The 70835-nt window shown below is 47.2% G+C and overlaps 2 protein-coding genes across 6 annotated transcripts; both read left to right on the top strand.

The window, feature by feature from the left end:
* Positions 1–23437: 23437 nt before the first annotated feature.
* Positions 23438–60321, top strand: Ptprh (protein tyrosine phosphatase receptor type H). 3 transcript variants are annotated; one of them, XM_041655011.1, is made up of 19 exons: positions 23438–23564; positions 24291–24324; positions 26359–26625; positions 28364–28630; positions 30222–30488; positions 32255–32521; positions 36157–36423; positions 42242–42511; positions 45129–45389; positions 49972–50050; positions 50173–50217; positions 53373–53463; positions 54936–55026; positions 56614–56690; positions 56805–56939; positions 58167–58289; positions 58423–58583; positions 59372–59507; positions 59597–60321. In XM_041655011.1, exons 1-19 carry the CDS (start codon positions 23514–23516, stop codon positions 59759–59761), a joined length of 3054 nt encoding a protein of 1017 aa, XP_041510945.1. In that variant the 5' UTR covers positions 23438–23513; the 3' UTR covers positions 59762–60321. The 3 variants fall into 3 exon arrangements, with proteins under 3 accessions (XP_041510945.1, XP_041510944.1, XP_041510946.1); XM_041655010.1 differs by having other exon boundaries at positions 50170–50217; XM_041655012.1 differs by lacking the exon at positions 36157–36423 and having other exon boundaries at positions 23439–23564; positions 50170–50217.
* An 864-nt stretch (positions 60322–61185) lies between these two features.
* Positions 61186–70027, top strand: Syt5 (synaptotagmin 5). 3 transcript variants are annotated; one of them, XM_041653882.1, is made up of 9 exons: positions 61186–61456; positions 62419–62556; positions 63115–63287; positions 66019–66138; positions 66229–66396; positions 67463–67630; positions 67803–67917; positions 68648–68781; positions 69503–70027. In XM_041653882.1, exons 2-9 carry the CDS (start codon positions 62478–62480, stop codon positions 69701–69703), a joined length of 1158 nt encoding a protein of 385 aa, XP_041509816.1. In that variant the 5' UTR covers positions 61186–61456; positions 62419–62477; the 3' UTR covers positions 69704–70027. The 3 variants fall into 3 exon arrangements, with proteins under 3 accessions (XP_041509816.1, XP_041509815.1, XP_041509814.1); XM_041653881.1 differs by having other exon boundaries at positions 61187–61456; positions 62454–62556; positions 67800–67917; XM_041653880.1 differs by having other exon boundaries at positions 61188–61456; positions 67800–67917.
* The last annotated feature ends 808 nt before the right edge of the window (positions 70028–70835 follow it).

The raw sequence follows: 70835 nt of genomic DNA, 5'->3' as shown, positions 1-70835 counted from the left end.
ACATTTGCCTGCAAATTTCAAGATGTCATTGTTTTTTTTTACAGCTGAATAATACTCCATTGTGTAAATGTACCACATTTTCTTTATTCATTCTTTTTTTAAAAATATTTATTTGTTATATATACAATGTTCTGTCTGTATGTCTGCAGGCCAGAAGAGGGCACCAGACCTCATTACAGATGGTTGTGAGCCACCATGTGGTTGCTGGGAATTGAACTCAGGACCTTTGGAAGAGCAGGTGATGTTCTTAACCACTAAACCATCTCTCCAGCCCATCTTTATCCATTCTTCAGCTGAGGGGCACCTAGGTTGTTTCCGGGTTCTGGTTGTTAGGAATAATGCTGCTATGAACATAACTGACCAAATGCCCTTGTAGTATGATTGAGCATCCTTTAGGTAATATGCAAAAGAGTGGTATTGCTGGGTCTTGAGGTAGATTGATTCCCATTTTTCTGAGAAACCACCATACCGATTTCCAAAGTGACTGTACAAGTTTGCACTCCCCCCAGCAATGGAGGAGTGTTCCCCTTACTCTGCATCCTCTCCAGCATAAGTTGTCATTAGTGTTTTTTTTGATCTTAGCCATTCTGACTGGTGTAAGATGGTATCTCAGAGTCGTTTTGGTTTGCATTTCCCTAATGATTTAAGCTTTTCGGTTTTAGGAGGTCTCATTTATTGATTGCTGCTCTCAGTTGCTACTGATGTATGTAGGAAGTGGTCTCTGTGCTAATGCATTCAAGGCTGCGTCCCACTTTCTCTTCTATGAGGTTCCATGTAGCTGGCTTTATCTCGAGGTCTTTGATGCACGTGCACTTGAGTTTTGCTGCATGCTCTCTTAAGCACTCTTAACCGTCTCTCCACCCCTCCCTCTGTCTGTGGATCTTTAGAACATACTAGTCGTTGTGCTTTGTTTCAATGTGGAATGTTCCTTACAGGATCATGTATTTAAACTGGGTGGCACTGTTTTGGGGAGCAGGGTGTTGGGTCTTGCTGGTGGAGTTGGGCTGGACCCTCCTTCCTGTTCCATTCTCTCTGCTTCCTCATCTACAAAAATGTGAGCAAGCTACATTGTAAGCTCCCACTACCACAGATGGAGTTGTGGCTGCTGTCCCTTTCCCATCACTGCGACCTCCCTTGAAACTGTGAGCCAGAGTAACCCCTCCTTACATTGCTTTTTATCTTTATTCTCATTCTCTCTCTGTCTCTCTCTGTCTCTCTGTCTCTCTCTCTCTTAATTATGTATTTTGAGATGGGGTCTCATGTAGCCCAGGGTGATCTTAAACTTGCTATGTAATGGAGGAGTGGAGGATGGCCTTGAATTTCTGACCTTCCTGCCCCCACCTCCTGAATGGGCTTATAGGTAATCATCATCCAGGGCTGGAGAGATGGCTCAGTGGTTAAGAGCATTGCCTGCTCTTCCAAAGGTCCTGAGTTCAAATCCCAGCAACCACATGGTGGCTCACAACCATCTGTAATGATGTCTGGTGCCCTCTTCTGGCCTGCAGGCATACACGCAGACAGAATATGTATACATAATAAATAAATTTAAAAAAAAAAGAATCATCATCCACACCTGGCTTGTCTTAAATTGCTTCTGAAAGGTATTTTGAAAAAGGGATGGAAAAAGTAGCTAACAGGTATCTTAATGGATGTGTGGAGATATTTAAGGGTTTTTAAAAAAGATTTATTTATTTTATGTGTGTAAATGTTTTGTCTGCATGTATGTCTGTACCACATGCATGTTTGGTGCCTGTGGAGGTCAGAAGAGGGCATCTGATGCACAGAATTGGAGCTACAGACAGTTGTAAGCCACTATGTGGGTCCTGGGGATCAAAGCTAGATCCTCTAGAAGAACAGCCAGAGCTCATAACCACTGAGCCCTTCTCTGTAGGTCCCTGTTCAGTGTGGTTTTGAGTTCTGTTCCTCTCATGGCTGAAGATGCTGAGTGTCTGTTGGCACGCTCGCTGGACACTTTTTTCTAAGATTGTTCTTCCAGCCATTTACCCATAGTCCTGTGTCTCACACATTTGTTTTCATGTACTCTCTGGATAGCCCAAAAGTTAGTCTCTCTCTCTCATGTGTGTGGAGTCTAGAAACTAATGCTGGATTTCCTCTATTCCTTTCCACCTTGTCCTTGAGACAGTGTCTCTCACTGATTGAGTCTAGGTGGCCAGTTTGCTCTGCTTCTCAAGTGCTGAAATTATAGGCAGGCCGCCACACCCAACCCAGCATTTATTTGGGTGGTGTGGATTTGAATTCTGGTTCTCAGGATTGTATAGTAAGCATTATATACTTCGTGCCACCTTCCTAGACTACTATGAGTGTGTGTGTGTGTGTGTGTGTGTGTGCCTGCATGCACAAGTCTATGTATATTTTGTATATATAGCTGAAGATGACGGTGAACTTCTGATTCTCGCTCTGTACTTCCCAACTGCTGAGATTATAGACACATAGTATGGCTCCCAGCTTGTGTAGTGCTGTGAATTAAACCCATAGCTTGGTGCATGTAGACAAGCAGTCTGCCAACTAAACTACACTGTGAGTCCAAGGCCAGCCTGAGCTACAGGGGATCCTGTCACAAGGAAAAGAAAGAAAGAAGGAGGGAGGGAAGGAAGGAAGGACGGGGAAGAGGAGAAATATGGTGGTGCATGCCTGTAACCTCAGCACTCAGGAAGCAGAGACAGGAAGATTGCCAGTGAGTTCAAGGTCAGCCTGTTCTACACACAGAATTCCAAGCTAGCAGGGCTACACATTGAGACGGACAAAATACAAAATGAAAACTCAGTGGGTCAAGGTGCTTGTGGCTCAGGAATGACAGTCCTAGTCCAATCTCTGCAGGCCACATGAAGGTGAATAAAGAAAACCGTCTCTACAAAGGAGTCTCCTGACTTCCATGGCCGTGCCTTGGCAAGCACGCCTGTGCAGAAGCGTCACGCGCATGCGCACAGCAGTGCTTTTTCCTTTCTTAAACACCTTTTCAGTTTTGATAGTAGTATATCACTTTACCCCTTTCATTGCCTCACTCTCAAACTGATAGGCTTTTTCTTTGATTAGTATTGTTATAGACATTGTTATATATATCTGTATGCACAAATGGGTCTGTTTCTGTGTATATGGTTTCAGGGTTGACCATTTTGTATTGAAGAACCAGTAAGCTGGCTCATTCTCCCCCTCCCAGGAGTCACTAGTTACCTGTAGTTCTTTGTCTAGAGGTGACATCATGTGATATGTCCTGCCTTTGGAATTAATATATCTATTGATATTACCAATATTCTGGTCTTACGAGCCATTTCTCAGAGATTCTCACAGCAGACTTCCTGGTATTCTGGCTTACAGTCCTTCTGCCCCATCTTCGGTGATGTTCTCTGAGCTATACATAGATGCAGGAGCTGTGATTTGCAGTTTTATCCATTGAGGCTTTGCATTGTATCCAGCTGTGGTGTTCTGTGATGGCCACTGTTTGACGGAGTTTTATGTATCCCAGATTGACCTCAAACTTGCTATGTTTGCTGAGGCTGGTTTTGAACTGATGGTCCTCCTGCCTTTACCTCCCAAATGGTAGAATGGATGGCCTTACCTGGCTTTAAACGTCTTGTTATTTCTCCTCCTTCCTCTCCTCCCAGTCCCTTCCCCCACCTCCTCTATGCCATACTCCCCATCCATTCCTCCATTTCTGTTCAGAGAAGGGACAGGCCTCCCATAGACATCAACCAAACATGGCATATCAAGTTGAAGGCTGGATGAAGCAACCCAGTATGAGGAATAGGGTTCCAAAACCAGCACAAGAATCAAGGACAGCTCCTGCTCCCACTGTTAGGAGTCCCACAAGAAGACCAAGCTGCACAACTGTAGCACATATGCAGAGGCCTAGGTCAGCCTCATCAGGCTCCCTGGTTATCAGTTCCATCTCTGTGAACCCTTATGAGCCCCATTTAGGTTATTCTATGGGTTTTCGTGTGGCATCCTTCACGCCTCTGGCTCCTAGAAGCCGTCCTCCCCCTCTTCTCCAGGATTCCCTGAGGTCTGCCTAATGTTTAGTTGAGGGTCTCTGCATCTGTTTTCATCAGTGACTGGATGAAGCCTCTCTGATGGCAACTGGACTAGGCACCAATCTTTAAATGTCTTTACACTGGAATGCTTAACAACATTGGGCCTCCCACCTTCACTTTTGCTTCCGTGGAGAGTGAGGAGAAATGAAAGTGACATCAGAAGTATAGAAACTAGTTGGGCCTGGTGGGATAGGCTGGTGATCCTAGCTAATTAGAAGACTGAGCCAGAAGGTTGCATGCCAACTCAAGGCCTGGCTGGGCAACTTAGTGAAACCTTATATCAAAAATATCAGAAGAAAACAAAACAAAACTAGAGGCTGGAGGGATGATTCGGTGGTTAAGAACACTTACTCCTTTTACAGAGGACCTGGGTTCAGTTCCCAACACCCACATGGCAACTCACAAACGTTCACAACTCTGGTTCCAGAGGATCTGATGCCCTCTTCTGACCTCTCCAGGTGCCAGACATGCATGTGGTACACATACATGCAGGCAAATACATAAAGGATTAGAGCATGGCTCAACTGTAGTGCTCTTAGAAGCACTACAATTCACCCCATTGAGAGCCTAGTGTCATGGCTCAGTAGTAGAGCAACTGCCCTAGCATCTACCAGTAAGGGTCTGGGATGGGAGTTAGCAGTACAGTGCTTTTGCAGCTTTAGATTCAACCTGCATTTTTATACATTACAGTTTATAGGGGAATATCTTGACTCAGGATTTTGCCAGCTCTGTCAAGAAGCAGGGTGTATTGGGTTCTATAAAGGGACAGAAGCAGTAGAACAGTGCATATGAAAAGGGGACTTATTGGGACCTCCTGGAACTGAAAACCTGTAAGCAAAGGATACTACCAATAGGACAAAACAGCAGCCTACCAAATGGAAAAAGATCTTCTCCAACCCCACATCTGACAGAGGACTAATAGCCAAAATATTTAAAGAACTCAAGAAACTGTACATCAATGAACTAAATAATCCAATTAAAAATGGAATTCTTAGCAGAGGAATCTCAGAAGGTTGAGAAACATTTAAAGGAATGTTCAACATCCTTAGCCATCAGGGAAATGCAAACCCAGCACCTGTCAGAATGACGAATATCAAAACCACAAGTGGCAGCTCATGCTGGAGAGGATGTGAAACAAAGGAAACACTCCTCTATTGCTGGTGGGAGTGCAAACCTGTACAATCATTTTGGAAATCAGAAAACTGGGAACTGACTTACCTCAAGCTCCAGCTATACCACTCTTGGGCATATATCCAAAGGATGCCCCATCATACCACAAGGACACGTGCTTAAGTATGCTATGTGTAGCATGGTGTGGGTGTGGGTGTTCATGCAGGTCTGTGAAATGAAGACTCAGAGACACCTTGAGAATGAATTTAGCCTTTGTGGCTACAGGGGACTCTGCCTCTGTGGACTGAAGCACTTTTCCTTAGCCCTTTGGCATTTATATTTTCCCCTATGTTTACACTTCAGTCAGTAAATTTTCATATTCTCAAAACAAACTGAATGAAGCTTCCAAAAGTACAATGGCAAGTGCAAATACCTGACTCATGAGGTGCCATGGTTTTCCGGGTTTCCTCTGACCAAGTTTTGCATAGGCTTTGTATCCATGGGAAACTCTCAGACAAGGTTCACATAGGGCAACAAAAGGTATCTGTAACACAGAGGATGGACTAGGGCTGGGTGCTGACCCTGGAGCTAGGCTAGGTATGGCCCAGTGAGGGTTCATGGTTAGCAGAGGTTTCTTACTATCCCTCTGGTGCCAGGTCAGCAAGTCATTCTGCCACACAACTCTGTTCATGGCAGCTTTATTCACAAGAGGCAGAACCTGGAAGCAACCTAGATGCCTCTCAACTGAAGAATGGATAACGAAAATGTGGTACATTACACAATGGATTATTACTCAGCTCTTAAAAACAACGAAATTTTCAGGCAAATGGATAGAACTAGAAAAAATCCTGAGTGAAGTAAATCACACCCCAAAAGACGAACATGGTATGTACTCACTTATAAGTGGTTATTGGCCATTAAATCAATGATAATCATGCTACAATCCACAGACCCAGAGAGGATAAGTAACAAGGAGGGCTGGAGAGGGGACGATGACACGTGATTTTCCCTGAGTGTTGACTGAGATTTCTGAACTGTCTGGTTCCTGCAGTCATTAAGTCCCAAAGAAATCACACAAAGGTCTACATTAATTATAAACTGATTGGCCTAGTATCTCAGACTTTTACTAACTCTTATAACTTATATTAGCCCGTAATTCTTGTCTGTGTTAGCCACATGGCTTGGTACCATTTTTGGCAAGGCAGTCACATCTTGTGTCCTCTGCGTCAGGGTCACAACTGCAGACTGCGCTTCCGTCTTCCCAGCATTCTCGTTGCCTCGCCTCTATTTCCTGCCTGGTTGCCCTGCCTATACTTTCTGGCTGGATACTGGCCAATCAGTATTTTATTAAAAATAATACAAGTGACAGGATAAAAGACCATTGTCCCACAGCACCTGAGAAGGAGAAATAGAATAGATTTTGCAGGTGTGTTGGGGGCAGGTGGGGATGGGAACAGGAGGGATCAGGTGGGTGTGTGTGGGAATGACAGAGTACTAGAAGAGACAACTGGATTTGAGGGACTTTGTGGGGGGGATGATGTAGAAACCTAATGCAATACAAAACAAATTCCCTGGAATCTATAAGAATGACCTCAGTGAAGTCTCCTAATAATGGGAGATCTGGAGCCCAAACTGGTCCTCTATAACCAGGTAAGACATCTAGCAGTGGGTGGGAATGGGACATAAACCCGTCCACAACACCTTCAACTTACAAACTGCCCTGCCTGCAAGAGGTGCTGGGGAGTGACTTACCAATGACTGCCCCACTTGAGCCCCATGCCAAGAGAGGGAGTCCATGCCTGTCACTACTTGGATGGCCAGGACCCAGAGCTGGACAGCCCAGAGACCTAGGATAGAACCAAACATAATTGGAAAAACGTCAATGAAATGATTCCTATTGATAGACCACTATTCTCACTGGTCTGTACGTAGCCCAATTGTCACCAGAGAGACTTTCTTCACTAACTGATAGGAGCAGATGCAGAGAACCACAGCCAAACACTAAGGAAGATCAGGGGAACCACACAGAAGAGAGGGAGGAAGGATTGTAGGAGCTACAGGGGTAGTAGAGGATACTACAAGAACATGGCCCACAGAATCAACTAAGAGGGCTCATAGGTGCTCATAGAGACTGCAGCGAAAAACATGGACCCCATTGGGTCCTGAGATAGATCCTCTGCATATATGTTACGGTTGTATAGCTTGATCTTCTTGTGGGACTCCTGAGAGCGAGGTGTGTTTCTGACTCTTTTGCCTGTGTTTGGGACCCTTTCCTCCTTCTGGGTTGCCTTTCCCAGCCTTGATATGAGGGTTCGTGCCCAAACTTACTGTAAGTTATTATGCCATGTTTGGTGAATATCCCAGAGGCCTGTTCTCTCTCTCTCTCTCTGTCTCTCTCTGTCTCTCTCTCTCTCTCTCTCTCTCTCTCTCTCTCTCTGTCTCTGTCTCTCTCAATGGATCTGGGGGAGATTGGAGGGAGGGAAAACTGTGGTCAGGATGTAATGCATGAGAGAAAAATAAGAAAAGAAAAAAGGGGGATTTACCAGTTGGGTGGTGGTGGCACACCTTTAATCCCAGTACTTGGGAGGCAGAGGCAGGTGAGTCTCTGAGATCAAGACCAGCTTGGTCTATAGAGACTCCCAGGGCATTCAGGGCTACACAGAGAAACTCTGTCTCAAAAAAAAATATGAAAAGAATAAATAAGAGTGGCAGAGAGACTATGGGACTAGCCATCCAATGGCTGGTCCCTGAGACCTGTGCCATTAGAGTAAGCCCATTCCTGACACTGTCTGGAGCTCCAGGACCCAGAGACCTAGGACAGAACCAAACAGGACTGTCAAAAAACATGTCAATGTAATGACGCCTAGTGATATTCTGCTACTTGTAGATTGGTGCCTAGCCCATTTTGTCACCAGAGTGGCATCATCCAACAACTGATGGAAATAGATGCAGAGACCCACAGCCAAACATGGAGAGCTCAGGGAATCCTGTGGAGAGGGGGAGGAAGGAATGAATGAGCCAGAGGGGTCAAGGACATCATCAAAAAAACCCACAGAATCAAAGCCGTGGTGGCGCACACCTTTAATCCCAGCACTCGGGAGGCAGAGGCAGGCCAGGCGGATCTCTGTGAGTTCAAGGCCAGCCTGGTCTACAAGAGCTAGTTCCAGGACAGGAACCAAAAGCTATGGAGAAATCTTGTCTCAAAAAATAAAAAAACAAACAAACAAAAAACAAAAAACACAGAATCAACTAACCTGGGCTCATAGGAGCTCTCAGAGACTGAACCAACAACTAGGGAGCCTATAAGGGTCTGACCTAAGCCCTCTGCACATATGTTACAGTTGTGTAGTATAGTTATAGTTTTCCTTAGTTATGATAAAAGATAAAATAGATATAAATATTGTAACTGTAATTCTTGCTTGATAACAATGCTACACACAGTTCCAGGCATACAGCAGTCCCCATTGCCATCAAGCAAGCCGTAGTACTTTAGTCCAAATGGTCCATTTAAAAGCTCTGTCTCCCACAGAAGCCAAACAGAGATCGCAATGGTGGCACAGCCCAGAAAGCCGACATTTTAAAATAGCCAGTTTTTTCCTGCTGCTGAGTCAGGAAAATTTCTTTGTGGCAAGCCACCCACAAACAGCAAAAAGCTGCGTTAAACTCTCTCTCCCTTTAAGCCCTCTCAGGTTTTACCTGGAGTTCATTACCACGTTGGGTGCCACTCTGTAGTAATGGGAGTGGTGGGGCTGCTTCCCGCCACCCGGCTAGCTTTACCCGAAATAATTACACGGAAACTGTATTCTTTTAAACACTGCTTGACCCATTAGTTTTAACCTCTTATTGGCTAGCTCTTACATATTGATCTAACCCATTTCTTTTTTTTTTATTTTTTTATGGTTTATTTAGCTTTATTTTATGTGCATTGGTGTGAAGGTGTCAGATCCCCTGGAACTGGATTTTCAGACAGTTGTGAGCTGCCATGTGGGTGCTGGGATTTGAACTCCAGTCCTCAGGAAGAGCAGTCAGTGCTCTTAACCGCTGAGCCATCTCTCTAGCCCCCTAACCCATTTCTAATATTGTGTGTAACACCACAAGGTGACTTACCAGGAAAGACCTTAACCTGCATCTGTCTGGAATGGGAGCATCATGGCGACTGCCTGACTCAGCTTCTTTCTCCCAGCATTCTGTTCTGTTTACTCCGCCTACCTAATTTTCTGTCCTATTAAAGGGCCAAGGCAGTTTCCTTATTTAACCAATAAAATCAACACAAAACAAAAGACTCTCCCCCATCAGAGAAGAGGGAGGGGAAACTATAAAAAATGAATGAATGAATAAAAACAAATAAATAAAAGGGAACTTATCTATTTGGCTTAGGCAGTGTGGTTTGGGTAGTCCAGCAATGGCTGCCTTCATGCTGGAGAGGCTGAGTGAGAACTCAGTGGCTGTCTGGTCTGAGGCTGGGTGCCTCAGCAATCCCAGTCTGGTGTTGAGGGATGTGAAGAGCCCTAGAGAGCTACTGGTCCCCAGTATACACTGTAGGGCCGACGAGACCCAAAAGCAAGCAGGTGAGAAATGGAAGCCTTTCCCCTCTTGCCTCCATACATCTGCACTGCCACTGGAAGGTGTTTCCCACATTTAGATGTGTCTTCCCACTTCAGTTAATGGAATCAAATAATCCTCAAATACGCATGCATTCTCAGAGCCAACCTTAATCTAGATAATCCCTTGATGGTGTGCCTTGGAGGCTTCTACCTCAGTTGAATCCAATTCTAGTCAAGTTGGCTACCAAGATTTGCCATCAGAGGGGACAAACAGTGGCTTTTCCTGAGTCTTAGGTAAGGCATGCAGGACTCAGAAGAGCTGAGGACTGGTTTTGGAGATAGCCAGAACCCTGATATTACTGTCCAGGGCAGGCTGGACTCTCAGTGAATACTGGATTCATTGAGAACTGTCTCAAAAGATAAAGCAGAAATGATAGACAAATATACCTGATGTCTGCTGTTGGCCTCCACACACAAATCACAATGCACTATGCACACACTCATAAAGAAACAAGACAGGGTGCTGGTGGTGCACACCTCTAATCTCAGCACTAAGGAGGCAGAGGCGGGCAGATCTCTGCGTTCAAGGCCAGTCTGACTACAGAGATAGTTGCAGGACAGCCAGGGCTACACTGAAACCATGTCTTGAAAAATCAAAAGAACAAGCAAACAAGAAAGCAAAGTGGATGATGATTGGGGAACAGCGGAGGTTGTCTTCTGCCCTACACACACACCTGCACACATACTTAAATATGGGTATTAAGGCCACTTTCTACAAATCTACCACAATAGCTGTCCTTCATTTGATACATCTCAAAGTCATAGGCCGCTTATCTCTGGATCTTTTTGGCAGCACGCACTAAGGACCTGTGCTGTGGTCTCTCCTGAGTTCTCCAGGAGCAATGCTGGCCATCTAGACTCTTGCCTCCAGAACCACATCAGCACCACGGACAGCTCCAGGGAGGCTTAAAGCCTGGCAGTCTTGGTGCCTGCAGCCTTGAAAGGTCTCTTCCTTATGCTCCACTGTGTTCCCGGCTTCCTAGAGGATGCTCAGTGAGGGTTGTGTCAAGTGAAGAACTGAGACGGTTAGTGTGGTCCATCACAGACGTCTGCTAGGTTACCTGATTCAGAGTGCAACAAGGTCCAGGTATGGGAGGCCATCCCCATCACTAGGATCTGAGGCTTCCACATCCTACCCACATCTGTACCTGTGCATCCTCCAGCATACACAGGCAAATTGCTATTCCCAACACACTGTGGCCAGTCTACCATAAGACTCCCAGCCCCAAGCTTCCTTCCCACAGCGCCCTTTGCTTCCTCCTCCAGTAGTGAGGAGCTAAGAGGGCCTGGCTTCCACAGAAGAGTAAAGCAGGCTGCAGTCATTTCTGGGGTCTTTCAATCCTGTTTTCACACAGATATGTCTAGATAGAATAGTGCTAGCTGGATGGGGGTGTGTGTAAGCCTCGGAAAGGAGCAAGAGCCAAGCAGGTGAGTCAGGAATGACTTACTAGAGTGAGATCATGGGAGTTCTAACCCCAGAGTGGAGTCATAGGGGGTGGAGTCATGTGGCATGAAAAAGGTATGTGGATCCCAAGTGCAGATTAGGTGGCCTTTCCTGAGAGTCTGTGGACTTTCAAGAGTGGACAGGTGTTTCTATCCAGAAAACGTTCTCACTCTGATGAAGGGCAGGGAATGATAGATAGTATTAGCAACAACAGCAATAAGAGATCTACTTAAGTTCCAACTGTGGGCCTGGAGAGATGTCTCAGGGGCTAGCTGCTTGCCTCTCAAGGGTAAGGATCAGTCTGAGTTCCAGAATTCATTTAAAAAAGGCCAGGCTCTTCATTACTTGTAAGGACAGTTCTGGGGAAGTAGAGACTGTTAAATCCCAGGGGCCGACTGCTCAGCCAGTCCAGCCAAATTGGTGAGTTCTAAATCAATGAGAGACCCTGTCTCAGCAAGGTTGATGGTTCCTGAGGTATAACCCCAACATTTTCCCTCTGGCCTCTATACAAATATATGCACACACATATGTAAGTCTCTCTCTTTCTCTCTCTCTCTCTCTCTCTCTCTCTCTCTCTCTCTCTCTCTCTCACACACACACACACACACACACACACACCCTGGGACTTCAGTGTGGGCAGACTAAAACTAGAAGAGGAATCTGGTGATATTGCCAGAGAATAGATCCAAACAGAGCCTGAAGTCATTTGTATGTATATTCAGTCAATGAACAAACGTTTACTGAGAAACTTTATGCTCTAGTGAAGCTTCTGGGTTGCAGGTCTGTGATCCCAGATAACTGGGAAGCATAGGCAGGGAATGGCAAGTTTTAGTATGGCCTGGGAAACTTAAAATGAGACTGTGTCTCAGAAGGCAAAGAGGGCCAGCAAGATGACTCAGTGGGTAAAGAAAGGCATTTGCTGCTCAGGAATCCTCTGAACCAAGCCACGTGGTAGAAGATGAGAACTGACTACTGCAAGTGGTTCTCTGATGTCCACACATGTACCATAACTTGCTTGCATGCATGTACACACACACACACACACACACACACACACACACAGTAAATATAAGCCTGGTGGTGGTGGCACACTCTTAATACCAGCACTTGGGAGGCAGAAGCAGGTGAATCTCTGAGTTCGAGGTCAGCCCGGTCTACAGACCAAGTCCCAGGCAGCTAGGGCTACACACAGAAACCCTGTCTCAACCCCCTACCTCCAAAAAAAGAAAGAAAGAAATGAATATAAAACTGAGTTAGAAGTAAAAAGAGACATATATAACCACAGAAGACTGTAACCACTGCATTTGGGAGGTAGAGGCAGGAGGACCAGGAGTTCAAGGCCGGCTTTGACTGTAATGAGTCTTTCTCTGTCCCACCAGTCAGCTCCCATATATAATGACACAGAGACTTATTTTTAATTATGTAAGCTTGGCCTTAGTTTAGGCTTGTCCCACTAGCTCTTATAACTTAACCCATTTATATTAATCTACATTTTGCCTCGTGGCTTTTTAGCCTTATCTCCATACTGTCCACCTTGCTTCCTCCCTGCATCTTGCTTCTCCTGAGCACCTAGATTCCTCCTCCTCCTTTTCTCTGATTGGAGGTCCCGCTTATATTTCTGTCTAGCTATTGGTCGTTCAGCTCTCTGTCAGACCAATCACAGCAATGTATATTCACATAGCATACAACTATCCCACAACATTTGACTACATAGTAGTTTCAAAGCCAGCCTGGATCACATGAGACCCATCTAAAAATAAAAAAAGGACTGAGTGTGGTGACAGTGTACACCTTTAATCCCAGCACTCAGGAGGCAGAAACAGGATCTATGTGAGTTTAATGCCAACCTGATCTACATAGGGAGTTCCAGGCCAGCCAGGGGTAAGAAGTGAGGTCTTTCCTCAAAACAAAAACACCAAGTAAAAGAGAGATGGGTATATAGACCTGTGGTTGAGCATCTTGCCTAGAGTTCACCAGTGAAGAACTGGGCATGTATGCCTTCATATTACAGCGCTTGTCTTACATGCAGGAGGCCCTAGGTTTCGTTTCTAATGTTTCTTTTTCTTTTTCTTTTTTTTTTTGATTTTTTTTTTTTCGAGACAGGGTTTCTCCGTAGCTTTTGGTTCCTGTCCTGGAACTAGCTCTTGTAGACCAGGCTGGCCTCGAACTCACAGAGATCCGCCTGCCTCTGCCTCCCGAGTGCTGGGATTAAAGGCGTGCGCCACCACCGCCCAGCTCGTTTCTAATGTTGCATAAATAAACAGGCTAGAAAGTTGTGTCTGTCCCTGTAAACATATATCACTACCTTAGTGTGAGGGCAACCATGGTAATGTCGTGTGGGTTGGCAGGATGACCAAGATCCCCGGGAGACCCTCAGTAAAATCATTGTGGATCTTGCCTCTGTTGCATGGAAGAAAACTATTTGAGATGATTGGAATTGAGGTAAAAATGCATTTTTCCAGTTTGTTAGTCAAATACCAAATTCCAGGGCCAGGATTATTTGGGAAAGAAGACCCTAGACTGAGAATACCAGCTGCCTCTGAAGGTGTCACTCTAGACAGTTGTCCGTCTTCACTCCCATTTCCCAAGGTCCACCAGCCCCTGCGCAGATTAGTCATGTACACCAAAGGAGGAAGTCAGGATTATAGATGGAAGTCGGCTGGTAGATGCCCACCTCAGAAGGCACAAAACCCTGGGTCTGATCTTCAACACTGATGTAAGCTGAACACAGTGGCGTATACCTGTAATCCCTGCACTTGGGAGATAGGGTGTGGTGGTTTGAAAGAAAATGACCCCAAAGAGATGAACACTATTAAGAGGTGTGGCCTAGTTGGGGGAAGTGTGTCACTTTGGGGGCAGGTGATGGGGAAAGCCTTGTTAACCAATAATCTTTAAGAGGTGGGTCTTAGTTAAGGTGTGGCTTTGCTGGGACCCAGGCAAAAAGGTGTGCACCTCCGTGTGCGCACTCTCCACACCTTTCTCCGTGGGACATTGCTGTGCTTGGATTTCTCATTTCCTGTTTCGTGAGTTTTCTCCTTATAATAAATAAAATATAATTGTTTTATCCTTAGTTAGCCTGGTTATTTCAACACCTGGCGCCGGGCTCGGCACACCTCCTCCCTCAGCCAGCCCCAGCCGTGGCCTCTGGGCAGAGCCAGTGGTTCATTTGGATATAGAATTCTCACACAATGGCCTTTCTTGCTACAGATAGGCTGCAGTTCTTTATATTTTTTCATTACAAACCTCAGAGCAGCTTCAAGTCCCTGCACGCTCTCCCGGGTTCCTGTGCCCTTCCGCCACACACTGCGCAGAAACTCAGCAGGGACATGGGCTTTCTTGTTATGCCTGTGCTTGTGCCGTTGCTGACCAATCAGTCTGTGAGTTACACCAAATAACCGTTTTTAATCTGAGCATTGGGCATGTAATGGCTTGATCCAGAATGACCCCTATAGGCTCATTTATTTGAATGGTTGGTCCCCAGTTGGCAAACTGTTTGGGAAGGATTAGAAAATGTGGCTTGTTGGTGGGGATGTGCCATTAGGGATCAACTTTGAGATTTTAGAAGCCCATGTCTGTAAACGGAAGAGGAACTTTTGTTTCCTGGCTGTGCAGTTTCTAATAATCACACAGAAGTTTAATATTAACTTACAAAATACTTGGCCAAACAGCTCAGGCTTATTACTAACTAGCTCTTACTTTTAAATGAACCCATTTCTATTAATCTCTGTATTGCCACATGACTCATGGCTTCACCTGTGCTCTAGCATGTCTAGCTCTCTGGCAGCTGACTTGTGTCCTCTCAATTCTGCCCTTCTTTTTCCCTGTACTCAGTTTGGCTTTCCTGCCTAGCTATATTCTGCCTTGCTATAGGCCAAATCAGCTTTATTTATCGTAAAACATAATCACAGCATACAGAAAGACCATCCCACAGCACATGCCATTCCCAGGTAGCTCTCTCTACCTCATGTTTGTTGATCAGGATGTTAGCTGTCAGCTGCTGCTCCATTGCCATGCCTGCCTGCTGCCATGGTCCCAATCACGGTGGTCATAGACTCACTCTCTGTAGTATAAGCCCCAATAAACTCTTTCTTCTATAAGTTACCTTGGCCATGGTGTCTTCTTGCAAAAATAGAAAAGTAAAACAGGGCAGAAAGATTAGGAATTCAAGGTCACTCTCAGCCTCAAAGTGAGCTTGAGGCCAGCCTGAGTACATGAATCAAAAACCAAACTGGAGCCTGCAGTGGTGGTGCACACCTTTAATCCCAGCACTTGGGAGGAAGAGGCAGGTGGACCTTTGATTTTGAGGCCATCCTGGTCTACAGAGCTAGTCTAGTTCCAGAACAGACAAGACTACACAGAGAGACCCTATCTTGTAAATGGAGACTGTGGTTTTGTTTCCTAACTGCCCAGACTTGAATAATCACACAGAAACTATATTAATTCCAACACCGTTCAACTCATGGCTCAGGTGTATTCTTAGATATCTTAAATCGACCCATTTCTATTAGTTTATTACCATAAGGCTCATGGTTTGTTACCTCTTGTTTCTTGGGCAGCTACATGGAGTTTTCCTACCTAGCTATATTCTGCCCCGCCATAGGCCAAACTGCTTATTTATTAACCAATGGTAATAAAACATATTCATAGCATACAGAGGGGAATCCCACATTATCAGCTTGCATGCCACTATGTCCTGCCATGATGATAATGGACTAAACCTCTGAACTGTAAGCCACCCCATTTAAATGATTTGCTTTATAAGAGTAACTGTGTTTTTTTTTTATTGTGAAAAGAAGAAAAAAAAACATAAACAAAAAACAAGTTTCCACCTCCTCCCAGCCTCCCATTTCCCTTCCCCTCCTCCCACCCTTCTCCCCCTCCTCCCACCCTTCTCCCCCTCCTCCCACCCTTCTCCCCCTCCCCCCACTCCTCTCCCCCTCCCTCTCCAGTCCACAGAGCAGTCCGGGTTCCCTGCCCTGTGTTAAGTCCTAGGTCCTCCCCCCTCCGTCCATATCTAGGAAGGTGAACATCCAAACTGGCTAGGCTCCCACAAAGCCAGCACATTAAGTAGGATCAAAACCCCCTGCCATTGTCCTTGGCTTCTCATCAGCCCTCATTGTTCGCCATGTTCAGAGAGTCCGGTTTTATCCCATGCTTTTTCGGTCACAGTCCAGCTGGCCTTGGTGAGCTCCCCGTAGATCAGCTCCACTGTCTCAGTGGGTGGATGCACGCCTCGTGGTCCCGAATTCTTTGCTCATGTTCTCCCTCCTTCTGCTCCTCCTTGGGACCTTGGGAGCTCAGTCCAGTGCTCCTGTGTGGGTCTCTGTCTCTATCTCTATCCATCACCAGATGAATATTCTATGATGATATGTAAGATATTCGTCAGTATTGCTCTAGGATAGGGTCATTTCAGGTTCCCAATCCTCAGCTGCCCAAGGAACTAACTGGGAACCTCATCTTGGGCACTAGGGAGCCCCTCTAGGGTCAAGTCTCTTGCCCACCCTAAAGTGGCTCCCTTAACTAAGAATAGTGGTTCCGTGCTCCCCTATCCACCTTTCCTTTATCCCAATTCTCCTGTTTCCCCAGGTCCCCCCTCCTTCCCTTCTACCTTTTCTCTACTCATCTCCCCTTACCCCCATTCCACCCCACCCCCAAGATCCCATTTTCTCCCCGGAAATTTGGTCTACTTCCCTTAGCCAAGAGGACAACTGTATGTTTTTCCTTGGGTTCACCTTCTTACTTAGCTTCTTTAGGTTCCCCTATTGTAGACTCCGTGGTCCTTATTTATGGCTAGAAACCAATTATGAGTGAGTACATCCCATATTCATCTTTTTGGGTCTGGGACACCTCACTCAGGATAGTGTTTTCTATTTCCATCCATTTGCATGCAAAATTCGAGAAGTCATTGTTTTTTACCGCAGCGTAGTACTCTAGCGTGTATATATTCCATACTTTCTTCATCCATTCTTCCATTGAAGGGCATCTAGGTTGTTTCCAGGTTCTGGCTATTACAAATAATACTGCTATGAACATAGTTGAACAAATGTAACTGTGGTTTTGGTGTCTCTTAACACCAATAAAACCCTAACTGAGATACATTCCACACCAAAACCCTCATACCATAGATTGGGAAAGACAAAATGTCATGCCTACTGTCATGAAGCTTCCCCTTTCATTGACCTGTGCAGGACTTAAGTGTGGAATATTCCTTTACACTGTGTGAATATGTCACTGTGGTTGGTTTAATAAAGAAGCTGACTGGTCACTAGCTGGGCAGGTATAGGTTAGGTGGGACTTACAGACAAAAAGAACTTGAAAGAGAAGGGAGGAGCCTTAAGAGTTTCAAGGAGATGTGGAGAGGAGATGAACTTGCCATACTGAGAAAAGGTACCAAGTCATCTGGCAGAAAGTAGATAAGAAATATGGGTTGATTTAAAATGTAAGAGTTAGTTGGTAATAAGTCTGAGCTATTGGTCACACATTTATAATAATAAGTCTCTGTGTGATTATTGGGGAACTGGTTGACAGGACAGAAAAGACTGTCTAAACCTAAGAGCAAGAAACACATGGGGCATCTGTCCAGTCTTGATTTCAGCACTTAGTACTGTTTGGGGACCTTCAGAAGTAGGTTGCTGGAAAGCCAGCCTTGTACAGCATCCTGATCTCAGATATGTGAGCATATCTTCCACTACCATACCTTCCTGGATATGGTCTGTACCTTCTCTAGCTATGAGGCCAAAGCACCTCGTTAAATTGCTTCTGTTAGGTATTTTAGTAACAGTGTAGAAAAAAATTAACTAATAATACATTGGGTCCTCTGCCTTCACCCAGTCTTAGCCAGACCTGGAGATACAGTGACCTTTTAAATTAAATTATTTTTTAATTTATTTGTATGACTGTTTCTTCTGCATGTATGTCTGTGCAGCGTGTGCCTGCAGTGCCCACAGAGACCAGAAGAGGATGGTAGATACCCTGGAACTGGAGTTACAGATGGTTGTGAACCTCCATGTGGGTGCTGCGACTAGAACCTGTGTCTTCTTGCAACAGCAACAAGTGCTCTTAATACTGAGCCATCTATCCACCCTTCACAGTGACCTTTTGTGTTCCCCACCATGGGTTAGTATTGAATCAGAGCAAGGGTCTAGTAACTGTAATTCCTTTTTCCTGAATGTTTCAGGACATTGAGAGTTGGCCTCTAGCAGAAGCGAGGTGGAGGGTCCCTGCTTAGGCTTTGGTTGGTGTCAGTAAGCCCTTGAAGGGTACATGCCCCAGATGGAGGCATCAGTAAGTCCCTGGAGGGAACATGCCCAGATGGAGGCATCAGTAAGTCCTCTGGAGGGTACATGCCCCAGATGGAGGCATCAGTAAGTCCCCTGAAGGGAACATGCCCAGATGGAGGCATCAGTAAGTCCCCTGAAGGGAACATGCCCAGATGGAGGCATCAGTAAGTTGAGGGTACATGCCCAGATAGAGGCATCAGTAAGTCCCCTGGAGGGTACATGCCCAGATGGAGGCATCAGTAAGTTGAGGGTACATGCCCCAGATGGAGGCATCAGTAAGCCCCTGGAGGGAACATGCCCCAGATGGAAGCATCCATGTCTGAAACTCGCTGGGAGCTGGAAACCGAAGCTGTGAGCCCGTGTGGGTGGTTGTGTTGGTGCCTCATTGACCTTTTTCCAGGTTCTGAGCTGCCACTCCATTTGGTTACTCACAGATACCTGTCAGGGAGAGACAGTAGTGTGTGGTTGTATGTATGTATGTGTTACTTCAGATGGCCTCGCCCTGTAGCCCAGCTGCCCTTCATCTCACAGTGGTCCTTCTACCTTAGCCTCCCAAGTTCTGGGATCACAAACCTGAATCACCATGTCTGATGAGAATTGCTGTGCTTCATCACCATGCCTGCTTGCTGGCTTGCCTGCCTCAGACTCCCTGCCGTGATAGTCATGGACTCACCTTCTGTGGCCGCAAACCCCAAATAAAGTTTTTCTTCTATAAGTGGCCTTGGTCATAGCGTCTCTTCACAGTAATAGAAAAGTAAGCTTGCATTCCCTTCAGTGACAGGGTATGGGTGGGAATGGGGGTGTGGGTGGGAATGTGTTCTGCTCTGAAGGGTCAAGGAAGAAAAGGAAAACCCTATATGTCTTATTTAAGATGTGTTTGCCCTGCAGGACACCTGCTCCATTAGTCATCCAGAAGCCAGGGGAATATAGACAACACTAGAGAAGATGTGTGGCCGGGCGGTGGTGGCGCACACCTTTAATGCCAACACTCAGAAGCCAGAGGCAGGCAGATCTCTGTGAGTCTGAGGCCAGTCTGGTCTACAGAGTGAGTTCCAGGTTGGCCAGGGCTGTCACACAGAGAAACCTTGCCTTGAAAAATCAGAGACGGAGGGAGGAAGGGAGGGAGGGAGGGAGGGAGAAAGAAAGAGAAGAGAGAGAGAGAGAGAGAGAGAGAGAGAGAGAGAGAGAAAGGTGTGTGCGTGCGTGCGTGTGTGTGTGTGTGTGTGTGTGTGTGTGTGTGTGTGTAGCCTAGCATATTCAAACCCCAACCCCCTGGGTGTGATTCCCGGCACTGCAGAAAATGTTTATTATCTGTAAATACCTAGGTAGGGCTGGTGAAGTGGCTCAGTAGGTAAAGTGTTGGATATCCAGCAGGTATATAAGGGCACCTGAGGGCGGGGAGAAGAAAGAGGATCCTGGGAGTTCACTGACCAGCCTATTTAGCTAGTCCATGAACTCCAGGTACAGTGAAAGGCCCTATCTGAAAAACATAAGGTGGAGAGCAATAGCAATAGAGGAAGACACCCAGTGTTGACCTTTGCCCTCTGTGTTTCTGTTCATGGGCACGTGTACCATTATACATGTGTATATTAAACACATGCCATGTTACTAGGTAGTAAAAAATAATTTTGGGGGTACAAGGTTCAGGCTGTCCTTAAACTCAAGCCCTCTGCCTCCAGGCTCTCAGAGTACAGCTGTAGGCTATGGTGTACTGCAATAACTAATATTCCTTTGGTATTTTTTGTGACAGGCTCTCATCGTATAGCCCTGGCTGCCCTGGGACTGGCTGTGTCCACCAGGCTGGTCTCACCTGCCTCTGCCTCTGGAGTGCTAGGATTAAGGGCATGTGCCATCATATCTGGCCCTCCTTTTTTTCCTAAGGCAGAGGCCTCTATGTAATTGAGGTTGGCCCTAAACTCATACTGTGTAGATCAGGCTGACCTCAGACAGGGTTTCTGCCTTTCAAGGGCTGGGATTACAGGTATGTGCCACCATATCCACTTTGTAGTAAAAGTTTTCAACCAGACCTTCCCCCCCCTCAAAGTAACCAAACTAAAATTCCCTATGGTTCTAATGGTGGAACATTCAGGAAGGCCCTGAGGGGTTCAGATAATTGCATCCTCACATCCTAGGAGATGTAGAAGAGAGGGGAGCTGGGAAGGGATAGGGTGGGAGGGGATTTGAGACAGGGTATGAGTGAGGTGGGAGGAGATTCAGGATGGGGTAGGGTTGTGGTGGGAGGGGGGCTGAGGTGGGGTAGGGGTGTGGTGAAAGGGGGGCTGAGATGGGGTAGGGGTGTGGTGGAAGGGGGACTGAGATGGGGTAGGGGTGTGGTGGAAGGGGGACTGAGATGGGGTAGGGGTGCGGTGGAAGGGGGGCTGAGATGGGGTAGGGGTGTGGTGGAAGGGGGGCTGAGATGGGGTAGGGTTGTGGTGGGAGGGGGGCTGAGGTGGGGTAGGGTTGTGGTGGAAGGGGGGCTGAGATGGGATAGGGGTGTGGTGGAAGGGGGGCTGAGATGGGGTAGGGTTGTGGTGGAAGGGGGGCTGAGATGGGGTAGGGGTGAAGCCTGGGAGCTTGGAAAGTGAAGTCTGTCCTGGAGGTCAAAGTGTAGCACTTGCATTATGACCCCTTTGAGGCCTGCTTCCTCCTCTCTGACTCAGGAACACTGTCCAAGGCTGAGATGGTTTCAGGATGGGGCAATAAACGCTAGTTCTCTCCCCACCCTTCCCCTCTGTGACTCTGCTCCATAAGTGAGAGAGGTTACGGGAAATGATGAGAAGGTCAAACACTTATTGTGATCAATATGCCATAGTAGATGACGCCACCCAGGATGGCCCCATGACCTTTACCTCCTGCTTTTTACACTCTACAAATGGTGTCTTCCAGCACTTGAAAGGGAGAGGCATAGTGGACAGGTGCGAGCCTTCTAGACAGGGAGAGAAAAGACACAATGGCATTGGGGGGAAGTCAGTCAGGTGGACAAAAGCTTCTGCTACATAGTGAGTTCGATCCATCCCAGGCTACCTGAGACGCTGTCCCAAGAATAAAACAGCCAGGTGTGGTGTGGCATGCCGTCATTCTCAACACTCTGGGGAAAAACCACTGATGTCGAGGCGAGTGTAGAACTCTGTGAGTTCGAGGCCAGTCTGATCTACATAGCAAGATCCTGACCGGACAGAGCTACATAGCGAGACTCTTCCTCAAAAAAACAAATGAAATACAAATTGTATCAGGGAATGGAACCAGTTGATGATCTGCTTACGTAACATGTACAAGGCCCTGGCTTTGATCTCTAGTACTGGATAAGCCAGAAATCCTGGAGATGATTATAGTCCCAGCTCTCTGGAGGTGGACCTGGGAAGAGCAGATCAGGACTTGAAGGTCATGGGGAGTTTGAGGCCAGCCTGGGGTATAAAGACAGGATCCTATGTAGCTCATGCTAGTCTCTCTGACCCTTGATCTTCCCCAGTGCCGGGATGATAGATGTGATCACACACCTTGCTTTGATACGGAGCACACCATCCTCCCAGCTCAGCTTCTCAGGCACAGGGATGAGTTTGCAAAACCACACCCTTTGTGGTGAGATTCTTCCAGACAACCATTTCGCTAATTCTTCGTGGCTTGTTTACAAGTGGCTGTGACCATTCTTCATAGAGGAGAAATCTGAGTCACCATGGATTGAAGTCACACTAAGGTCACAGAAAGGCCCTTGGAGGGAAATATGCAAATGTAAATAGTCTGCCAGGATGGATTGCAGCTCAGGGTTTCCTGGTGTGGACTGCTTCTGAGTCAAAGCTGTGGGCGAGGGGGGGGGCACCGGAGTGAGCCTGCTGGAGGGCAGGGGGGAGGATGCGCTGTGGTGGACACACTATATAGAAAGGCCAGGGCATGAGGGACATGCAGGGCTCACCTGAGAGAGCTGCAAAGGTCTGTGGGAGGCAGGAAGAGGAAACAGAATCCAGAGACTGTGTCAGGCATAAGCTCTTCAATGGGACATGAGAGACAGCTTCCAGGCTAGTCGTTCATTGGTGTGTGTGTGTGTGTGTGTATGCGTGTACATGCATATGCGTTGATGTGTATAAATGTGTGTGAAATATGTTTGTGCACATATGGGTAAGTATATATGCATATATATGCACATGTATATGCATGCATGTGTGGATGGATGTGTGTGCCTATGTCTGTGCGTATATGTGTGTAAATGTATGTGTTTATGTGTATATATGTGTGTGGAATATGTGTGTACATATGGGTTATGTATACATGCATATCTATGCATATGTATATATATGCATGCGTGGATGGATGTGTGTGCCCATGTCTATGTGCATATATGTGTGTAAATGTATGTGTTTATGTGTATATATGTATGTGGAATATGTGTATGTATATATGGGTATGTACTCATGCTTATGTATATATGTGAGTACCTATTTATATGTATTTGTGGCTTTATGTGTGTAAATGTATATGTGTTTGTGTGTGTGTAGTCCTGACTTGCTTGTAATTTACAATAACCCTGCTCCAGCTTCCCCTCTCAAACTGGGATTACAGGTGTGAGTCACCACACCGGGCTTCGGGATGGCTGTGATGTGCTCCATCCACCAAGAGAGAGAGGACAGTCAGATGGACATTTGTGCCTTTGAAATCTGCATGGCGCATTCACACACAGTGGGAGCCGACCTCTGTTTGCCTAGGGGCTCTGAAGGCAGCTGAGTGGAGAAAAAGCTTTTGTGGCACAAAATCGGGGGAGCTGAGCCCTGAGCATTCAGAAAGGGCCAAAGAGAAGATGCCCAGGATGTCTGTTGGTGTAGGGGATTGGGAAGGAAAGGAAGGAGGGTGAGGGACAGGGCAGGGCCCAGCTGGGCTCTCAAGCTTAAAGCTTCTACTTCCTCCTCCACCCATTCCAGTGTTAGCCTCTGGCCTCACCAATGGGCTGGCAAAAGAAAAAGTCTTAGGTTTAAAGTCCAACAGGTAGAGGTTCCAGACCTAGGATTCCTGTGTTCCCTGCGCAGTATCGGGACACATGGCCAGAGCTGGTGGGAACCTGAGGGTCTGGGGGAGCTTGGTGCTACTGGTAAGTTCTTTCATGCTCAGGACTGAGCTTGGGGCCAAGGGAGGGAGGGAGGCTTAGGAAGGGGCTAGAATCTACATTCCCAGAGATGTGGAGGAAGGGCCCTCAGCCAGAGCCTTGAAGAAGCAGGGAATGGTCTTTAACCGGAGAAGAAAGAAAGCTCTGAGATCGGAGGAATATAGACAAATCTGGCCATACTGGATGTTTTAGGGTCTGGTATGACAGTGAACATGGGATCAGGCTGTTCGCACACACAGCCCAGCCCTCCTCCTCAGATTCAGAAGCCCGGAGCCTACCCGCCCTCCTCCACACCCAGAGATCCACAGTGACCAAGCTCTGACCTAGCTCCCTCTGCCTACAGTCTGTCTCCAGAGTTCAAATTTGTTTTCCTCTAGTTGTCCCTCTTGGTCCCTGGGCGCCCTCCCCCAGGGCCTCTGCTTATATTTTTCAGAAAGTGAAAGTACTCACAGTGTCTCTTGCCATTATTCGGGAAGCAACCTTGGTTCCTGCTTCCCTGAAGCTCCACCTCTGCCTTGGGTAACCAGCTTCCTAATCAACAGCACCAGTGTTGGGGTGCCCTTATCACACCCTGTCCCCACATTCCTCTCCTTGGTCAAGGTGGAAGGAAAGGTTGGGGGCAGAGATCAGGACAGTCTTGAGCAGGCTGTCAGCCCCACCTCCCCAGTCTCACCAAGCTCAGCTAACTTCTTCCTACCTGGATCCCCCTAGGGCCTGTACAGCTGCGCTGTGTCCCGGGCGGCAGGTGAGTACATTCCTACCTTTAACCTTTGTCCTTGCCAGGAGAGAGATCCTTTGACTCTGATGGACCCTGGTGGGCTGAGGACAAGGGTAGTTTCTCAATTTTGGGAGGAGGGAGGTACAGGGTGGTAGGAGGGGGAAAATGGTTGATCTATGCCTTTCTAATCTGAAAGCCACACATGAATTTTCAGCTCTAAACGGAGTGAGTAACCTGAAGGCAGAGGTCCAGACAAACAGCGCCATCACCCTGAGGTGGGACGCCCCAAACTATCCCGGCCATGAAAACCTGATCTACTGGGTTCAGTGCCTTGGAGATAACATATATAAAATTGAAAACACCACAAGAACCACATTAACAGTAGATGGACTTGATCCGGCTTCCTCATACGAATTTCTTGTGTGGGTAGAAATTAATGGAACCAATAGCACCATGGAGCCGATCAAAACCTCCACAGGTGAGAGGCAGACTCTCTTGTATTCTTTCTTCCTTTTGAAGGGATAAGTTTAGGGGTGACCGGAGAGCCTGGTGGTGGAGGTGCATACCTTCAATCCCAGCACTTGGGCTCAGAGCCAGGCAGATCTCTTTGACTCTGAGGTCGGGCTGTTCTACAGAGTGAGTTTCTGAACAGTCAGAGCAACACAGAGTAACCATGCTGAGAGGGAGAAAGGGAGAGAGAGACAGAGAGAGAGAGAGAGAGAGAGAGAGAGAGAGAGAGAACAGAAGGTGGCAGATTCCACAATGCAACAGACCTAGGCTGAGATACAAAGATGGGAATAGCAGGGAGTGGCCACATCTCAAGAGGTCACCCATCACACAAAACTTGTGCCTCCCTATTGGACTTCCAACTGTTCTCAGCCATCTCAACCCATCACGGGGTCCATGAACCCACATTAATGGGAGGACCAGGACCAGGTGATTTTCCCATTGGTCTCTACTTAGAGCCCCAACTCAGAGCAATTTAAGGACAAGCAATGTGAGGAACAACTGCATTGCCTTTTGTTTTTATTTTGTGACCTGGTGTGGGTAGGGAGTGACCCACTGAGGTGGCTGTGTCACTGAAGACAGTGGCTTCCTCTCAATCAGCAATCCTGGAGTGCTAAGGTCTCAAGAGGGTCTTCTCTCTTTATGGCTGAGTACTTAGGGCTTTAATCTTGTGTAGGCTTCATACCTACAAGCACAGCTGCTGAGGTCATTTGTACTACAGCCGTGTCATCGCCAAGACAACATTGCACATGTCCTCTTTATCTTCCTGTTCTTACATTCTGTTCACCCTTTTCCATGATGATCTCTGAGCCTTGGATGGGCTGACAGACATGTCTTCAACATCGCGGCCATCCCAAGTCTCCGTCTTAACCACCATCCCTACAGACAGCAGTTCTATGACCAAGGCTGAGGAGCCATGAAGGTCGCTGGTACTAGTCCATGCACTGGCCCCCACTTGTCGCTGGAGCTCTGTGGACGTCTGCTCGTGCATATCCTGGCTCATTCTTATTTTGTTTATTTATTTATATTTTGTCTGTCTATTTCTTTATATAACTTCTATCTTCTTTTTTTGATTTTGATTTTTGAGATAGAGTTTCTCTGGATAGCCTAGACTGTCTCGTAACTCATTGTGTAGACCTGACTGGACTCAAACTGACTGCCTCCGACATGCTGGGATTAAAGGCACATGCCACCACAGCCAGCCAATTTAGTATTCTGTGTGAATGTTGTGTGAGATTTGTGTGTGTGTGTATAGCCAGAGCTTATTGTCTGTTGTCTCCCTGTGTGGCTCAGTATCTTATTGATTCATTTTACTTTATCTTAGTTTATTCATTGCTATCGTATGTCTGTGTTTGTGTGTGCACACTCAAGTCTGGATATGACTCCATATCCCCAGCCTGGAATTCACTATGAAGACCAGACTGTCTTTGAACTCATGAAGTCCTCCTGCCTCAGCCTCCCAAGGGATGAGATTGTATTGTAGGCACAAGTCACAAAGGTTTAACAGATTGAGGATATGAGGAAAATGATTCTCCCTTCTACCCTTGTTTTCAGCTCCAAACCCAGTGACAAACCTGAGTGTGGAAACTCAGACAGACAGCTCCATCACCCTCATATGGGATAAACCAGAAGGTCATGACACAGTTAACCTGACCTACTGGATCCAGTGGCTTGGAAAAAATGACAGCAATGGACTTACAAACACAACAAACACCAGTGTCATGGTGGATAACCTTGCTCCTGCTTCTACATATGAATTTTTCGTGTGGGTAGAAAAAGATGAAATCAATAGCACCATGGAGACCCTCAACGCCTCCACAGGTGAGAGGCAGACTCTCTTGTATCTGTTCTTCCTTTTGAAGGGATGTGTTTATGGGGTGACCAGAGAGCCTAGTGGTGTTCGTGCACACTTTTAATCCTCACAATTGGGTGTCAGAGCCAGGCAGATCTCTTCGACTCCGAGGTCGGCCTGATCAACAGAGTGAGTTTCTGAACAGTCAGAGCAATACAGAGTAACCGTGTCGAGAGAGAGAGAGAGAGAGAGAGAGAGAGAGAGAGAGAGAGAGAGGAGGGACAGAAGGTGGCAGATTCCACAATCCAACAGACCTAGGCTGAGATACAAAGATGGGAATAGCAGGGAGTGGCCACATCTCAAGAGGTCACCCATCACACAAAACTTGCGCCTCCCTATTGGACTTCCTACTGTTCTCAGCCATCTCAACCCATCACGGGGTCCATGACCCAAATAAATGGGAGGACCAGGACCAGGTGATTTTCCCATTGGTCTCTACTTAGAGTCCCAACTCAGAGCAATTTAAAGACAGGCAATGTGAGGAACAACTGCATTGCCTTTTGTTTTTATTTTGTGACCTGGTGTGGGTATGGAGTTACCCACTGAGGTGGCTGTGTCACCGAAGACAGTGGCTTCCTCTCAGTCAGCAATCCTGGAGTGCTAAGGTCTCAAGAGGGTCTTCTCTCTTTATGGCTGAGTACTTAGGGCTTTAATCTTGTGTAGGCTTCATACCTACAAGCACAGCTGCTGAGGTCATTTGTACTACAGCCTTGTCATCCCCAAGACAACATTGCACATGTCCTCTTTATCTTCCTGTTCTTACATTCTGTTCACCCTTTTCCATGATGATCTCTGAGCCTTGGATGGGCTGACAGACATGACTTCAACATCGCGGCCATCCCAAGTCTCCGTCTTAACCACCATCCCTACAGACAGCAGTTCTATGACCAAGGCTGAAGAGCCATGAAGGTCGCTGGTACTAGTCCATGCACTGGCCCCCACTTGTCGCTGGAGCTCTGTGGACGTCTGCTCGTGCATATCCTGGCTCATTCTTATTTTGTTTATTTATTTATATTTTGTCTGTCTATTTCTTTATATAACTTCTATCTTCTTTTTTGATTTTGATTTTTTTTCCCTTGGTTTTTCGAGACAGGGTTTCTCTGTGGTTTTGGAGCCTGTCCTGGAACTAGCTCTTGTAGACCAGGCTGGTCTCGAACTCACAAAGATCTGCCTGCCTCTGCCTCCCAAGTGCTGGGATTAAAGGCGTGCACCACCACCGCCCGGCTTTGATTTTGATTTTTGAGATAGAGTTTCTCTGGATAGCCTAGACTGTCTCGTAACTCATTGTGTAGTCCTGACTGGACTCAAACTGACTGCCTCCGACATGCTGGAATTAAAGGCACATGCCACCACACCCAGCCAATTTAGTATTCTGTGTGAATGTTGTGTGAGATTTGTGTGTGTGTAGCCAGAGCTTATTGCCTGCTGTCTCCCTGTATGGCTCAGTATCTTATTTATTCATTTTACTTTATCTTAGTTTATTCATTGCTATCGTATGTCTGTGTTTGTGTGTGCACACTCAAGTGTGGATATGACTACATATTCCCAGCCTGAAATTCACTATGAAGACCAGACTGTCTTTGAACTCATGAAGTCCTCCTGCCTCAGCCTCCCAAGGGATGAGATTGTATTGTAGGCACAAGTCACAAAGGTTTAACAGATTGAGGATATGAGGAAAATGATTCTCCCTTCTACCCTTGTTTTCAGCTCCAAACCCAGTGACAAACCTGAGTGTGGAAACTCAGACAGACAGCTCCATCACCCTGATATGGGATGAACCAGAAGGTCATGACACAGTTAACCTGACCTACTGGATCCAGTGGCTTGGAAAAAATGACAGCAATGGACTTACAAACACAACAAACACCAGTGTCATGGTGGATAACCTTGCTCCTGCTTCTACATATGAATTTTTTGTGTGGGTAGAAAAAGATGAAATCAATAGCACCATGGAGACCCTCAACGCCTCCACAGGTGAGAGGCAGACTCTCTTGTACCTGTTCTTTATTTTGAAGGGATGTGTTTATGGGGTGACCAGAGAGCCTGGTGGTGTTCGTGCATACTTTTAATCCTCACAATTGGGTGTCAGAGCCAGGCAGATCTCTTCGACTCCGAGGTCGGCCTGCTCAACAGAGTAAGTTTCTGAACAGTCAGAGCAATACAGAGTAACCGTGTCGAGATAGAGATAGAGATAGAGATAGAGATAGAGATAGAGATAGAGATAGAGAGAGAGAGAGAGAGAGGAGGGACAGAAGGTGGCAGATTCCACAATCCAACAGACCTAGGCTGAGATACAAAGATGGGAATAGCAGGGAGTGGCCACATCTCAAGAGGTCACCCATCACACAATACTTGCACCTCCCTACTGGACTTCCTATTGTTCTCAGCCATCTCAACCCATCACGGGGTCCATGACCTACATAAATGGGAGGACCAGGGCCAGGTGATTTTCCCATTGGTCTCTACTTAGAGCCCCAACTCAGAGCAATTTAAAGACAGGCAATGTGAGGAACAACTGCATTGCCTTTTGTTTTTATTTTGTGACCTGGTGTGGGTATGGAGTTACCCACTGAGGTGGCTGTGTCACCGAAGACAGTGGCTTCCTCTCAATCAGCAATCCTGGAGTGCTAAGGTCTCAAGAGGGCCTTCTCTCTTTATGGCTGAGTACTTAGGGCTTTAATCTTGTGTAGGCCTCATACCTACAAGCACAGGTGCTGGGGTCTTTTGTACTACAGCCTTGTCATCCCAAAGACAGCATTGCACATGTCCTCTTTATCTTCCTGTTCTTACATTCTGTTCACCCTTTTCCATGATGATCTCTGAGCCTTGGATGGGCTGACAGACATGTCTTCAACATCGCGGCCATCCCAAGTCTCCGTCTTAACCACCATCCCTACAGACAGCAGTTCTATGACCAAGGCTGAGAAGCCATGAAGGTCGCTGGTACTAGTCCATGCACTGGCCCCGAATTGTCGCTGAAGCTCTGAGGGCATCTGCTCGTGCATATCCTGGCTCATTGTTATTTTGTTTTATTTATTTATATTGTCTGTCTATTTCTTTATATAACTTCTATCTTCTTTTTTTGATTTTGATTTTTGAGATAGAGTTTCTCTGGATAGCCTAGACTGTCTCGTAACTCATTGTGTAGACCTGACTGGACTCAAACTGACTGCCTCCGACATGCTGGGATTAAAGGCACATGCCACCACAGCCAGCCAATTTAGTACTCTGTGTGAATGTTGTGTGAGATTTGTGTGTGTGTGTAGCCAGAGCTTATTGTCTGTTGTCTCCCTGTGTGGCTCAGTATCTTATTGATTCATTTTACTTTATCTTAGTTTATTCATTGCTATCGTATGTCTGTGTTTGTGTGTGCACACTCAAGTGTGGATATGACTCCATATCCCCAGCCTGGAATTCACTATGAAGACCAGACTGTCTTTGAACTCATGAAGTCCTCCTGCCTCAGCCTCCCAAGGGATGAGATTGTATTGTAGGCACAAGTCACAAAGGTTTAACAGATTGAGGATATGAGGAAAATGATTCTCCCTTCTACCCTTGTTTTCAGCTCCAAACCCAGTGACAAACCTGAGTGTGGAAACTCAGACAGACAGCTCCATCACCCTGATATGGGATGAACCAGAAGGTCATGACACAGTTAACCTGACCTACTGGATCCAGTGGCTTGGAAAAAATGACAGCAATGGACTTACAAACACAACAAACACCAGTGTCATGGTGGATAACCTTGCTCCTGCTTCTACATATGAATTTTTCGTGTGGGTAGAAAAAGATGAAATCAATAGCACCATGGAGACCCTCAACGCCTCCACAGGTGAGAGGCAGACTCTCTTGTACCTGTTCTTTATTTTGAAGGGATGTGTTTATGGGGTGACCAGAGAGCCTGGTGGTGTTCGTGCATACTTTTAATCCTCACAATTGGGTGTCAGAGCCAGGCAGATCTCTTCGACTCCGAGGTCAGCCTGCTCAACAGAGTAAGTTTCTGAACAGTCAGAGCAATACAGAGTAACCGTGTCGAGATAGAGATAGAGATAGAGATAGAGATAGAGATAGAGAGAGAGAGAGAGAGAGAAAGAGAGAGAGAGAGAGAGGAGGGACAGAAGGTGGCAGATTCCACAATCCAACAGACCTAGGCTGAGATACAAAGATGGGAATAGCAGGGAGTGGCCACATCTCAAGAGGTCACCCATCACACAATACTTGCACCTCCCTACTGGACTTCCTATTGTTCTCAGCCATCTCAACCCATCACGGGGTCCATGACCTACATAAATGGGAGGACCAGGACCAGGTGATTTTCCCATTGGTCTCTACTTAGAGCCCCAACTCAGAGCAATTTAAAGACAGGCAATGTGAGGAACAACTGCATTGCCTTTTGTTTTTATTTTGTGACCTGGTGTGGGTATGGAGTTACCCACTGAGGTGGCTGTGTCACCGAAGACAGTGGCTTCCTCTCAATCAGCAATCCTGGAGTGCTAAGGTCTCAAGAGGGCCTTCTCTCTTTATGGCTGAGTACTTAGGGCTTTAATCTTGTGTAGGCCTCATACCTACAAGCACAGGTGCTGGGGTCTTTTGTACTACAGCCTTGTCATCCCAAAGACAGCATTGCACATGTCCTCTTTATCTTCCTATTCTTACATTCTGTTCACCCTTTTCCATGATGATCTCTGAGCCTTGGATGGGCTGACAGACATGTCTTCAACTTCGCGGCCATCCCAAGTCTCCGTCTTAACCACCATCCCTACAGACAGCAGTTCTATGACCAAGGCTGAGAAGCCATGAAGGTCGCTGGTACTAGTCCATGCACTGGCCCCGAATTGTCGCTGAAGCTCTGAGGGCATCTGCTCGTGCATATCCTGGCTCATTGTTATTTTGTTTTATTTATTTATATTGTCTGTCTATTTCTTTATATAACTTCTATCTTCTTTTTTGATTTTGATTTTTTTCCCTTGGTTTTTCGAGACAGGGTTTCTCTGTGGTTTTGGAGCCTGTCCTGGAACTAGCTCTTGTATACCAGGCTGGTCTCGAACTCACAAAGATCTGCCTGCCTCTGCCTCCCAAGTGCTGGGATTAAAGGCGTGCGCCACCACCGCCCGGCTTCGATTTTGATTTTTGAGATAGAGTTTCTCTGGATAGCCTAGACTGTCTCGTAACTCATTGTGTAGTCCTGACTGGACTCAAACTGACTGCCTCCGACATGCTGGAATTAAAGGCACATGCCACCACACCCAGCCAATTTAGTATTCTGTATGAATGTTGTGTGAGATTTGTGTGTGTGTAGCCAGAGCTTATTGCCTGCTGTCTCCCTGTATGGCTCAGTATCTTATTTATTTATTTTACTTTATCTTAGTTTATTCATTGCTATCGTATGTCTGTGTTTGTGTGTGCACACTCAAGTGTGGATATGACTACATATTCCCAGCCTGAAATTCACTATGAAGACCAGACTGTCTTTGAACTCATGAAGTCCTCCTGCCTCAGCCTCCCAAGGGATGAGACTGTATTGTAGGCACAAGTCACACAGGTTTCACAGGTTGAGGATATGAGGAAAATGATTCTCCCTTCTACCCTTGTTTTCAGCTCCAAACCCAGTGACAAACCTGAGTGTGGAAACTCAGACAGACAGCTCCATCACCCTGATATGGGATGAACCAGAAGGTCATGACACAGTTAACCTGACCTACTGGATCCAGTGGCTTGGAAAAAATGACAGCAATGGACTTACAAACACAACAAACACCAGTGTCATGGTGGATAACCTTGCTCCTGCTTCTACATATGAATTTTTCGTGTGGGTAGAAAAAGATGAAATCAATAGCACCATGGAGACCCTCAACGCCTCCACAGGTGAGAGGCAGACTCTCTTGTATCTGTTCTTCCTTTTGAAGGGATGTGTTTATGGGGTGACCAGAGAGCCTGGTGGTGTTCGTGCACACTTTTAATCCTCACAATTGGGTGTCAGAGCCAGGCAGATCTATTCGACTCCGAGGTCGGCCTGCTCAACAGAGTGAGTTTCTGAACAGTCAGAGCAATACAGAGTAACCGTGTCGAGAGAGAGAGAGAGAGAGAGAGAGAGAGAGAGAGAGAAAGAGATAGAAGGATAGAGAGAGAGAGAGAGAGAGAGAGAGAGAGAGAGAGAGAGAGGAGGGACAGAAGGTGGCAGATTCCACAATCCAACAGACCTAGGCTGAGATACAAAGATGGGAATAGCAGGGAGTGGCCACATCTCAAGAGGTCACCCATCACACAAAATTTGCGCCTCCCTATTGGACTTCCTACTGTTCTCAGCCATCTCAACCCATCACGGGGTCCATGACCTACATAAATGGGAGGACCAGGTGCTTTTCCCATTGGTCTCTACTTAGAGCCCCAACTCAGAGCAATTTAAAGACAGGCAATGTGAGGAACAACTGCATTGCCTTTTGTTTTTATTTTGTGACCTGGTGTGGGTATGGAGTTACCCACTGAGGTGGCTGTGTCACCGAAGACAGTGGCTTCCTCTCAATCAGCAATCCTGGAGTGCTAAGGTCTCAAGAGGGCCTTCTCTCTTTATGGCTGAGTACTTAGGGCTTTAATCTTGTGTAGGCTTCATACCTACAAGCACAGCTGCTGAGGTCATTTGTACTACAGCCTTGTCATCCCCAAGACAACATTGCACATATCCTCTTTATCTTCCTGTTCTTACATTCTGTTCACCCTTTTCCATGATGATCTCTGAGCCTTGGATGGGCTGACAGACATGTCTTCAACATCGCGGCCATCCCAAGTCTCCGTCTTAACCACCATCCCTACAGACAGCAGTTCTATGACCAAGGCTGAAGAGCCATGAAGGTCGCTGGTACCAGTCCATGCACTAACCCCCATTTGTCCCTGGAGCTCTGTGGGTGTCTGCTCATGAATATCCTGGCTTATTTTTATTTTGTTTTATTTATTTATATATTATATCTATCTATTTCTTTATATAACTTCTGTCTTCTATTTTTGATTTTGATTTTTGAGATAGAGTTTCTCTGGATAGCCTAGACTGTCTCGTAACTCATTTTGTAGACCTGGATGGACTCAAACTGATTGCCTCCCACGTGCTGGGATTAAAGGCACATGCCACCACACCCAGCCAATTTAGTGCTCTGTGTGAATGTTGTGTGAGATTTGTGTGTGTGTGTGTAGCCAGAGCTTATTGTCAGCTGTCTTCCTCTGTGGCTCAGTATGTTTTTAATTTATTTTAATTTATCTTAGTTTATTCATTGCTATCGTATGTCTGTGTTTGTGTGTGCACACTCAAGTGTGGCTATGACTCCATATTCCCAGCCTGGAATTCACTATGAAGACCAGACTGTCTTTGAACTCATGAAGTCCTCCTGCCTCAGCCTCCCAAGGGATGAGATTGTACTGTAGGCACAACTCACACAGGTTTCACAGGTTGTGGATATGAGGAAAATGACTCTCCCTTCTGCCCTTGTTTTCAGCTCCAAACCCCGTAAGAAACCTGAGGGTAGAAACTCAGAACAACAGCTCCGTCACCCTGAGCTGGGACGAACCAGAAGGTCATGACACATCTAACCTTACCTACTGGATCCAGTGTTTTGGAGAGGACTACAGCAATGAACCTAAAAGCACAACAAACACCAGTTTTGTGGTGGATGGCCTTGCTCCTGCTTCTACATATGAATTTTTCATGTGGGTAGAAAAAAATGAAATCAATAGCACCACGGAGACCCTCAACGCCTCCACAGGTGAGAGGCAGACTCTCTTATATTCTTTCTTTATTTTGAAGGGACATGTTTAGGGGTGACCAGAGAGCCTGATAGTGGTGGTGCTCCCCTTTTTTCCTAGGACTTGATCTTTAGACCAGGCAGATCTCTGTGACTCTGATGTCGGCCTGCTCTGCAGAGTGAGTTTCTGGACAGCCTGAGCAACACAGAGTAATCGTGGAGAGAGAGAGAGAGAGAGAGAGAGAGAGAGAGAGAGAGAGAGAGAGGAAGAGAGGACAGAGGTGGCAGATTGCACATTCAAACAGAACTAGACTGAAAGACAAACAAGTGAATATCTGGTTTTTATCACCCACTTTAAACAGATAAAGTTCCACAAAGGTGATGTTGACCTTTATCGTCTGTGACCCAGTGGGTCCAAGAGGACCCTTTCTTTATATTATGAGCCTCAAGGGAGCACAACACCGGCATTCCTAATTTCATAGTAAACTGTTCCAGCTCCATGGCATGTGACTGGCCACGTCGCAGGAACTCACGCATCACAAAACTTGTACCTCCCTATTGGACTTCTTATTGTTCTCACCCATCCCACCCCACAATGGGGTCCATGACCTACATAAATGTGAGGATTAGAAATAGCTGTTCTTCCCATTGGTCCCTACTTAGAGCCCCAATCAGAACAATTTCGGGACAGTTGATCTGAGGAACAACTGCGTTGACCTTTGTTTTTATTTTCTGACCTGGTGTAGGTATGGAGTTACCCACTGAGGTGGTTGTGTCACTGAAGACAGTGGCTTCCTCTCAATCAGCAATCCTGGAGTGCTAAGGTCTCAAGAGGGCCTTCTCTCTTTATGGCTGAGTACTTAGGGCTTTAATCTTGTGTAGGCTTCATACCTACAAGCACAGCTGCTGGGGTTCATTTGTACTACAGCCTTGTCATCCCACAGAGAGCATTGCACATGTCCTCTTTATCTTCCTGATCTTACATTCTGTTCACCCTTTTCCATGATGATCTCTGTGCCTTGGAGGGTTTGACAGACATATCTTCAACACCCCAGCCATCCCTGAGTCTCTGTGTTAACCACCATCCCTACAGACAGCAGCTTCTATGACCAAGGCTGAGGAGCCATGATGGTTCCTGGTACAAGTCCATGCACTGGCCCCCACTTGGTTCCTGGAGCTCTGTGGGCTTCTGCATGTGCACAACCTGACTCATTCTTATTTTGGTTGATTGATTTATATTTTTATGTGTCTATCTATTTCCCTATCTATCGATCTATCAATTTATCTCTTTATCTTTTACTTTTTAAGACAGCGTTTCTTTGAGTAGCCCAAACTATGTTGGAACTCAGTCTGTAGCCGTGGCTGATCTCAAACTGACTGCCTCCTTCTTTCTGGCATTAAAGGCACATGCCACCACACCCGCTGATTTAGTACTCTGTGTGAATGTTGTGTGAGATTTGTGTGTGTGTAGCCAGAGCTTATTGTCAGCTCTTTTCCTGTGTGGCTCAGTATCTTATTTATTTATTTTACTTTATCTTAGTTTACTCATTGCTGTCATATATCTGTGTTTGTGTGTGCACACTCAAGTGTGGATATGACTCCATATCCCCAGCCTAGACTTTACTTTGAAGCACAGGCTCTCTTTGAACTCATGAAATCCTTCTGCCTCAGCCTCCCAAGGGATGAGATTGTATTGTAGGCACAACTCACACAGGTTTCACAGGTTGTGGATATGAGGAAAATGATTCTCCCTTCTACCCTTGTTTTCAGCTCCAAACCCAGTAAGAAACCTGAGGGTGGAAACTCAGAACAACAGCTCCATCACCCTGAGCTGGGACGAACCAGAAGGTCATGACCCATCTAACCTTACCTACTGGATCCAGTGGCTTGGAGAAGACTACAGCAATGTATCTAAAAGCACAACAACCACTAGTTTTGTGGTGGATAGCCTTGCTCCTGCTTCTACATATGAATTTTTCATGTGGGTAGAAAAAAATGAAATCAATAGCACCACGGAGACCCTCAACGCCTCCACAGGTGAGAGGCAGAATCTCTTGTATTCTTTCTTTATTTTGAAGGGACGAGTTTAGGGGTGACTGGAGAGCCTGATGCTGGTAGTGCACACCTTTAATCCTAGCTCCTGGACTCCAGAGACAGGCAGATCTCTTTGACTCTGAGGTTGGCCTGCTCTACAGAGTGAGTTTCTAAACAGTCAGAGCAACACAGAGTAACCATGTTGAAAGAGACAGAGAGAGAGAGAGAGAGAGAGAGAGAGAGAGAGAGAGAATACAGAAGGTAGCAGATTCCACAATCAAACAGAACTAGACTGAAACACAAACAAGCGAATATCTGCGTTTGTCACTCACGTTAAACAGATGAAACTCGACATAGGTGAAGTTGACCCTCATAGTTCTGTGACCCTGTGGGTCCAAGAAGACCCTTTCTTTATATTATGAGCATAAAGGGAGCACAACACCAGCATTCCTAATTTCATAGTAAATTATTCCAGCTCAATGGCATGTGACTGGCCACGTCCCAGGAACTCACGCATCACACAAAACTTGTACCTCCCTATTGGACTTCTTATTGTTCTCACCCATCCCACCCCACAACGGGGTCCATGACCTACATAAATGTGAGGATTAGGAATAGCTGTTCTTCCCATTGGTCCCTACTTAGAGCCCCAATCAGAACAATTTCAGGACAGTTGATCTGAGGAACAACTGCGTTGACCTTTGTTTTTACTTTCTGACCTGGTGTGGGTATAGAGTTACCCACTGAGGTGGCTGTGTCACCGAAGACAGTGGCTTCCTCTCAATCAGCAATCCTGGAGTGCTAAGGTCTCAAGAGGGCCTTCTCTCTTTATGGCTGCGTACTTAGGGCTTTAATCTTGTGTAGGCTTCATGTCTACAAGCACAGCTGCTGGGGTTCATTTGTACTACAGCCTTGTCATCCCAAAGACAGCATTGCACATGTCCTCTTTATCTTCCTGTTCTTTCAATCTATTAACTTCTTTTCCGTTATAATCCCTTAGAAGGGCTGACAGATATCTCTTCAACATCTCAGCCATTCCCAAGGCTCCATGATAACCACCATCCCTACAGACAGCAGAGTCTTTGACTAATCCTGAGGAGCCATGAAGGTAGCTGGTTGCAGTTCATGCACTGGCCCCTACTTGGTCCCTATAGCTCTGTGGGCTTCTGCATGTGCACATCCTGTCTCATTCTTATTTTATTTATTTATTTATTTATTTATTTATTTATTTATTTATGTTCTGTCTATCTATATCTATTTATCTATCCATTTATCATTTTGTTTTTCAAGACAGAGGTTTTCTGGGAATCTTAGACCATTTAAGTCTGTAACATTAGGGCCAACTTTTTGGGGTTTCTGTCCCACCTGGGACCCCACAGTCAGCAAGTCCCAAAGATAATTACACAGAGATCTACATAAGTTATAAAACTGATTGGCCCCTTAGCTCAGGCTTCTTATTAGCTCTTGCAATGTATATTAACACATAATTATTATCTATGTTAGCTACATGGCTCAGTACCTTTTTCAGCAGGGTTCGTCTCATCCTGCTTCTTCTGTGATCTTGGCAGGAGTCGAGGGAGCTTTCTGCTTCCCAAATTCTCCTGTTCTCACCACCCCACCTCTACTTCCTGTCTGGTTGACCCGCCTATACTTGCAGCTTGGCCAATCAGTGTTTATTTAAAACATGATTGACAGAGAATACAGACAATTCTCCTCTACCACTTCCCCCTCTTTTTTATTTTTAAACAAAGGAAAATATCTATAGTTCATTTTTTTTTTTGGGGAATGTGGGTGTAGATTTTTAGGCTACTTTCTGCTGGCTGGGGGCGTTGATAATCTTATAGGGACCTAAAGAAAATTTAGAGTTATAATCAAGTCCTGACTGGAGTATCCTGTGAGTCTTGATCATTTCGGGCAGCAGTCTTGAATATGTTCTGGTTGTAGAACTCAGATATCCGGGCCATCTGTTCCTTCTGGAGATTTCTCAGGTGATCTTCCTTGATCAAACCTGATTTTTCTTAATTCAGAATAAATCCACAGTTTCTCATTTCCTGTGGAAACAAAAGCAAAATCTCTTCTCCAAAGTAACATACCTTTTTGACTTCAATTTTAAAGTTAAGGTATTTTCAAAATACCTATCTTGGATTAATTCAGCAGCATTTATTAGCAAGTATCTTTTAGCAGCTATTGCTCCTTCCTCAGCATTCAAACAGTTCAAAGAGAGCATAATAACAAATAGTATCCAGATTCTCTGTGTGTTTTTTATCTTTACGTGGCTTTATTTTAACCTCTATTTCTTATATCTTTACTTTTTGAGACAGGGTTTCTGTGTATCTTTGTCCTGGAACTCACACTGTAGACCAGGCTGTCCTTGAACTCACAGAAATCCGCTTGCCTCTGCCTCCCCAGTGCTGGGATTAAAGGTGTGTACTACAACACTTTGAAGTCATAGAAGTCAATCTATTTCTGCTCCTTGAAGTCTCAGAGGTCAATGTACCTCTGCCTTCCAAATGTTGGGATTAAAGGTGTGTATCACCACACCCAACTACTCTCTCTCTTTTTTACTTTAAGAACTTTAATCTTTAACCTGCATATATTTTTAACATACTGTAAACCATTTAGAGGTTTTCTTTGTCTTTGAATCTCTCTTTACTGTATATCTCTCTTTTTCTGACTACATGAGTCTTTAATTTGCTAAGCAATGTGGGTAGGATTAAAGCCGTGTCTTTGATGGCTGGATCCAACCTATTTCTTAGCTTTCTGACATTTCAGCCATGGCATGGGTGGTTCAGTGGTAGACGCCTCATGGCTGAGGTACTGACTATTGCCATGTTTATTGCCACAACTCTATGGTGTTTCAAGGTCCTTGCCAGCAAGCAAGCTGTAACAGTGTGTCTACAAACAACACTCAAATACTCTCTCTGTAGTCAGACCTCCTGTCTTAAAGAGTTTGCATTGGCAGGACGGCCCAGAAAGCAGGCATTTTAAAATGGTGCAGCTTTTTTCCTGCTACAGCTGAAAACCAACAAGCATGAGGTCAGCTTTTATCAACACTATTTAAGGTCCTCTTAAAGAGCTGCAGGGTTTTGTGGCTAAAGCTGAGTCAGGAAGCCTTTCTTAGATGAGAGCACTTGCTTGCCTCTAGCAAGCAGAGTAGACCCGAGAAATTACTGCTACCAAGAAGCCATGCATAATGCTGTTATTTTGTTCTAGAATTACTTCCCAAGCTGTCTCAGGCTTTATGTGGATGCAGTTATCCATGTGGGCACCATTCTGCAACATGAGGGCCAGTTTGTTGGGGTTTCTGTCCTGCCCAGTACCCCACAGCTGGCAAGTCCCAAAGAAAATTCACACAGAGAGTCTGCATTACTTATAAACTGATTGACCCATTAGCTCAGGCTTCTTACTAGCTCTTGTAGCTTATATTAATCCATTGTTCACCATAACTCAGTCTTTAGACCCAGCTGGTTTCAAACTTTCTGCCTCCCATGTGCTGGGATCAAAGGCACATGCCACCCCCGACTGATTTAGTACTCTGTGTGAATGTGTGTGTGAGAATTTGTGTGTGTGTAGCCAGAGCTTATTGTCAGCTGTCTTCCTCTGTGGCTCAGTATCTAATTTCTTTCTTTTACTTTATCTTAATTTATTCATTGCTCTCATATATCTGTGTTTGTGTGTGCAGTCTCTAGTATGGATATGACTCCATATCCCCATCTGGAGTTCACTATGAAGCCCAGGCTGTCTTTGAACTTATGAATTCCTTTTGCCTTAGCCTCCCAAGTGATAAGATTGTATTGTAGTCACAAGTCACACAGGTTTCATAGATTGAAGAAATTTGGGGAGAAATCATTCTCCCTTCTGCCCTTATTTTCTGTTTCAAACCCAGTGGGAAACCTTTGGGTCGAAGATGAGACTAACAGCTCCATCACCCTGATTTGGGATGTCCCTGAGTGCTCCTTTTCCCGGGACCTCACCTACTGAGCCCAGAGCATGTGGTATGGTGGTGAAAGTGAGACTCCAGACACATCAACCTCCAATGTCACCATGGATGCACTGGATCCTGGCTCTTTCTATAAACATTCCTTATGGGTGGGAAGAGATGGAGTCACAGCTCCTGGTGACTCAGTAACTGCAGAGATGAGAGAAGACATTATCTGTTTACTACCCTCTGCCTGCTTTCTCTCACACCCTCCCTCTGTCTCTCTCTTATTAGCCTCTGAGGCCTGGACCTCACAACCCCTCCTGCCAGTACTTCCTAGATGCTTGTATTATCAGTGTGCACCATCGGGGGCTGAAGAGATGGCTCAGCAGTTAAGAGCATTGCCTGCTCTTCCAAAGGTCCTGAGTTCAATTCCCAGCAACCACATGGTGGCTCACAACCATCTGTAAAGAGGCCTGCAGGCATACACACAGACAGAACATTGTATACATAATAAATAAATATTAAAAAAATAAATAAGTATGCACCATCACACCTGGCTCAAGTTCTTAAAAAGATTTTATCTATTTAGTTTATGTATTTGAGTGTTTTTCTTGCACATGTGCAAGTGCCCCAGGTTCATGCATTGTCCTTGTAACCAGGTGGGGTTTAGGATCCTTTGGAAATCGACAGACAGTTGTGAGCTGCTTCTGGATGCTAGGAACTGAACTCTGGGTCCTTAGCATGAGCAGGAAATGCTCTTAAGCTCTGAGCCTTCTCTCCAGCCTCACATCTGGTGTCTCATCCCTTTGTTGGTGATGGTGTGTGGTTAGAGGGTGGGTGGGAGCTGTCAGGAGAAGGGGGCAGAAATGGAAAGGAAGCCACACACTTAAACTTCAGTCTTCTGATGTGGGACCCCCCTCTGCATGCTGTGAATATATTTTATTACCATTGGTTAATAAAGAAGCTGATTTGGTCAAGAGCCAGACCAAATAGGGCCAGGCAGGATACAGGGAAAAAGGATACATAATAAAAGAAGTTTTAGTTAGGGAGATGCCATGTAGCTGCCGTAGGAGGAAGATACCAGAACATATTGGTAAGCAGCAGTCACGTGTTGGTATATAGATTATTATAAACGGCTTAAGTTAATTGTGTGATCTAGTCAGTAATAAGCCTGAGCTAATAGGCCAAACAGTTTCTAATTAATATAAGTTTCTGTGTGATTACTCAGTACTGGGCGCCTGGGAAATGAAAGCTCAGCCTCCAGTTACAGTCTTCTATCAGCTGCTCTAAAATAGAGGGAAAGAAAGAAGAAAGATGCCATTGACCTTCATGAGAGATTAGTTTTTCTTTTTGGTTTCTTGAGACAGGGTTTCTCTGTGTAACAGCCCTGGCAGTCCTGAAACTCTTTTTGTAGACTAGGGTGGCCTCAAATTCACAGAAATCCACCTGCCTTCCAAGTGCTAGAATTAAAGGTGAGCACCCTCACCATCAGGCTTCATGAGAGATTTTGGAAAGATCTAGAGCATCTCATTTCTACATGCAACCCATATTTTAAAAAGCAATGAGGTTGGACTTGGGGAACGTTCTTATTATTTCCTTCATTTCTTCTTTCTTTGAACAGGATCTTGCTCTGTCCCCTGCTGTCCTTCTGCCTCAGCTTCCCGAGTCCTGAATTCACAGACAGGAGCCACCATGCTCTGCTAGGTCTGACATTATTCATCTTAGTAATAAATACAGCTCTGTGCATTAACCTCACCAGCATCCTCGTGACAACCAGCCACATTCTAAGAATTCAGAGGCAAATGGAAACTGTGCTGCCATATTGGAATAAATAGGTCTGAGTCATCCTGCTTCTGTCACCTGGAACAACCCTTGATGTCCCCTCTGTTCCCATTTCAGCTCCAAACCCAGTAAGAAACCTGAGTGTGGAAACTCAGACCAACAGCTCCATCACCCTGAGCTGGGACAAACCAGATGGTCGTAATGACACAGTTAACCTGACCTATTGGGTCCAGTGGCCTGGAGATGAGGACAACTATAAAAATAAAAGCACAACGAACACCAGTGTCGTGGTGGATAACCTTGCTCCTGGTTCTACATATGAATTTTCCGTGTGGGTTGAATACGATGGAATCAGAAGCACCACGGTGACCATCAATGCCTCTACAGGTGAGAGGCAGACTCTCTTGTATTCTTTCTTCCTTGGGAAGGGACAGGTTTAAGGGGTGACAGGAGAGCCTGGTGGTGGTGGCAGCACACATCTTTAATCCTAGAACTTGGGAGGCAGAAGTAGGCAAATCTCTTTGTGTGTAAGGCCAGCCTGGTCTACTGAGTGAGTTCCCGGGCAGGCTTCAAAGCTACAGAGAAATCCTATGTTGAACCCTTGCCCCCCACAAAGGATAATTTCACGGAGCTGGCTTCTAATTTTATCTCAGGGAGTGGAACAGAGATTGTGGGAACCAAGGTTTGTGACTACATGACTTACATTCTCTCACTGGAGGTCCCATAGAGTCTCCCAATGAGCCGAGGAACAAGACAGGCTTTTAAATGTCCACAGTCCCTGTGGGACACATAGATCCAGTTATGAAGCATGTCTCAGTATATATTCTATCAAGACTATATATCTAAATTAAGTCATCTTTCTCACCACCCACAATTACATGTGCCCATAAGACTGAGATGTTCTCATGAGATTACATATACATGTTACATGAGATTACACCCTACAGTGCAGGTATAGGGGGTATAGACCTTGTCTGGACAGGACTAACCTCCATCAGATCCTTATTCCTCCGGTGGGCTAACATCTGAATACTAGCTGTCACCTGCTGTAACTCTCATGGTCCCTGAAAATTTCCTCTTCTTCCTTCCTTTTTCCCCTTTAGACCTCGTCTTTGTCCCCTCCCAGCCCCTTGCATACATACTATAGATATATATATATAAAACATATATATATGCTTTAGATACAGATTGTACATGAGAGGAAAACGTTAATTCTTGTTTTCTGAGTCTTTAGTCATGTTTAATATTCCACCAATTTTCCTGAAAATGTCATAATTTCATTCTTCTTTATAGCTGAATAAAATTCCAGTGCCCCCCCCTCTCGTGTGTGATATCACATTTTCTTTATCAACTTGTCTACAGATGAACCTCTAGGAGGGCCCTGTATCTTGGCTATTGTAACTAGTATAGCAGTAATGGCGGATATGAACATATTTCTGTGGAATGCTGGCTTCAAATCTGGGTCAACTGTGGAGGTACAGGCCTGAAATCCCAGCTGTTGGAAAGTGGAGGCAGAGGATGATGAGGTCAGGGTTACCCTGGCTGTATATCAACTTGAAGGCCAGCCTAGCTGACATGAGACCTTACAACAAGACAAGATGAAACAACCCTTTTTCAGATCCACCCCCGGGCTGGGGCGATACATCTGGGTGATACGGATATTCTAGCTTTAGTTTTTGGACTCCTGTACTGATTTCTACAGGGGCTGCCCCGTTTTACACATTCACATGGGCTCCACTCTTTAACCCACAACTCTTCTAGCCCTGCCTCCTGGCTGGGCCATGGGAACACTGTGGCCACGTCTGGGTCTGTCCAGATGTCAGTAGCAGCTGTCGATATCTGAGTGTGCTGCTACAGGAGCCCAGGCCATCTGAGGTCCTATGACTAAGTGTCCTTCACAGGCTGGGCAGCTCAAGGTCAGGCTTATCACCACTCTACAGTCTAGATTCTCTGTTCCTTCTGCTAGTCCCTAATGCTGTGATGGTTTAGGATCCAGAACCAGACCGACAGATCCATCAGCTTGAGCTGGACAGCACCAGTGGGTTCCCGTGATACCAGCTACACCTCCTGGATCTCATGGACCTTGGAGGACAATCCTGTCACCAGAGTAGAACACACTGTTGACACTAATATCATATTAGAGACACTGGAACCTGGGAGCTTGTACAACTTCACTGTCTGGGCTGAGAGGAACGAAATCGGAGGTTATAGCAGTAGTGTTCTTGGAGCTACTGCTAAGGCTTGGTCCAATTCTGATCACAGCACTATTGGGATATTATTATATTAATATTATATATAATGTTATATATAGTCTGTGATATATATCATAGTCTGTGTAGGGTAATATAAAATATATAATCATATTTATTAATAGTATATCATATACAAACATATAATAATTATACATTATATAGTTAACATATTAACATATCATATGTTATATTATACATCCAATGCACGGTGTGTAATATATGTTAATATTAACATATCAATATATTGATACAATATAATATAAGTATATAATTATAAAATTAATTTGGCATAATATTAATAATTATACACATAATAACATAATATAATATATAACGTATGATATATAATATATTATATTCCATACACTAAAATAAGGTATACTGTTATATAATATATTAATATACACTATCTTAATATATAATATGCTAATATAATATGTAATATTATATATCCTTACACATACAATGACACATACATGTAACTAAAATATTTCTAAAGTGAAAAATGCGAGTGAACTACAAATTCCATAATGTCATGAGGTTGGAATTTTATACATTCAGTAATACAGAGTCCAAGGCATTGTAGGGGTTTGTAGTCTGGGAGGACTTTAGTCGTTTGGGGACAAGAGAAGATGAGGTGTTTGAGTCTGGAGAGGAAGAGAGTGGGCTAGCCTCTGAGAGCTGGGCACGCAGAACCAACCATCTTTGGTGAATGGCTCATACTTATGATTCCTCTTGTTTTCTTTACTCAGTCCCAGCTGCGGTCAGCGAACCCTCCTGTGTCAGCACTTCTGGGGGCTATGGGGTCATTCTTACCTGGCCCTGCCCATCTGGGGGTTATGATACCTTTGAGGTGGAAGTGGGCGGACAACGGAGAAACCAGTCTTCCTGTGGGATGGGCATGTCTGTGTCAGATCTTGGGCCAGCTCAGTCTTACACGGCCACCATCACAACTATCTTGCATGGACTGAGGGCCTCACCCTTCTCTGTGACCTGCCACACAGAGAGTACAGGTGAGTGGAGCCGGGGACAGAGAGTACAGGTGAGTGGAGCCGGGGACAGAGGGTGCAGGTGAGTGGAGCCCGGGGACAGAGAGTACAGGTGAGTGGAGCCCGGGGACAGAGAGTACAGGTGAGTGGAGCCCCGGGGACAGAGAGTACAGGTGAGTGGAGCCGGGGACAGAGAGTACAGGTGAGTGGAGCCGGGGACAGAGAGTACAGGTGAGTGGAGCCGGGGACAGAGGGTGCAGGTGAGTGGAGCCCCGGGACAGAGAGTACAGGTGAGTGGAGCCCGGGACAGAGGGTGCAGGTGAGTGGAGCCCGGGGACAGAGAGTACAGGTGAGTGGAGCCCCGGGACAGAGAGTACAGGTGAGTGGAGCCCGGGGACAGAGAGTACAGGTGAGTGGAGCCCGGGGACAGAGAGTACAGGTGAGTGGAGCCCCGGGACAGAGAGTACAGGTGAGTGGAGCCCGGGGACAGAGGGTGCAGGTGAGTGGAGCCCGGGGACAGAGGGTGCAGGTGAGTGGAGCCGGGGACAGAGAGTACAGGTGAGTGGAGCCCGGGGACAAGCCTTCAGAGGTCGCCGGAAAGGGAGGCCATGGGTTTTTGTTTGTTGTTATTTTTTGTTTTGTATTTTTGTTTGTTTTTATTTGTTGTGTTTTGTTTTGTTTTGGTCTGTCTGCCTTTTGTTTTCTGGCTTCTCTGTGTGTCCTTCTTTCTCTCTGAGTCTGTACATGTGTGTGCAGCTTCATGTGCAAAAACATGTATGTATGCACGTGGCCAGAGGACAGTCTTGGGTGTTGTTCATGTAGCATCTACATTACAATAGTTTTCTAACATTTACTCGTTTATTTTTCTTTATTTGTGTGTATGTCATGTTGCACATGTAGAGGTCAGAAAACAAATTGCATACGTCAAGTGTTTCCTTCCGCCATGTGGTCACGGGGACCCAACTCCGTGTCTTAGGCCTGGTGCCAGCACCTCAGCCCTGACCCATCTTACAGCTCCACGTAGTTTTTTCTTTTTGAGAAGTAGTCTCTCATTGATTTGAAACTGACGAAGCGGGGTTGTGCTGGTTGGGGGATCTGCATGTCTCTGCTGTCCCAGACAGATAGTATAGGCACGTGCCAGCATCTGGTGTGTTCTGAGATAGTATAGACATGTGCCAGCATCTAGTGTGTTCTGAGATAGTATAGGCACATGACAACATCTGGTGTGTTCTGAGATTTTATAGGCATGTGTCAGCATCTGGTGTGTTCTGAGATAGTGTAGGCATGTGCCAGCATCTGGTGTGTTCTGAGATAGTATAGACATGTGCCAGCATCTGGTGTGTTCTGAGATAGTATAGGCACATGACAACATCTGGTGTGTTCTGAGATAGTATAGACATGTACCAGCATCTAGTGTGTTCTGAGATAGTATAGGCACATGACAACATCTGGTGTGTTCTGAGATAGTATAGGCATGTGTCAGCATCTGGTGTATTCTGAGATTGTATAGACATGTGCCAGCATCTAGTGTGTTCTGAGATAGTATAGGCACATGACAACATCTGGTGTGTTCTGAGATAGTATAGGCATGTGTCAGCATCTGGTGTATTCTGAGATTGTATAGACATGTGCCAGCATCTAGTGTGTTCTGAGATAGTATAGGCACATGACAACATCTGGTGTGTTCTGAGATAGTATAGGCATGTGTCAGCATCTGGTGTATTCTGAGATTGTATAGACATGTGCCAGCATCTAGTGTGTTCTGAGATAGTATAGGCACATGACAACATCTGGTGTGTTCTGAGATAGTATAGGCATGTGTCAGCATCTGGTGTATTCTGAGATAGTATAGACATGTGCCAGCATCTAGTGTGTTCTGAGATAGTATAGGTACATGACAACATCTGGTGTATTCTGAGATAGTATAGGCACATGTCAGCATACGTGGTGTGCTCTAAGATAGTATAGGCACGTGCTAGAATACCTGGTGAGTTCTGAGATGATATAGGCATGTGCCAGCATACCTGGTGAGTTCTGAGATAGTATAGGCACGTGCCAGCTTCTGGTGTGTTCTGAGATAGTATAGACACGTGCCAGCATGCCTGGTATGTTCTGAGCCCTAACTCAGTCCTCACACTTGCAGGGCAAGCACTTTACTGATTGAACCAACTCCTTAGCCCTCCTGATTTTCTTAAAACAGTTTTCTAGAGATAAAATCCATTGGCCGTACAACTCACTCACTTGAAGTCACCAAACAACTTGATGCTAGACAGTGTATTTCCAATGCCATTGCATCTTTCATTACTATTTATTTGAGAATAATTTTCTTTAATTAAAAAATATTTATTTTTATCTGTATAGGTGTTTTTGCCTTCAGGATGTTTGTGTACCATTCTCATGCAGTACCCTCAGAGGCCAGAAGAGGGCCTCAGATTCCCTAAAACTGGTGTTACAGATGGTTGTGGGCTGCCATGGAGTGCTGGAAGTTGAACCCAGATCCTCTAGAAGAGCAGCTGGTGCTTTAAATGTTGAACCACATCTATCCAGCTGCATTCTCTACCTTAGTAGATTTTTATCTCTAATCTTTTTTTTTTTTTTTTTTTTTAGTTTTTTTTTTTTTTTTCGAGACAGGGTTTCTCTGTAGCTTTGGAGCCTGTCCTGGCACTAGCTCTTGTAGACCAGGCTGGTCTCGAACTCACAGAGATCCACCTGCCTCTGCCTCCCGAGTGCTGGGATTAAAGGCGTGTGCCACCACCGCCCGGCTATCTCTAATCTTTCTTTTAAATTTTTTATTACATTTATTTATTTGTCTTTGGGGGGAGGTGCACACACACCACTATGCCTGTATGGAAGTCAAGAACAACTTGCTAGAGTCAGTTGTTTCCTTCAACCATGTGGGTCCTGTCACTGGGCTTGGCAGCAAGCGCCTCTACCCCCTGAGCCATCTTGCTGGCCCTACCATGACCTCTTGGGATGTATCTTTCACTTTGTCCTGTAGATGGAAGTTTCTGTCCCTCCCAGTCCTGCAGCCATTCAGTCCCAAAGAAACACACAGAGGCTTATATTAATTATAAACTGTTTGGCCTATTAGCTCAGGCTTACTAACTAGCTCTTACAACTTATATTAACCCATAGTTCTTGTCTATGATTAGCCATGTGACTTGGTACCTTATCTCAGTAAGACATTCTCATTCTGCTTCCTCTGCATCTGACTGGTGGCTGCATCTCTGCCTTTCCTCTTCCCAGAATTCTCCTAGTCTGGTTGCCCCGCCTATACTTCCTGCCTGGCTACTGGCCAATCAGCATTTTATTAAACCTGTATGAGTGACAAATCTTTACAGTGCACAAGAGCATTTTCCCACAGCACTGTCCCCTTTGTCTCTTCCTAGAAATCAGGGATTCTAGTAATACTAGGTGACCATCCTGGAGAGACAGTGGAAGTGGATGCAATGTTAAACGTATGGTTCTTGAACCTTGGTTTGCCCGGCTCTGTTGCTTGGGAGTGTTTCCCCCTTAGCAAACTAGCATCCTGGAGGGGACAAAGTGTCTGGTCAAATTATGAAGGACCAAATTGGTGAGGTACGCAAGTCCTCGTGAAGGATTATCTTCCTCCTGGAGTCTGTTGACCACCAACTCTGTACAGCCAAGACTGCCAGGAAGCTGCAGCCTCCAGCTTCCATGGCTGATGGAAATGGGTCTGCCCTAGAACTTTGGCTATCTAAGGACAGATCCTAGGAGATCTGTGCCCATCAGAGCTGGGAACAAGCAAGTCCCTGAGTACTACCAGACATCAGCCGAGCTCCACTGCTCCGCACCCTTCCTCTGGCAAGCAAATCTCTGAGAAAACCAAGTCTCTCTCCTTAGGGAGAACTAATGCCATGAAGATGAGGGATTGTGTAATGGTTGGTTTTAACTGTCAACTTGCCACAGCCCAGAGCCACTTGGAAGGGATTCTCAGGGTGGGACTGCCTAGATTAAGCAAGCCCATGCATTCTTGGGTGGTTGTCTTGGTTACCAGGAAGCCCTGCCCACTGTGGGTGGCACTGGTCCCTGAGTAGGGAATCCTGGATTGTATAGGCTTGGAAGTAATACATTGAGCACTGGCATTCCTTAATTCACTGTCCTCCATTCTCGACTGAGGATGCGACGTGACTAGCTACTTCAAGTTCACGCTGTCTAGACTTCCCCACGGGGATGGTGAACCAGATAAGTTCTTTGTCTTCTAAGTTGCTTTTTGTTGTTGTTTTTCGAGACAGGGTTTCTCTGTGTAGCCCTGGCTGTCCTAGAACTCACCAGGCTGGCCTTGAACTCTCAGGAGATTGCTTGCCTCTGCCTCCTGTGTGCTGGGGTGAAAGGCGGGAGTCACCACGTCCAGCTAAGAAGACATAGTGCTTTTGTTGAGTTTTGTTGCCAATCTTCCATGGAACTCCATCTCCAGCGTGTCTGATGTCCTCTTCTGACCTCTAAGGAACATGTTCTCTCTCTCTCTCTCTCTCTCTCTCTCTCTCTCTCTCTCTCTCTCTCTCTCTCACACACACACACACACACACACACACACACACAGAGGTTGTTGTTATCATCATCATCTCTCCACTTCTCATTGTAGGGGTCATTGTGGGAGTCATCGTGGGCATCCTCTTGCTTTTCATCCTTGTGGGCCTCCTGATTTTCTTCCTGAAGAGGAGGTGAGACTTGGAACAGGACTGGTGGTGGGTGTTTGGCTAGCGGGAGCCCAGAAGGGAAGATGAGGATCCCTGGTCCTGGGCTCAAGCTGGAGTTTTACATCCCAGTGTCTTTCTTCCAGAAGAAAGAGGAGCCAGCAGAAGAAAACGCCCAAGGATCTGGTGTTCAGGTGTGTTGGGTGGAGGGGAGCATCTGAGGAAATCACTGTCAGGTAAAGCAAGGGGGCATTTGCTGCTCCCTGGATAGGTCAGAGGGCAAACCAAGTCTCAGAGGGGATTGTGAGCTCCTGCAATGGGCCACAGCTAATTCCTGGAGATTCAGCCTAGAGTTAATTCTCCTTTTTTTCCTTTAAAAACTTTATTTATTATTCCTTGACAATTTCATACATATACACAATGTGATTTGATCATATTCAGCCTAATTTTGAATTTTATTTATTTTATGTGTGTTGGTAGAAGTTTCTGTCTAGCAAGCTGATCCCAAGTAACCACACAGAGGCTTAATATTAATTTTAAATACTTTGGCCAATAGCTCAGGCTTGTTACAAGCTAACTCTTACATTTAAATTAACCCATATTTCTTATCTATGAGTTGCCATGTGGCTTGGTACCTTTTCTTAGTACAGCATGCTCATCTTGCTTCTCCCTACATCTGCTGGCATCTCTGACTCTGCCCTTCTTCATCTCATCCTTAGTTTGGTTGTCCGTTCAATACTTCCTGCCTGTGTACAGTAGGATTACTCCACAGCATATGTGTATGTGTGTTTTGCCTGCATACATGTTTGTTTACTACATGGAGTCTTAGTACCTGAGGAGGGCAGAAGAGAGCATCAGATCCCATTAGAACTAGAGTTACATGCAGATGGCTGTGAGTGGCCATGAGGGTATGGGTGCTGGGGGATTGAACCTGAATCCTCTGGAAGAGCAGCCAATGCTCTTAACCACTGAGCCATCTCTCCAGTCCCCATCCTAACTGCTTTACATTTGTGTCTTTGTGTCCACACACTACACATGCATGTGAGGAGGTCAGGGGACTCTTGTGGGAGCTGGAGCTGGTTCTCTCTTTCCACATGTGGGTCTTGGGCATCTAACTCAACTTGTGTTCTAGCACCAGGAAGGGCTGAAGAGCAAGATAACATAGACTATGCTGTATATGTGGAGACAAACAGCGCAAGAAGAGAGGAGAAGAAGGTCGAGGAACACTCTAGACAGGGCATGACAACTAGAGGAGGGGCCCAGGCATGGTGGCGCACGCCTTTAATCCCAGCACTCAGGAACCAGAGGCAGGCAGATCTCTGTGAGTTCAAGGCCTGGTCTACAAAGTGAGTTCCAGGACAGCCTGGGCTGTGTCACAGAGAAACCCTGTTTTGAATCAACAGCAGCAACAGTAACAAGAACAACAAAACCAAAACAAAAAAGAAGAAAAGGATGATTCAGTCATGAAGCTACTTGCTGCCACACCTGATGACCGGAGTCCAGTCCTCACTGTGGACAGAAACATGACTCCCATAGCTGTTTACTAACCTACACACACACACACACCAGGGCGCACGCACACTTCCCTACCCACACCCCAACACACACCGAATAAAATGCGTAATAAAAAAAGCTGCTAGAGGGAAGCTGAAGCCAACTACGAACATGAGCAAAGAGCTGAGGAAGTCAGGAGGGCTTGGGACAGTTCCTGCTTCTGAGGAGGGGTGACACAGAGAGCTGAAAGGGCTCAGACAAGCTGGAGCGGGAAGGATAGAAACCTAGGCCTTGAGCGCCACCGTGTGTGCAAACAGCAGAAGTGACTACAGGCCGCCTTAAAAGAAAGACACACACAAAGAGAGTTTGTGCATCTAGGCTTCTGGGAAGGATTCGGGCAGCCTCAGGAAATTCTGTCAGGCTATGGGAAGGGTAGTTTTGCTTTCTGAAAGTTTCAGATAAAGAACAGATAAATGGCTGCAAGGTGGAGTTACTCTGGCTAGGACTGAGACCAGTCTCTGTACATGGGGTAAGGGCTCCCCCACTATGGGGACAGGCAGGTAGCAGCAGTCGGGGTGCTTAGGGCACACCGTGTATCTTTGAGATTGGGTGGTGTGAACACAGGGAAGGGTGTTAGGGAGCGATGCCAGAGAGGGGTCTGGTGGGGCTCGGCAGGTGGAGTCTTGCGGAAGACAGCAAGGATATCAATGTACTTCTGGGGGCGGGGGGGATAGGGTTTTCTGTTTAAGATTTTTATTAAGTTTTTTATGTGCAAGGGTGCTTTGCTGCATGCTTGTGCACCGTGTGTAATGCAGTACCTACAGAGGACAGAAAAGGGCGTCGGATCGCCCAGAACTGGAGTCGCCATGGCTGTGAGTCATTATGTGGGCGCTGGGAATCAAAGCTAGGCCCTCAGGAAGAGCAGCCAGTGCTCTTAGCCGCTGAGCCCTTTTGCTATCCCCATCTTCTTCCTTATTATACAGTGAATAATACTTCACTGTATGAATAGATCACATTTGGTTCATCCATTAATTTACTGATGGATGCTTGGTGCTGGCTCTTGTTCTATTAAATGTTTTAGATTACATTTAAGGTGTGCAAGCATGTGTGTGGTGTACACGTGCGTGAAAGCATGCGTGCGTGCCTGAGTGTGTGTGTGTGTGCGCGTGTGCGCGCGTCTGTGTGTGAAGGAGTTGGTTCTCTTTTCCATCATACGGGTCCTAGGGATCAAAGTCAGGTAGTCAATTTATCTATTAGTGACTTTGCCTGCTGAGCCATCTTGCTGGCCCTTGTCCTGTTTTAGAGGCAAGGTTTCATTATGTAGTTCAGGCTAGCCTTGAACTCTTGGTGCTCTTCCTGCCTCAATATCACAAACCCCGGGTTTCTATTGTGTATGACCATGCGTGGCCACTGATGGGCGCTTGTGTCGCTAGCACCTTGGTCCCCCTGTGAGCCACGCTGCCGTGAACGATGCTGAGCCGACGGCTTTGAGATTGTTCTTTCTTTGGTGGATTTAACCAACAGTGGCATTGCTGGATCAAAATCATGATGACTCACTATGTAGACCAGGCTAACCTCGAACTCACAGAGATCTGCCTGCATCTGCCTCCCAAATGCTCGGTGCTTCATTTACTTTTTTTATTTCGTGGAGTGTATGTGAGGCGTGGATGTGCGAAGACAACCCACGGGAGTCAGTTCTCTCATTCCAGCACGTGGCTACCAAGGATGGAACTCAAGCAATCCGGCTTTGTGTTAGGACCCTCTACCTGCTCAGACATCTTGCCAGCCTCAAGGTGCTTAAGGTCTTTATTTATTTTTTTATTTTTTTATTTTTTTACCTTTCTTCTCGCCGCAGCGTCCCAGGGGATATCCTAGCCAAAGACTTTGCTGACCACGTCAGGGTGAAGGAGAAGGACAGCAACTATGGATTTGCTGAGGAGTATCAGGTGGGTGAGAGCAGAGGCATCACGGCTGGTAACCCACGTGCCCCGGATTCCCAGGCCCTTCTGGGTTGAGCTTGAAAACTGAGCCATCTCACCTGCCCTTAACTGTTTGGATTTACTTATTTTTATCTTATGTGTAGGTGTTTTGCCTGCATGCATGTACATATACCATGCATATGCAATGACTACAGAGGCCATAAGAGGGCGCTGGATCCTCTGCAACTGATGGTTGTGAGCAGCCATGTGGGTGCTGGGAATTGAATCAAGGTCCTTTGTAAGAGCAGCCAGTTCTCTTAACCATCGAGCCATCTTCCCAGTTTCCGTGTGTGTGTGTGTGTGTGTGTGTGTGTGTGTGTGTGTGTGTGTGCCATTTGGGACTTTCTTAGGGATCACACTTAGTCCTTAGGCTTGATTCTGAGCACCTTTATCCAATGAGTCATCTTGCTGGCCTTTATAATTTATTTAGATTATAGTCACCTCCCTGTCCTCCTCTCTTGTCCTGTCCCCCCTCACTGGTGCTTATCTTTCCTTTTCCAAAGTCCCCCCTTTCTACTTCTCAACCACCGTGTGTGTGTGTGTGTGTGTGTGTGTGTGTGTGTGTGCGCATGCGTACTCATGGACCAATGAATTGTATTAGTGTTGTTCCCAGGAATCTGGGTGAGGGGTTACTGAGTAAAGCACAGCAGCAGTGGAGAAAACGTCTCTTCCTTATCCAGCAACCACCACCGCCTGTAGATCTTCTATAAGCCCCGTCTCCTCTTAGAGACAGGGTCTCACGTAGTCCAGGCTCTCCTGGAATGTGCTATACAGTTAGAGATGACTCTGAAGTTATGATCTTTCCCCCGCCCTCTGAAATGCTGGAACTGCAGGTGTGTTTCCCTGAACCTGGCTTATGCAGGGCCTTGGGCATGCTAAGCAAGCACTCTGCCAACCGAGCCAATTTCCCAGTTTACCTCTTTTTAGTCATGCAGAAACTGCCAAGTGGGTTTCTTTCCAACTCTCTGAAACCCTGAAACAATGACGGATATTTGTTTAAGCACAAGGACTCCCTGACACCTTATTCCTCAGGGCATCCGTCAGAGGAAGCCCCTAGCTGACCCTAAGTCCTCACAAGTATCCCCAACAAGGAAGCTCATATCCTTTCAATGTTTGTGAGTGCCACGAGTCTCAAGATTCGATGGATAGCCAGGCGGTGGTGGCGTATGCTTTTAATCTCAGCACTCAGGAGGCAGAGGCAGATAGATCTCTGGGAGTTCAAGGCCAGCCTGGTCTACAGAGCAAGTTCCAGGACAGCCAGGGTTACACAGAGAAACCCTGTCTTGAAGAAAACAAAAAAGAAAAGAAAAGAAAAGAGCCAACCAAACAGACAAACAACAAAAATATTCAATGGATGAACAGAGGAGGGCACGTGGAGTTGTGAGGGCATTGAGGAAAATTCAACACCTTGAACCTCTTCTCTCTCTCTCTGCCTCTAGCAATTGGCTCCGGAGGGCCAAGGCCAGTCTCAGACGACAGCACTGGCTCCAGAGAACACATCCAAGAACCGCTACAGGAATGTACTGCCCTGTGAGTGTTTGCCACCTGCATCTGCCTCCCCGTGGAGTCTGCCAGACCCCAGTCCTGCACTCTCTCTCTCTCTCTTGCTCTCTCTCCTTCCTCCTCCTCCCCCTTCCTCTTCCTCCTCCTCTTCTTCCTCCCCCTCCTCCTCCTCTTACTCCTCCTCCTCCTCCCCCCTTCTCCCCCCCCTCCTTCCCCCCCCTCCTCTGCTGCACTGTATGTGTGTGTGTTTTCATGCATGTGCATGCAGGTATGTGCGGATCTGTATGTGGAAGCCAGAAGTCTTCTTCAGTCACTAGCCACTTCTAATTTTGTATTTAAAAAATTTTTTATTCTGAGCCAGGTGGTGGTGGCACATGCCTTTAATCCCAGCACTCAGGAGGCAGAGGCAGGAGAATCTCTCTGAGTTCCAGACAAGCCTGGTCTACAAGAGCTAGTTCCAGGATAGGTTCCAAAGCTACAGAGAAACCTTGTCTCGAAAAAACAAAAACAAAACAAAACAACAAAAATTTGTTCTGTGTGTGTGTGTGTGTGTGTGTGTGTGTGTGTGTGTGTGTGAGAGAGAGAGAGAGAGAGAGAGAGAGAGAGAGAGAGAGAGAGAGAGGTTTGTATATGGACGCACCTGTGGAGACCAGAAGGTTTGGATTGACTGGAGCTGAGTTATAGGTGGGTGTGCACCCGCAACATAGGTGTTGGGAACTGAACCCAGGTCCTCTCAAGAACAGCAAATGCTCTTATCCACAGAGCCATCTCCCTGGCACCATGGGTTGGTTGTTTTTGCATTTTTTATTTATTTAGAGTGGTGGTGGTGGACATGCATACCACAGCCTGTTGTGGCGGTCAGAGGACAGCCGGTAGGAGTCAGCTCTCTTGTTCCACCATGTGGGGACCAGGATCAAACTCAGTTCATCAGGTTTGGTAGTACCTTGCTGAGCTATCTTGCTGGACCTAATTTTGGTTTTGTTGAGACAGGGTCCCAGTAGCCCAAGCTGACATCAAACTCACTGTGTAGTCAAAGATGATCTTTAACTCTGATCCTCCCACCTCTACCTCCCAAGTGCTTGGGTTACAGCTATCACAACATCTGGTTTTATGCAGCATTAGGGATCCAGCCCAGGACTTCTTGCAAGCCAGGCAAACACTCTACCTAGCAGCTGAGCCGCATAGCCAGCCCTGCCGTGCTTTTGGAAACAGCATTTTTCACTGATCTGGAACTCACCGAGTCTGGCTGGCCTGCAACCTGTGGTGTCCTCCTGTCTGCCCCGCCCCCCCAGGGCTGGAATTACAAGCCTACTCTCCCATGCCTGGCTTTTTGATATAAGTTTTGGGTCTGGAACTGAGGCCATATCTGTGCAACAAGCCATTTACCAGCCTAGCCCCCTCGCAGTCCTTCTTTGTTTGGTTGGCTTTTGCTTTTTGTTTTCTGAGACAAGGTTTCTCTGTTTAACAGTCCTGGCTGTACTGGCTCTCACTCTGCAGACCAAGATGGCCTTGATCTCACAGAGACCTGCCTGCCTCTGCCTCCTAAGGAGTGCTCCACCAATGCTTGGCTCTCCGAGCCCTGTTTTCATTGCTGATGCTGCTCTGTTCTCCTAGATGACTGGTCTCGGGTGCCCCTGAAGCCCCTTCATGAGGAACCAGGCTCCGACTATATCAACGCCAACTTCATGCCTGTAAGGTGGCAGTGGGGGGGGGGGGACACTTCGTGAGTCTGGAGAGATAAAGAGCTGAAGGGGGTGCTGGCCAACCGATGACCTCTCCTTGACACGCCTGCTTTCCTCAACTAGGGTCTCTGGAGCTCCAAGGAATTTATTGCAACCCAGGGTCCCCTGCCTCACACTGTGGGTGATTTCTGGCGTCTGGTGTGGGAACAGAAGAGCCACACTCTGGTCATGCTGACCAACTGCATGGAGTCTGGACGGGTGAGAAGAGATCTCTGTCCTGGTGCTAACCACTGAGCACCAACCCTTGACCCTGTCCTGCCTGAACTCTGACTTGGTGCAGTCCCTCTACACACCCCTGCATCTATCTCCAACAAGGAACCATCCCCTCCACTTTCGTAATGTGATCCATGTGTGTGCACGTGTGCGTGTGTGTGTGTGTGCATGATCCATGTTCTGCTGCTGTGAGTGACTGCCACAGATATAGAACAAAGGTTCATGTGTCTCATGCTTCTGGAGGATGGGAAGTTCAAGATCATGATGCTGGCACCTGGCGAGGGTCTTCCTGCATCACGACATGATGGAAAGTACCACGTGGTGAGGCACAGCCAGTGTGCTGGCTCAGTTCTTTCTCATCGTATACAATCATGAATATCATACTGAGGGCCCCTATGACTTCATCTAATCCTAGTGTCTTCCCATAGACCTCATCTCCAGATACTGTTTGCCTATGAATTTAGGAATGAGGCTCTCAGTTCACAAGTTTTTAGAAGAAGCACATTCAAACTATATCAAGGCTCCACAGACCTTGAGATGAAGGAACCCTCTTGGCTGGTGTGAATCTATTCGATCTGGCACCCCTGTGTCCTACGTTGTTGCCAGAGTAGCAAGCATATCCTCACCTTGACTAGAAGAATCATCAAAGAGACCAGTACTTGCTTAATATGCATGAAGGCCTAGGTTCAATTCCCAGCACCGTAGAAACCTATGAAGTGGCACAAACCTATACAATCCAGCACTCTGGAAGATAGAGGCAGGAGGACCATAAGTCAAGGTCATCTTTGACTTCAAATAAAGCCCAAGTAGGTCCTCTCAGGGGGAAAAAAACCAACATGAAAAGATGTCTTGTTCTCAGGGGTGGGGAGATGGCTCAGTGGGTAAGGGATTTAACACTGGAAGCACAAGGGCCGGAGCTTGGATCCTCAGACCTGCGTAAATGCCAAGTGAGCACAGTGACTCGCTTGTAATTCTAGCCCTCAGAAGGCAGAAAAATGGAGGCTCTGTACCAAGCTGGCCAGCCAGACTAGTCATAGTGTGCAAGCTCCCTGTCTCAGTGAGTACAGTGTAGAGTGTGGTTGCAAAAGTCTCGTGACAACAGTCTCAGGCATCCATACCCGTATGCACACACATGCGTGTTCATTCCCAGTGTGCTCACACACACGCACATGCCCCATTCTGCTTTCTGACTGTCCTGGTCTCCCTGCCCAGGTGAAGTGCGAGCATTACTGGCCTCTGGATGCGCAGCCCTGTACGCATGGGCAGTTGCAAGTGACGTTGATGAGTGAGGAGGTGAAGGAGAACTGGACAGTGAGGGATCTTCAGCTCTTCCATGTGAGTCCCTTCAGCCCTACCAAGAACACCTCAAGAGATCTCCCTGCAGTGTGTGGCCCAGAAACTCCCCCGTTAGGCATAGAAGCTTCTGGAGTCTCTACACTCTCCCTGCTCAGCCCTCATCTCCTTTCAGGTGGGAGAACAACAGACTCACTCTGTGCGCCAATTCCACTTCCTGGCCTGGCCAGATCATGGAGTTCCTTACTCCCCAGACCCTTTGCTGGATTTCCAAAAGGTGCTGCGGGAGTGGGTGGACCAAAGCATGGATGGGGGTCCTCCCATTGTACATTGCAGGTGAGTGTGACCCTGGAAGTCTCTCCATTGGAGAGTTCTGTTCCCTGTCCCCAGGGACTCTGAATCCATCACAGACATGCACACATACACATAATTAAAAGAAAAATATAATCTTTAAAAATCAATTAGGGGCTGGACATACGCCTGTGATCCCACACTTGGGAGGCAGAGGCAGGTGGATCAGCTTGGTCAGGAGAGTCAGAGAAGCCCTGTTTTGAAAAACCAAAGCCAAATCAATCAAACAACAACAACAACAACAAACCCCACACCAATTTGTTTAGGAGTTATTCCTGTGAATTTCAGCTCCAGACCTGTTATTAACTGCATGGCCCGAGTCACATGACTTCCTCAACTTTCACGTTGCCACCTGTGAGATGGGTGTGCGGATACATCCCATTTTTATGCTTGGAGCAGTGACGAGACCAAGCAGAGTTCACAGAACATGGAGGCAGAAACTGCTAGTCACTGTCATTGCCCCACAGTCCCCACTTAAACTGCGACTTGTTGCCGGGAGGTGGTGGTGCATGCCTTTAATCCCAGCACTCGGGAGGCAGAGGCAGGCGGATCTCTGTGAGTTCGAGACCAGCCTGGTCTACAAGAGCTAGTTCCAAAAACCACAGAGAAACCCTGTCTCAAAAAAGCAAAGCAAAACAAAACTAAACAAAAAACCCTGCGACTTGTTGAGTGTCACACCTTCTGGGTGCTCCAAAACCACTCCATCTCAGCTGCTAGAACTCCAGACTTCCCCTTCTTCTGGAGGCCTGACCCCTGTCTTGTCCCTTGCCTAGCGCTGGCGTGGGCCGGACGGGCACCCTCATTGCATTGGACGTCCTACTCCGACAGCTGGAGTGTGAGGGGCTGGTGGGCCCCTTCAGCTTCGTGAAGAAGATGAGAGAGAGCCGGCCATTGATGGTGCAGACAGAGGTGAGGGGCTCTAAGGGGGTGTGAGCATGGTGTGGGAATGAGGTACCCTTTGGGGGAGCATTCCTCATCTCTGTGCATCCCCCCCCCAGGCCCAGTACATATTCCTCCACCAATGCATCTTGAGGTTCCTCCAGAAGTCAGCCCCCTCCCTCATCCTAAGGGAGTCGATCTATGAGAATGTGCCAAACTTCATTTATGAGAATGTAGCTGCCATCAGACCCCATGAGTCCGAGGTCTCAGCTACTGGGTGCTGAGCCTACACACAGAAATAATCAGGCTGGATACGGACCCCTGCTGAAGCCCAGAATCCTGAACCTCCAGGAGAAGTGAGGTTTGGAGTCTCAGCCTCCCCAGCCCACTGGAAAGTCATCTCCTGTTGTCCAAGGACAGGATGGGACTGCTGTACTTCTGATTTGAGCCTTGTGGGAGCTGGGAGCCTAAGGACAGGGGCAACAAGGGATTTCCTGTTCTTTGAGTGGAGGTGGCTGTGGCTGGGGCATGCAGGGTCTCAAAGAAATGGACTGGAGCCTGGATTTAGAAGAAAGAATCAGGATCTGGAATTCTGCTACTTGAGGAACCAGGGCGGGCAGGTACCTGCCCCTCCCCCGATTATTTCAGAAATGGAATCAGTCTCCTTGAATCAGAGGCTGAAGGGAGCCCCTTTGCTTGTGGTCTCCGTGCACCCCCTGCCTGCACATTCTTTCCGTCCATATAATTTATTGAACTATTCTCCTCGAAGGTGGGTTTTTGTTTCTGGAGATAATATTGGGATAGAAGAGGGGGTTCCACACATTAAAACTGGAGCAAACACATGGAGGGAACGTGAAGAGCCCATTATACTCCATCACTCACTACAAAAGGATAGCTCAGCTTGCTTTGCAAGCTTGGGGACCTGAATTTGAGCCCCAGAACCCATGTGGAAAAATCTGGGTGTGGTGAGGCTTGCTTGTAATGGTAGAAGTGAGGAGGCAGAGGTGGACAGGTCCCTAGAGCTTGATGGCCAGCCAACCTAGCCTACTCGGTGTGTTCCGGGCCAGTGAGAATGTCTCTCAAGACAAGATAGACAGGGCCACTGTGTACTCAGCTGGAAAAGACCCTTCCTGTAAAGCGTGGTGACCTGAGGTCAGTCCCCAGGAGTGCACATGGTGGCTGGAGAGAGCCAATGCCTTCAAACTGTCTTTTGACCTCCACACGCCCACTCCCCCCCCCAAATAAATAAATGTAATTTAAGTTTTTAAAAGGTGGAGGGAAAACATGCAAAGTTGCCTTCTCACCTTCACACACATGAACGTGCACCACTATACACACGGTGCGCGCGCACACACATATACAGATTCGGATGGCCACGTCTTTCAAAGAGGGGTGAGGTACTAGACCTCTGTGTTGGCTGCAGCCAAGGATGTAAGGGATTGGTTAAGGGGAAGTGATGTCTGAGAGCAGAAATGCTGGAAGCTCCTATTCCTTGCCTTGAGAATCTGGGTAACTTAGTACTTGGTCTCCAGAGGAGCTTCTCATGGATCTTGAAACCAAGTGCTCTGGAATCCAGTTAATTGCATTGTAAAAAAGTCTGTTTTGTGTGTGTGTTGCGGGGGCTGGTGCTCACTGTAGATGTCCGATGACTTAGCCAGACGTCAGAACATTCTAGGGTACTAAGATCAACGTACGTGGGCGCCATGGTGGTTCTCGGGTGTGGCGGGCCGAGGGGCGGAGCAGGGCGTTCTCCTTTCTCCGGGGCAGAACACGCACGCACACATATGCACACATTCATACACGCGCGCGCGTTCACACACAGGGGCACAGGCACCAGCCTGGCTGGACTCAGCCGCGCCCCCACCCCGCCGAGCTAGATCAGCACACCGGAGAGCGCCATCCGCCCACGTGCTGGGGGCGGGGTCCCGGCAGCCCACCACTCGGCGCTTTCAGGAGGGTCCTATCCAGCCACCTAGCAGGTAGGAGCTGTGGGACCCTCTGACCAAGCCACATCCTCAGTTCTATTCGTAGAGGGACCGAGGTGTGTGGCAGGGGTAGGGGTGAGGGACTGGGTGGAGGGACGCTGACAAGAATCAACTCTGAGTAGCAGATTGAAGCCCTAACCTAGGAGATTGCTGTGTGGAGAGGAGAGACAGGTGTGGAGACAAAGAGAGAAGGTCGGTAGGCAGAAAGCAGAAAGAGAGAGAGAGAGAGAGAGAGAGAGAGAGAGAGAGAGAGAGAGAGAGACCGAGGCCAGACAACAGAGGGCAGCAGAGACGCGGGCGAGAGAAGGATGTGGGGGACAGAGTAGGGAAGATGTCCATCTGGGGTTTAGAGAGAAGTGAACGCCGACTAGGTCACGAGAACAGGTGTGAGGACAGAGTCGGGGTGCGCACGAGAGATTCGCGAGCAAGAGGATGTGGGTGCCCAACAGAGGTGCGGGGGCAGGTTCCCCACTTCACCAGCAAGAGCGGTGGTGCAAGGGGTCCGATGTGGAGGGAGAAGCCATTGGGGATGCACAGAGCACAGACCGCCCTCAACCACCCTCGCAGGGCCGCGGGATCCCTGTCCCGAGTCCCATGCACCGGCACCGCCCGGCCTTCGTTTCTGTGCGTCAGTCCCTCCCGTTGTCTTGGCAACAGGCTCGTTGCCCAGCAACCAGCCTTGCTATCACCCTGCCTGCAGCCTGGCGGTCTCTCTGGGCAACAGCGGTCTGCTGGTTCTCATGCCTGCCTTCGCCCACTTCCGGTTCAAGCCCTTGGGAAGGGCAAGGAAGGGGCAGAAGAGGTGGTTGGGGGATGCCTGCAGAGAGGGAGCGTCCCTTTGTGATGGAATTGGGTTCTCCCAAAGCCCGCCCTGGGCCTGGAAAGGCCGAGATTCATTCCCAATGTGCACCGAAAGTCTTTGATGCGCCGAAAGCTCAATGGATGCTTGGGGGTAGGAGTGGGGGGATAGGGTACTTGGGTACCTCTGCAGGAAACACCGCAGGAACCCGACGCCATGTTCCCGGAGCCCCCTACCCCTGGCTCTCCTTCGCCTGAGACACCTCCAGACTCCAGCCGCATCAGGCAGGGTGCAGGTGAGAGAAACCTAGGCTAGCCCAAGAGGAAAACCCCCGCGGGATCCCTAGGGGCGGGACTCAGATGCAAAGACTCGGGTTGGTGAACTGGAAAATCCGGCAGGGATCATGGGTCAGAATCCCAGAGTAGACTCTGAACTGCTGAAAAGGAAAGACAGGTCTGAGAGGAAAACCAGAAGCGGATCAAGGGTGGGGCATGGAATGGGATCATAAATGGGTGAATGGAAACCGAGACCCGGGAGCGAGCAAAGAAGCGTCTTCTAAAAGCAATAGGAGTTAAGCGAACATCAAAATGTGTGTATAGACGTCACTACTGTAAGCAAGCAAGCAAGCAAACAAACAAACAACAAAAAGATAGCAAATCATGTCAGCGTGGGTTAGAGCATCAACTGGGTTTTATAGGAGAGACTGGTTGGAAGGTAAACATGGGATTAAAATGGGACAGAATTGGCTGGAGTGGCATCCAGGCTAAGATTCAAGCTGTCACAGGGAGTCAAGGCTGAGCTAGCCAGCCGACTTCCCAGAGCTTCGATGCATCTTGTGTCCATCCTTCTGCAGTGCCTGCCTGGGTCCTGGCCACCATCGTACTGGGCTCAGGCCTCCTGATCTTCAGCAGCTGTTTCTGTCTCTACCGGAAGCGCTGTCGGAGACGGATGGGCAAGAAGAGCCAGGCCCAAGCCCAAGTCCACCTTCAGGAAGTGAAAGAGCTGGGCCGGAGTTACATAGATAAGGTGTGACACGGACAGCTTCTTGACCCTTTCTTTTGCACACCCGGCTGCCCCCAATGTCCCCAGCTGTCCTCTATCTTTGGTCCCTCCACTTCTTAATCCCATTTTGTCCACTGGATTCTGGGGACCAGAGCTTGTAACTGTCCACAAAAACTCTCCAGTCTGAGCTGGGTGTGATGGTGTACATGTGCAATCCCAGCACTTGGGAGGCTGAGGCAGTAGGGTTGCCGTGAGTTCAAAATGAACCGAAGCTATATAGTGCCTGCAACGCCAGCCTGGGCTAAAAAGTGAGACCTTGCCTCACAAAACAAAACAGGACTGAGAAGCTGGCTCAGTGGTTAAGAGCACTTGCTACTCTTACAAAGGACACAGGTTCGGTTCCCAGAACCCACATGGTGGCTCCCAACCATCTGTAAGCATAGTTCTAGGAGAACCAACACCCTCTTCTGACTTCTGTGGGTGCCAGGTACATATGTGATACACATACATACGTGTGGGCAAAACACTAATACACATAAAGTAAATAAATCTATAAAACAAAACCAAATAAACAAATGAAAAAACCAGTAGGCAACGTGGTTGCTAAGCAAGCATACAGACCATAGTTCTGATCCCTTACCCACCCAAAAGCTGGGCGTGGCCATGCATGCCTATAGCTCCAGCAGTGGGGGTGGAGAGGGAGTAGAAACAGGTATATTCCTGGAACTTCATGACCAGCCTGTCTAGGAGAAATGGTAAACTTTAGCTTGAGTGAGAGACCCTGTCTCAAAAAGTAAGGTAGAGAGTAAGAGAGGAAGACACCCTCTGACCTCTGACCTTCACACACGTGCACAGGAATAGATGAGTATAGCAACATACACAGGCGTGCACACACACACACACACACACACACACACACACACACACCTATTTACAGCCATGCTGCCCTAAATATTCTGGAGAAGTGACTTACTTAGGATGTTGTCATAAGCAGGGCACAACAGACATTGTGGTATGAACAGCCCTAGAGTCAGAGGAAGTTTCCTGATGACTTCTATGGCTAGACCAGAACGACAGAGTTCGCTGAGAGCCAGGACAAGAGCATTCCGGTCAAAGGAAGAGCAGGTGTTGAGGACGGCTTACTGGGTCTTGAGGTGAAGCAATGGAGAGTTGTTCACAGTGTCCCATAGTGGGGCATCTGGAAGACTGAGCATTCTCCACGTAAGGAGGTGTTTGCCCAAGACAGGGACAGGGTCCTGGGAATGTAGCTCAACAGCCAAGCATTTTCCTGGCCATATGAAGCCCTGGATTCAATCCCCGGCACCACATAAGGCGTGGTAGTGTACCCCAGTAATCCCAGATCTTGGGAGGCGGGGCAGGAGGATCCAGAAATTCAAGGTTATCCGTGGTTACACGGCAAGTTGGAGGCTAACATGAGCTATATGACAGCATGTCTGAGAGAGAGAGAGATCAGCATATATGTCATGAATGCACACCAATGGACACACACACACACATCGAGGACTTAGGGGGTATGGAGAGTGGTAAAGAGCACTTGTTCCTCTTCCAGAGGACCACGTTCTGTCCCCAGTGCCCACGTAGGACCATGCTCTGTCCCCAGTGCCCACGTAGGACCATGCTGTCCCCAGTGCCCACGTAGGACCACGCTCTGTCCTCAGTGCCCATGTAGGACCACGTTCTGTCCCCAGTGCCCACGTAGGACCACGCTCTGTCCCCAGTGCCCACGTAGGACCACGCTCTTTCCCCAGTGCCCATGTAGGACCACGTTCTGTCCCCAGTGCCCACGTAGGACCACGCTCTGTCCCCAGTGCCATGTAGGACCACGTTCTGTCCCCAGTGCCCATGTAGGATGGCTCCCAACCACCTACAACATCTCCAGGGTATCCAATACCTCTCACCCCCATGGGCAGCTGCACTCACATGCACGTATTCACATGAAGACACACGCCTACACACAACTTAAGATATAAAAAATCAATATTAAAAAAATGAATAGACTTTGGTAGAATCTGAATATTATGCCCCCAAGGGCAGAGTGGAATTCAGGCCAGGCAGTCTTGGGTTTCCAACCCTGGGGACCATTTTTTCGTCTGTGTGACCTTGAGAGCTACATCTGCGGTTCGTGGTAATTAACTCATGTTTCTCCTCCTTTCACAACAAGTAGATGTTGTTATAATTATTACCTAGAAGGATTCTTTTTGGGATCCTGGAACCCACTCTCCATTTCTGTTCCTTAAATCAGTGATTTCAAAGGCCATGTATGTCAGAATCACCTCCAACTTTGTTGAAATGTAAATTTTGGATGGAATTCACACAGACCTCATGAATCAGAACCCCTAATGAGGTGACCTCGATATTTTACCACTAGTCTCTGATGGATACTAGACTTTGAGAGTCTATGGTGGGTTAAAAAAACCCTTATATACTAAATGCTAAGCACGTGGTAAATATACCATTTTTCCTGTGGCAAGATGATGGTGGTAATTTGTACTGTTATCCCAGTACATTCATAAGAAACAGTCCCAGACTGTGTCTCACTGTCGGTTCCTATAGCAGACATCACTAATCAAATGCTGACAGATATGTTGCCTTTGTAACCATATCTTGTTCCAGACATTACTAATCAAATACTGTTTAGACAAGAGGGAGGGGTCCGTGAGCCTCTTGACGTTTCTGAGCCTGGAGGGTGCTAGTTTCCAGAGAAGATTCCATCAAGAAGTCCCTGGTTTTTTAGGTTCAGCCTGAAATAGAGGAGCTGGATCCCTCACCATCCATGCCAGGCCAGCAGGTACCAGACAAGCACCAGCTAGGACGACTGCAGTATTCATTGGATTATGACTTCCAGACGGGTCAGGTGGGTGTGAAGGAGGGCAAATGCTTTGGAAGGGGAGACCCTGGGTGGGAGGCTGGACTAGAGTCCTTCTTCTGTGTCTGGGCCCTGCAGCTCCTGGTGGGCATCCTGCAAGCTGAAGGGCTGGCGGCGTTGGACCTAGGAGGTTCTTCAGACCCCTATGTTAGCGTCTATCTGCTGCCAGACAAGCGGAGGCGACATGAGACCAAGGTGCATCGGCAGACCCTGAATCCACACTTTGAGGAAACCTTTGCCTTCAAGGTGAGTTCCTGTTGCCATCACCCCATGGTCCTCAGCCTACCCCTCGACCCTGGAATGCTAAGGACTGACCCCTTCCGCTCTCCCTGGAAGAAGATACAGCTCAGGTAGCAGCTGCCTGTGTGTATAGGCAGTGGGAGGCGGTTCCTCGGGACCTGGAGTTGTCCCCGGGAACACTGCAGTGCCTGGGCTGTCTGTGACTTGATCCTTGTCCATTCACGTGAGTTTTCTTCTGCCCATCCCTGTACTTTACTGAGGTCCCTGGAACCTCACTGCCCATGTTATGGGGTATTTGTACACTGTGTGAAGATATGTCACTGTGGTTGGTTTAATAAAGAGCTGGATGGCCAATAGCTAGGCGGGAAGAGATTGGGGAAGACTTCTGGGGACAGAGAAGGCTCTGGGAAAAAGAAAGGCAGAGTCGCCAGCCAGACATGGAGATGAAACAAAAGGTGCAAGCTAACATCAGATGGCAGAAAGCAGATTAATACAAATGGGGTTAATTTAAGTTGTAAGATGTAAATGGAGCTACATGTTTGTTTCCCGGCTGCCCAGACCTGAATAATCACACAGACACTATATTAATTAATATTGACTGTTTGGTCAATAGCTTAGACATATTCCTAGCTAACTCTTACATCTTAAATTGACCCATTTCTATTAATCTGTGTATCACCATGAGGCTGTGGCCTACTGGTAAGGTTCCGGTGTCCTTCTCCTTCAGCAGCTACATGGCATCTCTGTGACTCTGCCTACCCTCTGCCTCTTCCAGTCTGGTTATATTCTGCCCTGCCATAGGCCAAACCAGCTTCTTTATTAACCAATGGTAATAAAATATATTCATAGCATACAGAGGGGGGAATACCACATCAGTAAGAGCTTGTTGAGACTAGCCTGAGCTAAAGGCCAAGCTTTCATAATTAATAAGAAGTCTCTGTGTAGCTAGTTGGGAGCTGGCAGCCCAAAGGAAACTGTCTACAGCCCCACTCCACTTCCACCTGAATATTCTATCCCCCACACCCTCTCTCCCTGGCTTCCTATCCTGCCCCCCTGTATTCCCTTCCTCCAGGTGCCGTATGTGGAACTGGGAGGCAGAGTGCTGGTCATGGCAGTATACGATTTCGATCGCTTCTCCCGCAATGATGCCATTGGGGAGGTGCGGGTGCCCATGAGTTCAGTGAACCTGGGCCGGCCGGTGCAGGCCTGGAGAGAGCTGCAGACGGCTCCCAAAGAGGAGGTGAGCGTGCGTGACCCCGCCCATCCCTACTCTGGACCAATCAGATAACAGGCTTTCGAGAGGGCGAACTAGCTGGCTCCACCTCCCTGGTGCCTGACTCTGGAGCATTCCATTCCAAGGCCAGCAGCCGAGGGGCCGATTTGGGTGATAGGTTCCATTCTCCTTTTAGCAGGAGAAACTGGGGGACATCTGCTTCTCTCTCCGCTATGTCCCCACGGCCGGAAAACTGACCGTCATTGTTCTGGAAGCTAAAAACCTGAAGAAGATGGATGTAGGAGGACTCTCAGGTGTGTGCAAAACAAAAAATGGTGTGTGTGTGTGTGTGTGTGTGTGTGTGTGTGTGTATGTGAGTGAGTGTTAGGGTTTATACTGCTGTGATAAAGACTATGATTTTTAAAAAAAAATGGGGAAGAAAACGTTTAATCTTACAGCTTTATTTTGTGACATTCGATCACTGACAGAAGTCAGGGCAGGAACTCAAGGAAGGCAGGAACCCGGAGGTAGGAGCTGCTGCAGATGGGCAGAAAGGAGTTCAGCTTCCTGGCTTTCTCCCCATGGCTTTCTCAGCTTGCTTCTTATACATCTGGGACCATTTGTCCAGGGTTGACACTACCCACAGTGGGAAAGGTCCTCACATCAACCCCTAATTAGGAAACTACCTCCTGCCTGCAGGCAACATCATGAAGGCATTTTCTCGTTTTTGGTTCACTCTTCTCAGATAACTCTAACTTGTATCGATTTGATAACAAAACAACAACCATGACAAGCACCAATCAGGACAGGGGGTGTGTTTTTGACTAGTGGTTCTGATAGCTTCTTGATCTGGGAGGTCCCTTAGGGGATAGCAGAACCCATACTGCTGTGGGATACAGAACTGATCCTATCCAGAAAAGGGACACCTGAGGGGTACATGGGGTGATTCTATCTGGGTCCAAAAGAGATTCTTCAAGGCTTCCACACAGCCTGATCCCATGAGCCCAGCAGTGCGGAGTTAAAGGATGCCTTTCTTTGCCCCAGATCCCTATGTGAAGGTGCACCTGCTTCAGGGAGGCAAAAAGGTTCGGAAGAAGAAAACCACCATTAAGAAGAACACCCTGAACCCCTATTATAACGAGGCCTTCAGCTTCGAGGTGCCCTGTGACCAAGTGCAGGTGAGTGCAGCCATGTCCCTGATTTTACTGAGACGGCTCCACCACGGGAACCCCCAAGGATGGTAGTGGCAAAGGGAAAGAGGCCTGGGCATCAGTGAAGAACCAGCCCTAAGGTCTGAGGTCATACTTTTCGTCTCCATTTCCTCCTCTGGAGACCAGGAGGCCTGGCCTTAGAACCTGGCCTTGGGCATGCTTTCCCCTAAGCAAGACATGCATGTGTGGACAGTAAATGCGTGTCCCCAGCAAGGCCCGCCCCCAACAAACTTAGACCTTCTAGTTCCTATTTTAAAGTCTTTGGATCACCGCACCCATATCAAGGACTTGCATGTTTGCCCCTCTTCTGAGTCCTGATCTCTAAGGAGGCCCTACCAAGCTCTGGGCCATGGGTGTTGTGGGTTTATCTCTGTAGAAGTTGGGTGTTATGGCACATGCCTTTGATCCCAGCACTCCGTAGAGGCCAAGCTGCTCTACATAGCAAGTTCTAGACCAGGCACGGCTACATAGTAAGACCCTGTCTAAAACAGGAAAAAAAGGAAGGAAGGAAGAATTTACTTTTCAAAGGAACAAAAATTCCTGGGTACCATTTTGTCTTTTCCAATTGCCACTCCTCCCTGCCCCAAACTCCCGTGGCAATGTCCCTACATAGCCTGATCACAGGGAATGTCCTTGGCATGACCCCTACACCTTTCCCTATGCCTCCTTCCTTTCTCACCCTCTCCAGAAAGTCCAGGTGGAGCTGACTGTATTGGACTATGACAAGCTGGGAAAGAATGAGGCCATCGGGAGAGTGGCAGTGGGTGCAGCCGTTGGTGGGGCTGGCCTACGGCACTGGGCTGACATGTTGGCCAACCCCAGGCGGCCCATTGCCCAGTGGCACTCGCTGCGGCCCCCTGACCGATCCAGGCCAATGGTTGCGCCCTGATCCCTATATCAGGAAAGCACCAGACCAGATCCCTCGCTCCCAGCCCCTACACTTCTCCCCACAAGCCTCTCCAGACATTGCATCTGTTCCTACCTCCACACAGGAAATATTTCTAACTTCCAGCACCACTCCCATGCCCCGAAACCACAGTGATCCTGCAGGGAGGTGGTTAAGTCTGGCATCCCCTGCCCCAGGATCCTACCCTCTGCTTTGACAATCAGCTGCGAGGCCTGTTATCTCCTTTCTCCCAGTCTCTTAGCTCTTCCCACACAGCTTAACCCCTGTGCACTGCTCCTGGGGCCAAATAAATACTCAGCAGCTTGGCGACTCAGCCCCAGTGTTCCTTGATGTGCGTACGGAGGGGAAGGAGGGCAGGACCCAGTGGCTGGAACCAAGAACGACGCTGGCCTCCCAGCCCAAGGGCATGCCAGGTCGGATTAACACTGAACACCTTGGACACCCACCCAGGGAAACCCACCCACCTACCACTAACCCATTCATATACTTATCCATTCTTTCTCTGAACCTCGGTTTCCTCATAAGAAGAAAAAACTTGTGATGATGATAATACCTATGGTGTGGCTGCTGTGAGGGGTCAGGGAGAACCCCCTTACAGTAAATTAATTAGTCCATGTGCTCACCAGCCAGGTAAAGGTTGGACCACTGAGCTACACCCCAGCCCCTCACTGGGGGATTCTAGGCAGGGGCTCTACCACTGAGCCACACCCCAACCCCTCACTGGGGGATTCTAGGCAGGGGCTCTACCACTGAGCCACACCCCCAGCCCCTCACTGGGTGATTCTAGGGAATCACTTTACTATTCATCCTCAACCTTAGTCATCTTTTTAACCTAAGTTTCCCAGCCTCTACTTAAACTCATGAGCTCAGACTTTGCTCCTCATGACTTACTCTTATCAAGGAAACAAAGTAGGTAGGTTTCCAACCGAAATCTTCAGAAAGCCCATGACCTGAAGTCTCAAGAGCTCACCTCCATTCTACACTGAAATCTCTGGAAAATCTACGGCCACACCACCCTCAAAGGCCCGACCTTACCTGTGATACTTGAGGAAGAGCTGATGGTACCCTTCCCCTCCCTCTTTCAACACATGTTGTTTCCCATCGTATTTCTGGG

The sequence above is a fragment of the Microtus oregoni genome, unplaced genomic scaffold (genome assembly GCF_018167655.1).
Source record: "Microtus oregoni isolate MIOR12 unplaced genomic scaffold, Mior012 000006F_ref0000085, whole genome shotgun sequence".
NCBI classification, from domain to species: domain Eukaryota; kingdom Metazoa; phylum Chordata; class Mammalia; order Rodentia; family Cricetidae; genus Microtus; species Microtus oregoni.
The sequence above is the reverse complement of the archived record's forward strand: the minus strand, read 5'-3'. Positions and strand labels throughout refer to the sequence as shown.

Coding starts and splice junctions, on each gene's coding strand:
- Ptprh (XM_041655010.1), top strand. CDS start 23,514: ATGGCCAGAGCTGGTGGGAACCTGAGGGTCTGGGGGAGCTTGGTGCTA. Junction 24,325..26,358: donor CGCTGTGTCCCGGGCGGCAG/GTGAGTACATTC, acceptor CCTTGTTTTCAG/CTCCAAACCCAGTGACAAAC. Junction 50,218..53,372: donor CCCAAGGATCTGGTGTTCAG/GTGTGTTGGGTG, acceptor TTCTCGCCGCAG/CGTCCCAGGGGATATCCTAG.
- Syt5 (XM_041653881.1), top strand. CDS start 62,478: ATGTTCCCGGAGCCCCCTACCCCTGGCTCTCCTTCGCCTGAGACACCT. Junction 62,557..63,114: donor CCGCATCAGGCAGGGTGCAG/GTGAGAGAAACC, acceptor ATCCTTCTGCAG/TGCCTGCCTGGGTCCTGGCC. Junction 66,397..67,462: donor AGGAAACCTTTGCCTTCAAG/GTGAGTTCCTGT, acceptor CCCTTCCTCCAG/GTGCCGTATGTGGAACTGGG.